At 42.8% G+C, this 71,615-nt stretch overlaps 2 protein-coding genes and 1 pseudogene across 3 annotated transcripts; 1 reads left to right on the top strand and 2 right to left on the bottom strand.

Annotated features, from left to right (window-relative positions):
* Positions 1-11,865: 11,865 nt before the first annotated feature.
* Positions 11,866-51,208, bottom strand: TRAPPC11 (trafficking protein particle complex subunit 11). 2 transcript variants are annotated; one of them, XM_040965797.1, is made up of 30 exons: positions 51,078-51,208; positions 49,646-49,869; positions 46,618-46,787; positions 46,029-46,099; positions 44,801-44,915; positions 42,190-42,289; positions 41,440-41,513; positions 39,598-39,694; positions 36,873-37,006; positions 36,130-36,277; positions 33,736-33,829; positions 30,695-30,774; positions 30,513-30,591; positions 30,378-30,432; positions 29,267-29,412; positions 28,961-29,022; positions 28,716-28,848; positions 26,927-27,057; positions 25,619-25,774; positions 24,502-24,689; positions 24,239-24,387; positions 23,952-24,073; positions 23,131-23,250; positions 21,337-21,402; positions 21,063-21,219; positions 19,076-19,187; positions 16,325-16,416; positions 14,864-14,997; positions 13,729-13,896; positions 11,866-12,592 (listed from the first exon to the last, which is right to left on the bottom strand). In XM_040965797.1, exons 2-30 carry the CDS (start codon positions 49,847-49,849, stop codon positions 12,548-12,550), a joined length of 3,402 nt encoding a protein of 1,133 aa, XP_040821731.1. In that variant the 5' UTR covers positions 49,850-49,869; positions 51,078-51,208; the 3' UTR covers positions 11,866-12,547. The 2 variants fall into 2 exon arrangements, with proteins under 2 accessions (XP_040821731.1, XP_040821730.1); XM_040965796.1 differs by lacking the exon at positions 51,078-51,208 and adding an exon at positions 50,671-50,753 and having other exon boundaries at positions 46,618-46,790.
* Positions 18,449-19,066, bottom strand: LOC121146430 (annotated as a pseudogene).
* A 238-nt stretch (positions 51,209-51,446) lies between the features above and the next one.
* RWDD4 (RWD domain containing 4) lies at positions 51,447-70,227 on the top strand. Its single transcript, XM_040966106.1, has 8 exons — positions 51,447-51,661; positions 54,034-54,114; positions 60,282-60,391; positions 60,479-60,626; positions 62,255-62,372; positions 64,503-64,552; positions 64,683-64,685; positions 68,421-70,227. The coding sequence occupies exons 1-8, from the start codon at positions 51,638-51,640 to the stop codon at positions 68,451-68,453; spliced, it is 567 nt and encodes a 188-aa protein (XP_040822040.1). The 5' UTR covers positions 51,447-51,637; the 3' UTR covers positions 68,454-70,227.
* Positions 70,228-71,615: the final 1,388 nt, after the last annotated feature.

Here is a 71,615-nt window from a genome sequence, read left to right as displayed (position 1 = left end):
TCCAGTGTCATGACAAAAAATAATGATAAAAATCTTTCATCCAGTGATCTCCGCGTTCAAATAAATACCGTAAAATATGTTTACTCACCAGGATTTAATCTTGCCTCCTGGTCTGCTTCTTGTGGTTCCTCTAGGCAGTCATTCAGAATATTCATATATTAACACTGATATTCAGTGTATGGATGATAAGGGTGTGGGGGGGGGAGCTGTTTTAATTTTATTCTTATACACAAAGAGATCTTATTAAGGAAACGTGTGGGCCTAAGTGGCAATTCTTAAGAAAGCCTTAAGCACGTAGTTAGCAGGAATGCCACAATACTGTCACATTACTCTGACAGTCCTCCAGCTTCTCCGTTTATAGTGTTATTTCTGAAGACTTAAGGGAGGAGCCAGCATTGTGGCATGGGGGTAAACCCTCCACTTTGCATCCAGCTTCCTGCTGGTAGCCTAGGAAAGTAGCTAAGGATGGCCCAAATGTTGGGCCTGTGCAGCCAGGTGGAGGCCTTTGGCTTCAGCCCGGCTAAATTCCAGCCACTGCAGCCATTTGGAGAGTGAACAAGGCTAGAAGATTCTTTCTGTAACTCTGCTTTTCAAGTACATAAATTTTTTAACATGGAGGGATGGGGGTGGGCAGAGAACAAATAAAAAACTAAAGTTCTCAAATTAGAATAAGGGTGCAGCGAAAAGTTAGGGAGAGAAACACCTGGGGTGCAGGGAACTGCCTAGGGTGCCTAGTATCTAGGCAAGTGTTACATTGCTGGGAGAAAAGCAGCCAGTACCTGGGGGCAATGTGGGCATTTGGTTAATACCAAATGCAAGTCAATTATCCCAGGATGCCACATGTTAGGTCTTAAGTGCATGTTAGGTCTTAGGCAGGATGGGGCTGTAATGGAATGGGGACGCAGGGGGAGAGAGGGGAGAGGGAGGGAGGAAAGCAAAGTGGATGGGAGGGCAACTGTGAGGGACAGGATTATCATAGGCGCAGGGGATTGGTAGGTGGGTGGGGACTAGAGGGAGGGACCAGAAGGGATTGTTGGGTGGGTTTTTCAGGTATGGTGCCATGAGGTCACAGCAGATTGATGCCATGAGGTTACAGCGGATTGGTGGGCAATCAGAACGGCTCGAAATTTGCAAACCAAACTGTGGGATGAAGAAGCAGGAATTGGCACAGAGTCCAGGATGGCAGGGTCTCATCAGACTCAGGTGCAATATTCGAATCACTCCGCACACCATATAATTGCCTATTATTCTTTTTAAAGATACTTACGGAGGATGACCCTGGGGTTTGTGCCAGTGGGAGAGAAAGGTGTTAGTTTTTAGACACAATTAACTTCTTACATACAGATAATCTCCCACAGCCCAATCTCTTTTCAGCTTAAGTTTGCTGCCATTAAAGCCAAAATACCAGACGCAGTGAGGCACTTAGGAGGTCCTTAATTCCAGCAGGGTAGGAATGGGAGCAGAAGCAGAGGAGAGAGAAGGAAGGGAAACTCCTGCCATGGGGTCAGGAGTGGGTGCAAGGTGAATGGGGAAGGGAGGGAAGATGGAGGAGGATGGGGAAGATGAGCCAGGAAGCCACAGCACGTGCAGGAGAAGAGGAAGAGAGAAAGTGGGCGGGAGGGCAGCTGTTAGCAACTGGTAGATAGGATTGTCAGAACCACAGGAGATTGGTAGGTGGGGAAGAGGGGGATTAGGGGGAAGGACCACCAGGGGTTGTTGGGTGGGGTTGTCAGGTTACAACCCCTTGAGGTTACAGCTCATTGGTGGGCAACATGAAGGGCTCAGATTGTGTGAGCTCTGAGAAGAAGGAACTGAAGCTGGGTCCAAGATGGCCAGGGCCTTACCCATCTCGAGCTGCTCCTCACAGTGGGGCTTTGGAGGAAAGCATTTGGGGGATGTGAGGGAGTGCTTTCACATGTGGAATGGCTTCTGGGGTCTTCCAACAACCAGGCCACTGCATTCACAGGTAAATGAGGGAGTTGAGTTGGAATGGTTTAGAGAGGGCACATGTGGATCAGACCAATGCAACCACCCGCATGGCGGACCTGGGCTGGGGTTGGTGGCATTGTCCACCATGAAAGCTACAGCTGGTGGCCTGCCAGACTGAGCTAGGTAACAATACCTCCTTTCCCCCAAGTGAATGTCAGGGCAGGGTAACGGGCCACACAAGACTGGGCCATGACAAAACTGACACATGAGAGAACCAGGTCTAGGGACAGATTCTGTGGGGGATTTTTGGGATTACTCCTGTGACCCTGCACTACCCACTGATTTGTGCGAGCTGGGAGTGGTGTGAGAGCCTGGGCCGAGTTAGACATGACTGTGGAACTCACAGGAACCAGGGCTGGGAACAGGCCAGGCTGGCTCAAGCTGCAGCATTCATGGGCACAGTGAAGATCAGGTCTTGGAATGGGCTGCACTGCAGCACCTGCGTGTCGCAGCAGGACATGCAAATGCTGGAACTAAGGGCAGACTATGTCAGGCAGGGGCCTACTACTCTCCAGTACAAGTGAGATCGGAGTCTGGCAGCAGGACTGGACTGGTCGGGGAACCTGAGGAACTCCTCTTCTAATCTACAGCTCCTGCTGATGAGCACGAAAGCCATGCTGGGCATGGGCCAGGCCAGGTATGTGTGTGTGTGGGGGGAGGGGTTGGAGGAGTGCTGGCTCAGGAGTCAGGCTTGGCGGGGCCAACCCTTAACACCCACTGACTTCTGCAAGAGCCAGGACAGGATATGGGACTCTACCAGGCTAGGTATGCCCTAGCACCTGCTGGCACTTGCAAGGGATGTGCAGGAATTAGGACTGGGAGCAGGCCTGGTGAGGACTATTGGGGTTATTTTTCAACCCTGGAGCAACAAGACCAATATCTCAGAACTATCAAAACCACTCAAGGAACATCCTTGGAACATTCTTCCCTACATGGGGGTATCTAAGGTATCATCAAATGACCATTCCCTATCCCCGAGTACTGATGTAGATTGGCAGCAAGGAGTAGCCACCTCCCCATGAGGGAGAGCTGTGCCCACCCAGGCTGGATCTTCCTGTCTAGGATGCAGGGTGGTGCTCAGGACAGGCCCTGACTGACTGATTGGGGTGGGGCTGCCCAGAAGGTGGTGATCTCCAGGGAGGGGTCTGGTGCCAGATGGAAAGGGAGGCTTAGCTGCATGAAGGGGAGTGGGTGTGCTGAGTCTTCAGCCATACTCAGTCAACAGAGAAGACGATGGGAATGGAGCAGAGTGCAAGGCTTGGGGTCCTTAGCTCCCTGTCACCATCCAGCTGCCTACTGGCATTACTAATAGATGATGAAAAGAAATCACCATACAAAATTCCAGTCAATAAACACTGAACAGCAGTTTAAAAATTAACATCTTGCGATTTCTAATTAAACAACCGATTCAGACAATTACTACTGTTGGATGATGTTTTAAAAGAACCTCGTAATAAAGGGATTAGGCTGTCATCCTTAGCATCATTTAAAGTCAGACAACCAGATATTATGTGTGGTGATAGCAAACATGATATATCACTTCTGAGATATCCTTCTAAAAACTGAAGAAGGAGGGATGCCGGGGACCAGAGAACTGCCGAACAGCAGGAGTGACTCCATTTTGTTATTTCCTCACTTTGTAATGGTCTTGGAATGCTAGATCCAGTTATCTTTCACCCAGTTTCCTCGTAATCTTTCACCTGTAATTGTTCACCCAAGATAACGGTTGTCATGGTGACCTCTGCCCTATCTGGCCCACATCCTGCTGTAAAACTCCCCCCACCCAGCCTTTACCTGCGGCTTAAATACTGCCTGAGAAAATAAAGTTTTTGGAGCTTGATCAGACCTCCTGTCTTGCTCCCATTCTTTGTGTCTCCTGTCCCCCCCAATCGTTGGTTCTCTCCCCAGGTCTCTGTTGAAGACCCCGCGGGCTGGGGCAGAGGGACAGAGGAAGAGAAAAAGGACAGATGGTAGGGACGGAAAACCCAATGCCAGCTTTACTCAGGGGTGGACAAGTCTATGTTCAAAGCAGCTGGCAGCCGCGGTGCTGATAGGGGTGAGAGGCAGCTTTGCCTTTCATCACCCGGACAGCTCCTCCTTGAATTGTTTATCTACAAACTGTTACACGTCCTCCCAAACTCAGCTCACGCGACATTGTGTGTTCTTGGATGACAAAAATGCGATCCCACACAGTTCAAACACTGAAGAATATTACTAGCACAAAACAGAAGCTCCAACATCAGTCCTTGAGCCGGCCCTCTGCTTCCTTGCTAGTCCTCTATTGAAAGCTAGTTGCCTCCCCTGAGTGGAAAATCCCAGACACATCCAAAAGGAGAGTGAATGGTCTAGTGGACCCTCCAGGGCACCTCCCACCCCTCATTTACTATTCTCAACATTTTGCACATCTGGTTTGATGCACTTCTCCCTCACCCAGATTTTTGATGTTTGATTTTGTTTTCAGAAGTATGTTAAAGCAAACATGTGAACATCCCATCTTGTCACCCTTCTTGTAACCACGTCTTCTGTGTTTACTACATTGCATTGCAATCTATTTACATGAACCACTGGTTCTGGGGAACATGAATTCAAGGTGTCATCAAGAGCAATAGATTGACTGCTGTACATTAAGTTCAGGCCTCAGTTCACAGAGGGCAAAGTGCCTCAGGCCTCAACCAGACCTCTGATCTATGGAGATCAGCTTTACAGAGAGATGAAGAGAAAGATATTGCATCCACTGTTTCACCCCTCAAGTGACCACAATGGCCAGAGATGAGCTGATCTGAAAACAGGAGCCAGGAGCCTCTTCCAGGTGTCCCATGTGAGTGCAGGGTCCCAAGGCTTTGGACCACTCTCCACTGCTTTCCCAGGCCACAAGTGGGGAGTTGGATGGGAAGTGGAGCAGCCAGGGTTAGGACCGATGCCTCCATAGAATCCCAGCATTTGCAAGGTGACGATTTAGCTGTTGAGCTATTATGTTGGGTCCATTTTTCCAGGAATCTTTTTAAAGACTGATTAGAAAGTTAGAGTGATGGAGAAAAAGAGAGGCAGAGACTGATATTCTGGGTCTCCCACATGGGTGGCAGGGACCCTGGTACTTGGGCTGTCTTCCCAGATACATCAGCAGGCAGCTGCTTCAGAAGTGGAGCAAACAGCTGGGTCGTGAACCAGTACTCTGGTACTCCCGGGAAATAGGCATTGCAAACAGCACCTTAACTTGCTATGCACAGTGTTGGCACCTTCAGGGACCTTGCGAAGTACTCTTGTATGTTGTCTCCCTTTGAATCTGAGTGAACTTGTGACCAAAGCAGAAGTGACATTGTGTGACATTTGGGGCACGGTCTGAAAAGGCAGTGCAGCCTGCACTGGCTGGTCCCACTCTGCATTACCACAGAAGCAGTCCAGCCATGAGATTGGCATGCAAGGAGAGAGCCATGGACACGAGGAGCTGCCTGCCAGCCCCGAGCTGCTTCTCCCACACTAGTCCCCAAAGTCCCCACTGCGCCAACTCCAGCTGCTGCTAACTCCAGCTGTACGACAGATCCTAAGCCATACTGCCCGGCCCAGCCCTTTCCAAACCCTTGACCCACTGACATCACAAAAGGAATGAAGGTTGCTTCAAACCATTAAGCATCAGAATGCTTTGTTTTGTAGCAACAGATAAGCAGGACTGGATGGGTTAGTCTCTCTGTCTCAATTTCCACACTTGATCTTAGCCAAAAGGACAAGAAGTGATGTCTCGATTTCCGTATCTTTAAATTGGGCATGATAAGAATACCACACTGACATTTTAAGAGTATTAAGTGAGAACCTGGTGTGATAGCTTAGTGGTTAAGTCCTTGCTTTGCATGCTCTGGGATCCCATAGGGATGCTGATTTATGCCCTGGCTGCTCTACTTCCCGTCCAGCTCCCTGCTTGTGGCCTAGGAAAGCAGTCCAGGACGGCTCAAAGCCTTGGGAACCTGTACCCGCATGGGAGACCTGGAAGAAGCTCCTGGCTGCTGGCTTTAGATTGGTTCATCTCTGGCCATTGTGGCCACTTGAGGAGTAAACCAGCAGATGGAAGATCATTCTCTCTGTCTTTCTTTCTCATGTAAATCTGGCCTGTTTTTCCAATAAAAAATAAACCTTTTTTTAAAAAAGAGTATTATATGAGATAAAAACGTAATCATTTCAACACATGTTGGCATTTGGGAATGAAAACATGGTGTAGACAACCCAACGAACTTAACAAAGACATTGCTCCTAAGTTCCCATTAGCTGTGCACACTGATATATTTTTGATAAAGGTGCATTCTACATGTGAAAAATCAATTTCAAGATTGCTATGAGTCTTGCATTCTTTCAACGACCGGGAAGAAACAGCTTAAACAATTGCCACAGGTATAATTTATACGCCCGGAATGCAGGTGTGTTTGGCGGTTTCTATCTGGGTTCTGCCCCCCCACCCTCACATGCTTCAGAAAGCACGGACAATAGGCCTTGTGAGTTTCCTCTCCTTTGTCCTCAGGCATAAGTAAATTTGATCTTCGAGGAGAACCTGAATATAATCAAACTCTGCGTTTCTCTTCCTTTCCTTGACAATATGGGATTTCACCTTCATTTAGTGAGCTTTACAGAATTTGTTAGAAATGTTTCTGAGACTGGCACAGTTTGCTTATGTTTTTCCCTAAATATTTATTATATTTTTAGTTAAAAGGTAAAATTACAGCGAGAGGGTGAGACTTCTCTCTGCTGGCTCACTTCCCAAATGGCCGCAATGCCTGAAGCTGGACCAGTTGAAAGTCAGGAGCCAGGAGCTTCTTCTGGATCTTCCATGTGGGTACAGGCATCCAAGGCTTTGGGTCATCCTTTGCTGCTTTCCTAGGCTGTCATAAGTAGGGAGGTGGATGGGAAATGGTGCAACCGGGACATAAACCGGTACCCTTACAGGGTGCCTGCACCACAGGGAGAGGCTTAACCTACCATGCCACAGTGCCAACACTGTTACCAGCTTTTAAAAATAAATTGTAAGGCAGTCATGGAGTTCACAAAGGATGGCTGAGTACCATATTTTAAACATGTTTCAAAGCAAATTCTCAAGTGTAAAAGTGGTCCTTGGGAATATTAGAAGAGTACATGTCTCAAATTTGTTTTCTTACTTAGTTCTATGCACAAGGCCAATGGTCTTTACTTAGCACTCATTCATAACACTTTAGCCAGAGAGATTTTAGTTCTATAGGTTGAATTCACACGGCAGGAAAAAAAAACCAAAGGGACAAGGTCAAGTATACAATTATTTGATCTCATTTATTCCGAGACCCTCCATAATTGCTGATATTGCAATTAACTGTCTATACATATCACTACTATTTATTTATGCTAACATGAAATACAACTAAGAATCAGGACACCCTGGGGGTCTTTCCTTGGTTGAAGGTCAAAAGGAGGAGTTTCAGAACACAACTGTTAGGGCTGTATAGATTCTCTTTGCTAAGAAGGTGGGCTTGGGACTGTGGCGTTGCAGTGTGCTACAACAGTAAAGCCAGGCCCTGTGACACCAGCATCCCATATAGCCTCGGCTGTTCCATTTTTGATCCAGCTCCCTGCTAAGTGGTATGAGAAAAGCAGTTGAAGATAGTTCAAGTGCTCATGTCTCTGCCACCCTCATGGTACGTAGGATGAAGCTCCTGGTCCTTGGCCTCAGCCTGGCCCAGCATTTACCATTGCTGCCATCTGCAGAGTGAACCAACAGATGGAATTTTTCTGTTTCTTTTCCTCTCTCTCTCATTCTGCAACTCTTTCAAATACATAAAAAAATAAATAGATAATTTTTAAAATTAGGCTGGCATGAGTGCCTGGCTTCCGCCAGCACAGGCTGATTCATAGGGCTTTCAGGGGATCTAGGGAATGGCATGCAAGGATCTGAGGGCTCCCCTGCAGACAGGCAGGTGGAGCCAGCCTGGGGATTTCTACACATGCTTGATCCTGAGCAGGGTGGGTGGGGAGGGGAGAGCCATAGTTAGCATGGTGTGGAATGCTGATAGACCTGGCTTGAGTGGACAGAGGGGTAAGGTCCCAGGCCAGCATGCATGCCAGGAGCTTGGGTCCCTGGTATGCAGGAGGAGCTCAAGGCCAACACACCATCCCACTGGAAGACTGGGCTGGGGAACCTATGCACTCCTGGCTGCAAAAACTGTAGATTGCGCAAAGAAGGGGATATGAGAATATGGGAAAGGGAGGATCACTGAGGGAATATGTTGCAGGTGAAGAATGACTGCTGGGGACTTCCATCAATGAGGCCACTGTACTTGCATGTAAGTGAAGGGGCATGAGACCAACTGGAGAGAGAAGCTGGAGGACCTTTTTGTGTCAGACTGATGTACCTGCTCACGTGGGAGACCTGAGCTTGGATAGTTACAGTGACCACCACTCACTGGTACACACTAAAGCTAGGACTGGGGGCTACGTGACAGGACTAGACCATAGTACCTGCCAGTGAGAGTCGGAACAGGGAGCAGGTAATGTTAGGCTGGACCATGACACTAACCAGCACATGAGAGAACCAGATCTGGGGCAGATTCTGTGGGGGTATGTGGGCTCAACCCTGTGGAACTGCCATATCTGCCAGTTTGCTCAAGAGCTAGGGGTAGTGATGGACTGAGCTAGGCATAACAATGGAACTGCAAGACACTCATGGGTACTGAGGTGGGGAACAGCCAGGCTGGTCCAGGTTGCAGCATCTGTAGGCACACCCAAGAACACCCAAGATTGGGACAGGTGGGGCTGCAACGTTCACTAGCTCATACAAAGGCCAGGACAGAGGGGACAAACCATGCCCGGTAAGGGCCTTGTACCCACTGGCATATGTGAGATCTGGCTCTGGTAGTGGGCCCATTTGGAGAACTTGAGAAACTCCCATGGGGAAAATCACAGGATCTGTGATCTGCTCAGGCACTGCATGTGTCAGAACTGGGTCCCCTCTGTTGCTAAGATGGTGCAATAGACGGCATGCCCAAATGCACATGGAGGATATGGCAGTCCATTGGGGTCTGCAGAGGACATCTAATACCATAGCAGAAAAAGAAGGAAAGAACAAATTGGACAACTCTCCCAGCCAAGCGTTGATAGCAACTGTCTGGGTGAAAGGAGACTCTAAGGTGGACTATGTCAGCCAATAGAACTAGGAAGCACTTTTCATCCTTGGATCCGTGAGCTTGACGGCATTTCAGAACTATCGAAACTGCTTGACCAGAACCCTCAGAGCATGTTCCATTCGGAAACTCTGGGATGACATCAGACAGCCATTCCCCATCCCTGGGTACTGATGCTGTTAGGATGTTTGATTCAGAGTCTCTCCTTATCTCCCCTCTTTCCAACATACAGGAAGAAGAAAAGAAATGTGGAAACAACGGTCTCATCCACTTTCTCCTAATCTTCAACCATTCCCACTCTAATCAGTGGTCCACATGGGCATGTATCCTTCTCAACTATGTAAACATAAAAAAAAATTCTAAACAAACAGAAAGTAAAAGGTAGGGCTGGTGCAGTGGCGTAGATCACTAGTTCCCTGCCTGTGGTGCCAGCATTTCTGTATTGCTGCCAGTTGGTATCACTGCTGTTCCACTTCCAATTCATGTCTCTGCAAAAGGCCTGGGAAAGCACTAGGTGAGAGCCAAGGCCTTGGGCCCTTGTACCCACATGGGAGACCTAGAGGAAGTTCCTGACTCCTGGCTTCAGACCAGCCAAGCTCTGGCTGTAACAGTCATCTAGGGAGAGAACCAGCAGATGGAAGATCTCCGTCTTTCCCTCAGTAACTCAACTAAAATAAAATTTTAAAAATAAATAAAAATGTAGACAATTTTCTATTTGCTGTGATTTTTTCCTTAAAAGCACTCCCTCTCCCACCACAATGCCAAGGTAGGAATTACAACCCAGAATTCTTTAAAAAAAATTATTTTCATTGCAAAGTCAGATATACAGAGAGGAGGAGAGACAGAGGGAGATCTTCCATCTGATGATTCATTTCCCAAGTGACCGCAACTGCTGGAATTAAGCCAATCTGAAACCAGGAGCCAGAAGTAGTTTCTTCCAGATCTCCCAACCCAGAATTCTTAGTAGTAATTATCAGGAAGAATGTAGTTGGAAGGTTTTTATATTCTGGAAGGAAACAGCATGAGCCATGAAAGAAATGACTTCATTGGGTCCGGCAAGGTAGCCTATTGGTTAGTCTTTGCCTTGCATGTACCAGGATACCACATGGGCACTGGTTCTAATTCCAGTGGCCCTACTTCCCATCCAGCTCCCTGTTTGTGGCCTGGGAAAGCAGTTGAGGATGCCCAGAGCCTTGGGACCCTGCAGCTGCATAGGAGACCCAGAAGTTCTTGACTCCTGGCTTCAGATCGGCTCAGCCCTGGCCATTGCAGCCACCTGGGGGGTGAGTCAGTGGAATGTACATCTTCCTCTCTCTCCTCCTCCTCTCTGTATATCTGACTTTCCAATAAAAATAAATAAATTGTTAAACAAACAAACATAGGCCTCTTCCCTCAAGTCACATGACACATGTTCTAGAAATTCAACCTAAGAGTTATGCTCCATAAAACCCAATCCGCCCCCCCCCCCCAACTTTTGGAAGAATTCAAGAGCAAGGAACCCGAACACTGAATTGAATGTATCAAAAAGTTGCAAGTTAATCTAGGGTCACAAAAGTATAAAACCAAGGAAATCAAGAATCCCTTCTCACCACCCCAAAAGACATAATCCTCCTTACTGTCCTCTGGGAAGCTGCTTCATCTAAAAATGGGGAGCACCAAACTGTGTGGGGAGCAGTGCTGGGCCCAGTTACCCAGGCTGAAGACACCCGGGACATCCCCCTGTCACGGGCGACCCTGCCTGCATGGGGGCAGCGAGGCGCCCTGGTGCTTCCTGACACTTAGCACCGCTGCCCATCAGCAGCTCCTGATACCATTTTGATTTTTGAACCCAGGGTAGGTCACGATGTATAACTGAATGAAAATTAAATTTCAATTCAAGGTTTTAGAAAAGGAATAGAGACTATATTTGTAGTATTATTTACGATTGGTGAGAATTCTTGATTGGGAAATATGAACTCTACAGAAGATCGAAGAGGAAGCTCTTGAGTGATATGTTCCCGGTAGCACACAGTCACGTGGCCACACGGATCTCGATGCTAGTTACTCTTGAAGCATACGTCAGTACTCAGCACAAACACGCACCTCATGCTTCACAATGGCAGAGCTGGCACCCTCGAGATCTTTATTATTATGTAAGCACAGCAAAACATCTTAGAATTCAAAGGCTTGTCAAAGATCTTTGTCAGCTGAGGATCTTGGCGAATTTTCAGTGCAGATTACAACCCGTTAAAGGTCATGAAATCACTTCAGCAAGTAACAACAAAGGAAGTTTTTCTGAGTATGCAGAGTGTGTTTTGTGCAACTTCTATTTACAGTTTTTGTATTTACATATACACACACTTGTATTTCTACATGTTGTGTCTTCACTTACATAATGGATTATGTAGAAAGCAGGAGGAGGGGCGCAGGGAGCGCCAGCTGAGCACTGTCTCTGGGCTGGGCACCATTCCATCTCATACAGGAGCCCGTGTTATCTCCCCACCCACATCCTCAATATGAGAACACGGTCTACACAGATGGCAGGTAACCTGAACAAGGTCACCCAGTGAGGAAGCAGCTGAGGTTAGACTCGCTCCTAGACAGCCCCCAAAGTCAGGTGCGCAGGGCAGCCTAGTCTACCACCAGCCTCCCCTAGAGCCAGCAGAGCCAGCGGTAACCCAGCCACCCTGACGTCCACGACTCCCAGAAAAGCTGTCACATGAGTCTGAAATTAGCCCAGCTCAAACAAATCCAAGACACTCCCAAGCACGGTTGAGACTGAGTGTGATTTATTTACAGCAGCATTTCCTTTTTACAATGTTGCCGCTTTTTAAATAGCAGAATTTTTCTAGGATATCAGGCAGTTTTAAATTATTCCGGTATTTTTACAAAGACAAATTTCACCCTCTGGGTTTTATTCACATGAATTTTTAAGAGTTGCAAATAGTTCTTTTGAAACAGGACTAAAGGCTCTTGTATTAGACCTGGTATCTTTCTGAAAACTACCAGTTTGTCAGAAATTATGCGCACAGTTCAGATCCTTCCAGAAATCTGAACCTGCCCCTCCCGGAGACTCGTAGATTCCCAACTTCCCTGGGGCAGACTGTGTGCATTTTTCCTTTCTTTGTCCGCTGACATTTGAGAGGCTTCATTTTCCTCTGCCATGCCACATGGAAGTCTGTCACTTTCAAAGACTCTACAATTCAGAGATCAATGTTTGACAATCACACTTTCATGTCACACGGACAGATTTCAAATATTTATTAGTGGAACTGTAAGAGAGGAGAGATTTTCCTAACAGTGTAAGCATGGAATCCTCGAGTTTCTGTAATATTCATTAAAAAATAGAAAAGGGTAATTTCACCATGATCAAAGCTACAGTTCACATGAGACTGCCACAGCCGCCTGCCCGGCTTCCCTGCGGGGCAGCCCAGGGTCCGTCAGGAACATCACGCCGCAGCGATGGAAGCATCATCCACTAGGCGGCCCTGCGGCTGTAAAGGGGCACAAACAACACGGTTTACACAGTGGCAATAATCGCAAAACTGCATTACTCAAAGGACTCTAAAATTCTCCCAACTGTCCTACGAAGTCAGAATACTCATACATCCCCAGATCAAACTCAAATGCGCAACCTCTCTAACCGCACTTCTCTCTCCACTTCAGCCTGTGACGGTCCCGGCACAGGGGCCCCTTCCCTGCGGAGGGACTGCAGGTGTGAGAGCAAGAACCGCGTTTAAAAGCTACTGTTGCAACACGATGAGTGTGGGTATGGGATATAGTTTACAAGAGTCAATAATAAAATTTTCTTTTCCAGATGAAAAAAAAAAAAATAAGCTGCACCAAGTCTGGAAAAATAAAAGTAAAAATAATAGGGAAGATATATTAACAAAAGAGTGTTTTATAATTAACCAAATCCTGGATTATAATAATGGACAGTTTCCAACATTTGAAAAAGACACAAAGTAGTTAGCAATGTAAACCTCTCATTTCAAAAGAGCTACAGTGGAAGCGGGCATGCAGGATCCCAATCTACTCCTGTATCTGGAGTTACCCAGAGAACCCAGGAGTACCAGGGGACAGCATCTGGAAATAGCTCAGTCTAGGTGACGGCTGGGCTTGGGGCCACTTGCTCCACCAATTCACTCTCAGTCTGTGACCATCCCACATATTCCCTTATTGGAGAAACCTGGGAATTGTCTCATTTTTAAATTAAACTCAAAATCCTGATCTACATTTGCCGACAAGTGATCATTTTCAGAAGGGGGTCTGGGATGGCACAGCTGTAGAGAACTGAGAAAGATCAGGATACTTAGAAATTCATTCATTGTGGTTGACACCAAGTTACAAACTAACTGCAATTTAAAAACACACTAAGGCACTCACTCCTCTGTCAATGCAGAGACCTTGTGTTCAAGGATAATGGAAGGGTAAGTTATTATTTATACAAAGGAATGATAATCTCTGAGATTAAATAAGAGTTCAATAGCAATATTACCCAATTTGCGTAAAAGTCAAAATTGCAACCATTAACTTCAAAACACTGTTCAATGAAGTTTACGTGGCAAATAAATGCTTTTTTGTTTTAAAGATAGTGAATTTAAAACAGCAGAAAAAATCTCAGCCATACCTTTACAAAAATACTGGTGGGTATAAAACGTCTCAGCAGCTGATTTGTGAAGTTCGGAAATCGAAGTAGGTTGATGTTTAGAGATGGCAGCTGCTGGTACCCGGCCATCAGAGGATAGAAATTATACAACATTTCCTGTTCAGTGCCAGGCAGGATCCGCAACCGAATCTGCATCACAAAAAGTTATGGGGAAAGCTAATCAAATACACATACCAACAACCCCCGCGGGCTGCACCCCTCAACTATTTACACAAGACTGGACACTTAGATTCTTCAGGTAAAATAGTCCATCCCCTAGTCACAGAACGCAGAGTATGAGGCTGAATTCAGCACACGGTCAGGATGAGGCAGAAAGGAAGTGGATTAGAACAACACAGTATCTAACAGGCCACTTACACCCGGTTAGGAAGAATACGACTAGGCTGGTATTTTCTGTGTCTTAGGCTGGGTAGATTCCATATTCACAATGTGTTACAATATGTTACAAGTCAATTTGTGGAGGAATGTCTGTCTGTAGACAATTTATGTCAACAGAAGACAACTAGTTTTTCTGATATTTTTAGAAATTTTGTCTTTGTGTAAGGTAAGTAACTGGTGGGGGTAAGACACTTTGAGGCCTTTAACAGTATTTTAGAAAAGAGCACAAACTGGTAAGATTTTGGCATCTTTGTATTTCCTAACGACTTAGAAGTCATACCTGGAAAAGATCAGGATGACCAAGAAAGGTGAGGACTGAGTGCACATGTGTACGACGTGTGCAGGTGTATATGTGCATGGGGTACTCATAAATTATAGCTGGCATTGTATTTAACATATCATCAATGCAAAAGAGGGGATGGACCTAACGCATATTTCTTACACTGTTTTTTGCATTTAACAACAAACATAGGACTAAGAACATAGCACAGGTACTACTGGTGTCAATGACATGCCTGTTCTCTTAATTATGTCTTTTTTACTGTATTTCATATTATTATTATTAATCATACAATGCAGTTCCATAGGCTCTGGGGTTTCCCCTCCCCCTACTATGTCTTTAAAAGTGCTTAAAAATCTACTATCACCAGTCAGCACAGATCAGCACAACATTTGCATTGCTGGGTCTACAGGAGCACCACAGCGAGGTGGACTATACCTGTTTGAGGCCTGAGAACATGAAGGCATCACTGGGCTCCACAGAAACTTCCACATCTTGAACCAGGTTGGTCTTATTCTGCAGGTGATATCTGACAGGTAATGATTCTCTGACACGCCCAAAAGATGGCAGATCTAGAGAGAAAGTGCGTGCCCTTTGGTTAACAAAGATAGCTCACCATTTAAGGACTCTTTCTGAGAATGTATCTCATTCTATAGGCACAGTTCTGTGTTCTTGCCAGGTAAGAAAATGCTTTGATTAAATAACAGATACAGGATAAAACCGACTAAGAAAATCTTCTATGAATGACTGATATTTAAGGAAATTATACAACATTTCCTGTTCAGTGCCAGGCAGGATCCTGATTCTAGATTCTAGATTCTAATCTAGAATGAATGAAAGTTATGTTTTAGTGAAATTGTCTATAAAATTTTCTTTCATTCATTCATTCAATTTATACTGTTCCTTGCTTGGCCTGCGAGTCCTTTGTAGTTCTACCACTTTATATTTCCTAAAATTAAAAAATATGGACTCCTGTATCATTTTATGTCCGTGTGCAGGGGCCATGCTGATCTCGCCTGAATCATCCAATTCTAGCACACCTGCTGCTGAAGGAAGCACTATACATCATTTTTTCAGAATTATTACAGACATGAGGTAACCATGGTAACAGGAAGCTTCTCTGCCTGACAGCATTCCAGTAGGGCAAAAGCAATGATAGCTACTCACGCCTTCTGATGGGGCAGTACCATCAGACAGAGAGTATTCTTGACACAGCTTTGATCCTGAATGTAACCAAGCCTACAGACTACCTACCGATGTACATCAACAGGCCAAGAAAATAACCACGTGCAATCAGCAAAACCTAGGCCGTGGGAAGTTTTACAAATGACTTGGTTTCTCCAACAAATAAAAAGCAAGCAAGAAAGCAGAGAGATGGAAATGGTGGTGGTGGAGGGTGTGGCGATGGGGGAAGTAGTAGCAGGTGAAGGGATGGGGGGGTGACCAGCAGAGGGGCGAGGATGGGAGTCAGTCAGCTGACCTACAGATTACGTACAAATAGCGTCAGCTTCTAGACCTCAAATAAACTGAAAAAAACGTTCACTGTCAACTAGCACAATTTCAACACTGATATGAAGAAATTACTGCTAACAGTTTAAATCATGACAATGGTTTTACAAGTACATCTAGAAACAAAGCTGACATCTTAAGAGGGAAATGGAAATATTTAGGGATGCAACACTATCTTGGATTTGTTTCAAAGTAAGGGGGTAGGAGGAGGGTGTGGGGGTAGAGATGAAACAAGATTGGCCATAACCTGACTTTATATCAAAACAAAACAAGACAAAAAAAAAAAAAACTGGAAAGTCTTCTTCACAGTTAAAAAGCGAAGACCTTAGAAGTTAAAATGCCCGTTAACTTTGGATGATTTTTATCAAGCACAGTTCGTGCTCCTGCTACCTGCGTTCACGTGCAGCGGGATGTTCTCGACGATCACGTGCGGCAGAGTGATGACCGTGCTGATGGCAGGAATGCCTTCCGCGGCCGAAGTCCTACGGCAGAAGAGGTCACCTCTTACACTCACAGGCGATACAAGAGGCGGACAAATAAAAAATGCAATGGGCACGTTCACAAGCAGTCTCAAGGAAAAGTAAAGTCTGCATTTATTTCCCAAAACTTGATTAATAGAAGTATTTTATGAAGTAGGAACTTGAGAACCTCGCTTTTGCTAGTTTTTCTGATTGACAAACGTCCTAAGCCATGGCTGCCTCTTGTTTCTCCCAGCGGGTGATGAATTCGGAAGCTGCGTTGGTCAGTCAATCGCACAACACATCATTTCACACAGGATTTTGGAAGCGGTACCGTAGGGACATGAAAACTGACACTAACCTTTTGTCAGTTTTCCTAATATGCCTTTGAAGGTTGTTTTTTTTTTTAAGGTTTATTTATTTTTATTAGAAAGCCAGATATACAGAGAGGAGGAGAGACAGAGAGGAAGATCTTCTGTCCACTGATTCACTTCCCAAGTGACTACAACAGCTAGAGTCGAGCCAATCCGAAGCCAGGATCCAGGAACTTCTTCCGGGTCTCTCACGTGGGTGCAGGGTCCCAAGGCTTTGGGCCATCCTTCCCAGGCCACAAGCAGGGAGCTGGATGGGAAGCAGGGCTGCCAGGATTAGAACCGGGGCCCACATGGGATCCTGGGCATGCAAGGCGAGGACCCTAACCACTACGCAATTGTGCTGGGCCCTCTTCCAAAGTTTATATTTTGTCATTTCCCTTTCTTCATGGCATTTTTTTAATGAAGTAGAAAACGATTTTAAGAAATCAAATTCATCAATTTTTGTGGCTCACACCTTTGTACCTTGAAGAAATTCCTCCCTATTCATACAGCACTTCTCTCACACATTCCACTGAAAGTAGTACATTTTGATCTCTTATAATTAGAGCTTTAGTGTGCCGGAATTTTTATATTTAGCATATGATCTAAATTTGTTCCAAAAGGATAATGAGTTGTTTACCACTAACGACTAAAATTCATCTCTTTTTCACCAACCTTCAGCGCTGCCTCTGTCAAGTGTGATTTCCACACATGTGTGCATCTCTCATCTATTTCTGGACACTCCCTTGTCCTGCTGCCTTATTTACCTTCACAGTCAGTTCTGGAGTCAGAAGGGCAGGCACTACTGCTCAGCTCTCCGTCTGCAGTATCCTCACCACTTCTGACTTCTTGCTTTTCTACACAAATTTTACAATCAACACCACCAGGTTATGTAAAAATAACTGTCCTGATATTGAAGAAACTGCAGAAAATCCATTGAACAACCCCCAAAAGTAATCTCATCAAAGATTTCTTAGGTCTTCGGGTAATGTGGTAAAGCTTTACAATTTTCTCCATAAAGGTAAGGTACATTATTTATTAAATATATTCTTAGATACCTTAGAATTTTGGTTGCTATGTAAACAATATCGATTTAAAAAATATACTGTTTAGGGGGCCAGCATTGTGGTATACCAAGTTAAGTTTCTGCCTGTAATGCTGCTATCTCATATGGGCACTGGTTCCTGTCCCAGCTGCTCTACTTCTCATCCAGCTTTCTGCTAATGTGTCTGGAAAGCAGTGGAGGATGGACCAAGTGCCTGGGTCCCTGCACCCATGTGGGAGACCTGGAAGAAGCTCCCGGCTTCAGTATAACTTCAGCTAGGCCCAGCCCCAGCTGATGCAGCCATCTGGCAAGAGAACAAGTAGATGAAAGATCTCTCTCTCTCTTTCTCTGTCTCTACCTGTCTCAACTCTGTCTTACAAATAAATAAATTTTTAAAAAATACATAAACTGCTGAGAAACTTATATTACTGATGATATGTCTAACAATCTTGCTAAACTTCACAATTTTAATGGTTTCTTAATTGATTTGTGTTTTCTACGTAGGCAAGTCTATTGATTACAAATGAGGACAAATGAGGATCTGATATTTTTTAATGGTCTCACCTTCAAATGCATTGTGGTTAAAATTTCCTTAGCATATAAGTCACCAATTGTGACAAATGCAAATTAAAAAAAAACTTTTTTCAAGTTTCTCATATTTATTCAGTGTAGTAAACTCCAATAAATCAACAGGACTGCATGCATTTAAAGGAGAAGTATTTCCTGGTTAAGTGGAAAATTGTGTGGATGGCTTCTGGAAGAACTTTATTCTAAGCAGCTTTGTACCGACACATTTCATTTAGAAGTCTGGACCTTCTTTCTTCAGTTTGCCATAATCCGCATTCACTGAGTAGAACCCGTACTGATCACTGGGAACCAGTTTGTTCAGGGTTCTGGGTTACATTTTCTGTCCCAACTGACAACCCCAGGACCTCCTACTCCAAAAAAAAAAGAAAAAACAAGAAGAAGGGAATCAAGCTGGGGTGCTTCCCAGTCTGCCCAAGCACCTGGCGGAGCATCTTTGCAGCAAGAGCCCCGAGTTAGAGTTGGAAGGTCCAGGACTACGCAGTCTCCACCCCGGGACAGTATGGATGTGCCGCAAATTAAAATTTAATGATCACTTTTAGTCTTTGTCTTTTTTGATAAATGGTCAGTTAAACTCTTGAGATTTCTATTCTGATCTTTAGAATGATGGAAGTTCTCAATTAATCAATGGCAAGAACAAATAAGCAAGATATCAAAACAGCAAAGACACTGAACAAGAGAGAGGAGATATAATTTTTACCTCTTCCAGGAGATAATATAATGTCCAGTTGCTACTCCACCTTCAACAGGTCCAACAGATGGGCATCGAAGACAAAAGCATTCACTAGCACTCTCTCCAGTCTGTAAGACAACTACAAGAAAGGGTCTTTATAAGTCTTATAAATGGCTTCGTCTGTAAAAGGAGTTTCACATCCAGGTAATATAACAAAGAAGGAATACTTTATCAACTGTATATATCAAGTACTTATGGAGACTTGGAGACTAAGATTCAAAAAAGTCAAATGAACTTCCTCAGGATCACAAAATCCAGTGTTTTTGTTAACATATCAATACGCTCTTGTGCTAACAGCCAGTTGGATGCCCACGCACCTGCAACAATGTTCTATTTAACAAGTGGAGACAGAATAGTATCCCATGGTGATTATTTTTCCTGTTGCTAAAGAAATTATTTCAGAGTGGAGAAAGGGATAAAAAAAATTTTAGACACTTTAAAAGTATTTGAAATGTTCTTCCAGAAAAGTCTGCCTATCTCTGAATAAATACATGTTACTGAGCCTCAAATGAAAATACATTGCACAATGCCTTGGCTCCACCCAACACAGCCACTGACCTCTGCAAGGAAGCCTTCCTCCGGCCGATCCTGCAGAAAGTGCCGTGAAGACAACATCTGCACTTACCTACAGTGAAGCTCCTCTACCATGCAGCGCTTCAGACTGCAGTGCCACTCCTGCAAATGCCAGCAGGCAAAGGTGCCTCCTGACTAATGCCAATTTTAACAAATCTGTGATAAAAGCTATGAAGTAACAAGGTCCTTAAACATCAGGCTGCAATAGACTCAACAGATTTCTGATTGTGAGCAGTGGGTAATATGCATGATGTGGTAAAAAAGTCAACTTGAAGTAGTTTTAGGTAGTTTTAAGAAATGTGAAAAGATACATTGTAAATGATTAATTTTAAATGAATGAACCCGGGACTGGCACAATGGCTCAAATGGCTAATCCTCAAACTCCAAGCATTAGCATCCCATATGGGTGCTGCTTCATGTCCTGGTTTGTACTCCACCTCTGATCCAGTTCCCTGCTTGTGGCCTGGGACAGCAGTAGAGGACGGACCAAAACCTTAGGACCCTGCACCAATGTGAGACCCAGAAGAAGCTACTGCTTCCTGGCTTTGGATCCGCTCAGCTCTGGCCAGTGAGGCCATTTGGGGAAAGAACCAGTAGATGGAAGCTCTTTCTCTCTGTGTAAATCTGCCTTGCCAGGGCCCAGCACAGTAGCCTAGTGGCTAAAGTCCTTGCCTTGCAGGCCCTGGGCTCCAATATAGGCGCCAGTTCATGTCCCGGAAGCCCTGCATCCCATCCAGCTCCCTGCTTGTGGCCTGGGAAAGCAGTTGAGCACAGCCCAAGGCCTTGGGACCCTGCACCCATGTGGGAGACCCAGAAGAATTCCTGGCTCCTGGGCTCAGATCGGCTCAGCCCCAGCAGTTGCGACCAGTTGGGGAGTGAATCAGTGGACAGAAGATCTTCCTCTCTGTCTTTCCTCCTCTCTGTATATCTGCTTTTCCAACGAAAATAAATAAATCTTAAACAAACAAACAAAAGGCATTAATTCAAACCTCCCTTGAGAGAGAGACTGAGTACCTTTCTTTCGTGGGTCACTCCCCAGATGACCACAATGTCAGCGCAGTCCCCAAGACCTGCATTAGGAGGAATGCTGAAACCAGCAGCATTGCTGGGACTTGAACTCAGACACTCCAGTAAGGATGTGGGCAGTGACTTAGCCGCTGAGCCAGATGTCGCCCTCCAGTACATTTTTAAAGCACACCATTAGAGCAGAAAAGAAATCTAATCTCTGAAAATGAAGCAACTTACACGAACAGTAAATGATACTGAGTTTACTTTAATTTAATTGCATTCGCTTTTGGGAGAGTTTGGAAAAGTTTCAAGTTCCCTCAGCAAGGCCAGCCATGGCACTGGCTTGCCCACAGGCCCGCCCTTGGTGGCTCACCTCTGTCCACCTGGGACTCCAGCTGGTCCACGGCGGTCATGGAAGGAGCGAGCTGCAGCTCACTGGACACGATCGTGAGGGCCCAGGGCGAGGTGCTCAGGAGATCCGTCATCAACAGAAAGGGGATGTCGGCATAGACCCTGTCCAGGGACTGAAACTGGCACAGAGAAGGAGAAGAGGTGGTCAGGAAGCAGAGTCACCTGTTTTGTGTCAATTTCCAGTCCATTTTTTTTTAACCTGAATGATTTCCACCATGTGGGCCACAGAAGCATACCTTTGTAGAAACAAATTTCATCGCCACCTCAAATGGCAAGACAGTTTCTATTGTTACTGTTTCATCCTGCAAGAAAAACCAAGGACACATTTTCATGGCTTTTGTAAATCTTTTCGTTCAAATACAATTTCAAAATCAGAGGTCAAAGAAAAAAAATAAAATCCAGATCCCACAACTGATCTAATAAGATAAATGTTAGGAAGGAAAGGCCCTTTTCGTAGGTGTTCACTATTGCAAATATATCATCCTCTGGATCTAGACAAGTGCAAGGCTCGTTCTCATTCTCACCTCACAGAAAAGGAAGCAGATGCTAACAGCAATGAAGGGCCTCACGCAGAGCCCCAAAGCTGCTGCTGTCACGCCCAGAATCCGTGCCTTCCTTTTGCCCAAGTGTTTTACACTACAGCCCAACTCAAGCTGACTAGAATAGTAATGCAGTATGACAGATGTTTGTTATAACTACTACCCATGTATTATTAGGCATCAGAATACTCCAAAAAGTTTGGTATAAGAGGGAATTAAATGCTAAATTAATTTTGGTGTAAAATGTTTTTGAAATCTATGCACAGCTTTTTTATAAAATGCAATCTTATTGAACTTTTTTTGAAGACCTCCCCTGGTAAGACTCATAGCTATTCAAGGAAAAGGGGTGCTATTCTAACTGCCACTTTTAGATGAGCAGGTCACACACTTTTAGACATAAGGCAGACGCTGAACAGAATCTGATCCTGCAGCCCCTACTGCTAGCAAATACCATGCATTGCCTCTCTAACAGACTGTTGGGAAAACAACCCACCTGGTGGTGAATCCTGTAACTGTAATGCTAGCCACACAGATCAGGATTCTGACCCTGTGTAACCTTGGGAATAGGGATATGACCTTGGGAAATCAGATGACCTCTTTACATTGTGGTTTCATGTTCTTCATGCCGTTGTTATAAGAACGAAATGATATACAGCACACAAACTGCTGAAACTAGCACATTCATCTCCTAATGCACCAACGAGGGTTCTAAGAAATGACATCAGGCGCTATGTAATTTTTGCCCGTTGAGTACATGTCATCATCCCTCCCAACTGGGAAATCCTGCTAACTTCAGGGTTGGCTTTCTCCCCCAGCGACTTGTACACAGCCCATGGTCAAGATGCTGTGGCCATAACCAAACGACAAATTCCCAAACTGAGAAACATCTTCCTCCATGGGGCTAAGTTCCCAGGACTCAAGGACAAGCTGAGAGAACACTGCTGGTGAAACCCAGAAGATGGTCGGTCTCATGGTTTTCTGTGTCTAGAGGCACTGCCCACCATATGGTTACACCAGTGTAAGAAGATGCTGCGCATTTCCGGAAGCAGGAGAGCCTCATCCTCAACATAGCGCAGCTCTTGCAGCAGCCTCCTCGGCGGTGCGGACCTTGCTCCTACTCTCACTGCCTTCCAATGTGCATGTATGAAAACAGTTTCACAAGAATTGTTACTAATAACAGAAGATTGCAAAAAAGGCAGACCTCTTTCTCTCTAAGATCTCCACACAACTCAACTTATAGATTCTATCTACTGAGTGATTTGTATGAAATCAAACATGATGATTCCCTATATGGAAAACTGCAACAGCCATTTTTCTAATATTTGAAAAATGAATGTCAGTGTGAACTAATCTCAGTACAAATGATAGAAGTCAGTGGATGTCTAGTTTAAATGGACTATGCACTCCCCATTTTACAGGTAAATTTAAATAACACAACCTAGGGGAACATTCTACACAGGGTGCTTGGTGAAGGAGTTATGACAACGGTACCTTGTGACACTTGCAAACAATCTCTTTTTCTTCAACTGTTGTATTGATTAGGTAAGAAACGTAGACAAGAAACATTCTTGAACCTACTGTTCCACAGCGAACATATAATGTCTTTTCCAGCTGAAACAAAATCAGTGTTAGAATTTAAGTAATACTACAGACTTCCTTCTCTTACATACTCCAGGATAATTGTTCCACCTTTTAGACTGTACTATGTCTACTTTTTTATCCTCAACTTCTGGGTAAGTGTCATGGCACAGCATATTAAGCCTGTGGCTGAAGTACCAGCATCCCATATGGGCATCAGTTCAAGTCCTGGCTGCTTCACTTCTGATCCAACTCCCTGCTCATGGACCTGGGGAAACATCTTCAAGAAGATGACCCAGAAGAAGCTCCAGACTCCTGGCTTCTGACTGGCCGAGCTCCAACCACTGTGGCCATTTAGGGAATGAACCAGTGGTTGGAAGATCTCTGTCATTCCTTCTCTCTATGTAAATCTGTTCTTCAAATAAAAACAAATCCTTTAAAAAAAAATCACTTGCAACTTCTAAGGAACTGTTTCTATTTTGTTTGGAAACAGATGTTGATTTAGAGATTATTGCACTAACAGTTAATTTATGAGGCATCTAATTCTCCCAATTAGTCATTCATCCTAAAACTCCTTATACTAAAAACTTAACACAATCCATACACTTAAATAGGTAAACTGTGGATAGCGCATTCATCATGAACAGTCCTCGGGTATGCTACAGAAAGGCTCCACTAGAGCCTGAAACTACAAAAGCCTCATTTTCTCTCCAATCGCAGCAGGCCTGGCTCACCTGCTCGCCGGGATGGAGGTCTCCGACCGCAATGTCCGTGAGCAAAGCTGGGTAGGACTCATCGCACAGTTCTGTCCCGTGAAGGGTCACGTGGGTTTTCTGAGTTAAGTTGGCATCCTGTCCTAAAAGTGTTAACACTGGTGTTTTTGACATGTAGGAAATCCAATCATTATCCTAACAAACATCACTCCATGCAGAGTGCTATGTCACAGCAGTTTTTAGGCAAACATCCTCTAGTTGATTAAATTTAACTTTAAAAAAGAAAGGGAAAGAAGGCGAACGCTTGCCTGGCTTTAGCCCAGCAGTGAGCTTCACGTCTCTGATGTGGGTCTTCTCATGGGACTGAACAGTCACAACCAAACAGTACATCTCGTTAGCCAGGGCGGGAGGTTCGTGTTTCAGATGCACAGAAATGTTTGGAACTCTGGAAATGATCCTTGAGGGGAAAAAAAAAACTTCGGTAAGCAACAGAACCTTTAAGTACTACGGATAAAGCAAACAGGAAACAGCGGCACCTGGTGGGTGGGCAGGCTGAGCGCTGCCAACTTACATGGTGCTGGTCTGAATGACGATGCTGTCCCAGGGCACCTCGCGCCCCGGGAGCTTGGGCTGCCGCTTGAAGGACCGCGCAGCCTGCAAGGCTTCTTGAGTGGAGGCGGCATCTCCGCCTCCTCCCTGCCAGTTTAGAACCACGCAGCGGCCCGTCTCATTGCCCAGGACCAGATCCACCGACGTGATCTAACAGAGGAAGGGCTTGTCAGAAATGCCATCCATTCCTGTCACCATTCCCTCTCAGCAAAACCACACGTCGGCCGATGGGGTTCCTCCCGGCCCCGACTGCTAGCATAAGCCAGAACCACACTCTGGTGGGCCCCCCAGATTTCACCTGCTTCTGGCTGACTTCCTGGCTAACTTCCTGGCTAAGGTTCATAGGTTCACACAAATAGTTATGGGAATACTGGTGATACTATCTTAACGACACAAGCTCAGATTAGTTAACTATTTCCATTCAAAACATGGAAAGAGTTCATAGGCACATACTATGGGCTCATCACTGTTTCAAGTCATTTACACGGGCTGATTTAATCCTCCTAATAGCCTAGGAAATAGGTTGTATTAGCCCCACTTTACAGATGATTACACTGAGACATGGGGAGCCTCCCAAGCTGGTGCCTCCGGAGAGTGGCAATAGCATACTTTCACCACATGCTTCTAAGAGACAATTCAAGCAACTCAATTGTCTAAAAAAGGTTTACTTTAAAATATATATATATATATATATATATATGGGGTCTGCAATGTTGAAATATGCAAATATATTCTGGGTTATAATAAAAAAAGAATTGATCATATAGCATTAAACAAAATAAGGTAAGTCTTCTGTATTAACAGAAAATAATGTCTAATACACATACTATGTGAAAAAAGCCAACTATAGAGTATTATGTACAACACATTCTAAATTTTTTTAATTGGAAAAAAATTAAGTTATAAATACATTCATATAAAATGTATAGCAAGAAAACTACCAACTCTGAGGAAAGTCCAGGGGGAAATTTCATCTTTTCACTTGATACATTTCTACATTATTTACAATTTTATGACACAATCGTTTTACTTTTTGAACAAATCCCCCCCAAAACTGTTAAGAACAATGCATAACTAACCTCAATTTTCTTGCCTACATCTTCAGTTTTTGCAACAAACTTAAATAACAATTTTCTTGTTTTTCCAGGCACCAAGCACATTTTTCCTTGATTCAGATTTTCCAAAACTTCGCTTGCTTTAGATGCTTCTTCTATCACACAGAACTGGTTGTATTCCTGAAAGAGATAAGGTTCGCACTTTATAGACTGCACGGCCTGCTAAGCCAGCACTGAACATCAAGGGGCTGGAGCGCATTTACCTTCGACTCCACTAGCACCAATGCACTATCAAGGGTTACTAATAAAGGAAGATATTTTTATGCCAAACAGAGACATTCCAGAAGTCCCTGCTGCCCCAAGAGAAAAGGCAAGTTAACTGTACACAACTGACTTCAGCGAACCTTCGGTAGAGAGAGAAACGGAGTTCTAATCCTTGCGATACCAAATGCTGCGTCCACCTCCTTTCCTGGAAGCGCTTGCTTTGTACTGCACCTCTGGGGTATGAAAACACTTCCCATGTCTCACTCTCCTCTGGTGCTTCCTGTTTATCCCTCAAAGACCTCCTGCCCACTTTTTTGTCGTTGTTGCTTTGATTCACAGGGTCCACAAATTTCAATCCATGGTGCTCTTACTTCTTCTATTTAATATTCACTTCACTGGAAAGCTTATGCATATTTAAATATTCTGCACTCCTATGCTATTTTGTCTTTCACAAAAACTATCTAATTCTAGGGCCCGGCGCGGTGGCGCAAGTGGTTAAAGGTCCTCGCCTTGCATGCCCGGGATCCCATATGGGCGCCGGTTCTAATCCCGGCAGCCCCACTTCCCTTCCAGCTCCCTGCCTGTGGCCTGGGAAAGCAGTCGAGGACGGCCCAAAGCTTTGGGAACCTGCACCCGCGTGGGAGACCCGGAAGAGGCTCCTGGCTTCAGATCGGCATAACATCGGCCGTTGCGCTCACTTGGGGAGTGAATCATCGGACGGAAGATCTTCCTCTCTGTCTCTCCTCTCTGTATATCCGCCTTTCCAATGAAAAAATAATAAAAATAAATCTTTAAAAAAAAAAAACTATCTAATTCTATTCTATTGCCTTAACTATAAGTTTATAGCCACAGCTGTCCCCAAAATAAATGCAGGACCCCCCCAGATTCAGCACATCCTCACATGAATGTCCATTTGCCCTCCCAGGCAGCACACTCCAAGCAGATGAATTCATATGAAACCAACAAGATGTAAAATTCACTAAGCTCATGTTGCCCGGTTTAACACAAGTGAGGATAAGATACAGTAAGATACAGACACAGTGAAAACACATTAAAAGGTATCATTACCTGGTTATTAAAGCTGACACAGAGCTTAGAGAACCTAATGGGGTGTGGACAGTCGGCCTTCAGATAAATATCGAACTGAACAGGTACGTCAACATGAAAACTTGGAGCATGAAACTTGGCTTTGCACTGCACTGAAAATAAGACAAAAAGAGGGGCATCACACTAGATGCTTAACCCCACACTCACTGTCCTGTGAGCCACATCTGCTCTTCAGAAAAGGCACATCCACAGTGTCCACGCTTACTGACTTCTGTACAGTGAGGCATTTCACAGACACAAATGCAGCTCACTCAAATAAATTGTAACTTTTAAAGTTTCAGACTATCTTTAATTTTAAAAATCTAGCTGCCTCTGAAACACCAGTCAACAGTTTTCAAAGGAAAAGAACCATTTGTTACTAACTTGAGAATCCCAACCAATACATTAAAGCATAAATCTTTTTACTCTTTTTTTTTTTAATTGGAAAGGCAGATCTATAATGAGGAGAGATAGAGAGACAGGGAGAAAGACCTTCTGTTCGCCACAATAAGTGGCCATAACAGCCAGGGCTGAACCAATCCAAAGCTAGGAGCCAGGAGCCTCCTCGGGGTCTCCCACACAGGTGCAGGGTCCCAAGGCCTTGGGCCATCCCCTTCTGCTTTCCCAGGCCACAAGCCTAGATGGGAAGTGGAACAGCTGGAACATGAACTGGTGCCCATATGGGATCCCGAGCATGCAAGGAAAGGATTTAGCCACTAGGCTATGGTGCCAAGCCCAACATAAATCTTAAATAATCAGCTTTTTAAATATCTTTCAAATAACACCTGTATACAAATGAACAAAGTATGTCTTAAGACATAAATCAAGTTTGTTTTTAAAAAATTTTAATATCTTGGGCCCGGCACGGTGGCCTGGCGGCTAAAGTCCTTGCCTTGGGCGCACCGGGATTCCATATGGTCACAGGTTCTAATCCCAGCAGCCCTGCTTCCCATCCAGCTCCCTGCTTGTGGCCTGGGAAAGCAGTCAAGGACAGCCCAAAACCTTGGGACCCTGCGCCTGCGTGGGAGACCCGGAAGAGCTCCGGGCTTCCTGCTTTGGATCCGCACAGTACTGGCTGTTGTGGTCACTTGGGGCGTGAGTCATTGGATGGAAGATCTTCCTCTCTGTCTCTCCTTCTCTCTGTATATCTGACATTGCAATAAAAATAAGTTAATCTAAAAAAAAAAAAAGATTTTGATTCTTTATATCAGTAAGCAGAAGGAAAAAGCATACTTTTGAAAAGGTTGAACTGTTTCAGACTTCGGATAGTTTGAATTCTGGAGAATTTGTATATATTCACACATATATATACAGAATAAGTGAGAAATCTTGGAAGGTGAATCAAAATCTAAGCACAAAATTCGTTTATGTTTCATATACCCATTAGACACACAGCCTAAAGGTAATTTTATACAGCATGCAGCATTTTTTCTTTCTTTCTCTCTCTCTCTCTCTCTCTCTTTTTTTTTTTTTTTTTTTGTAGACAGAAAAGTTTATTTGCGAAGGGACCAGGTGAGCAGGGAAGGGAGAGGGAAGGGGAAGCACCTCCGGAGAGGAAGCCGGGAGAGGGGGTGCCTCTCGAAAGGGGAAGGAGAGAGACACCCAGCATGCAGTATTATTAATATTTGTAGACTCTTCACTTACGGCATCAAATCACAGGCCTAAAGTTCAAATTTTTGAGTGCTTAGGATTTCAGATTATTACTCTGCACATTTATTTGGTAGAAATCAGGATTTCTCTGAAATCACACTGTAGATGCTTGGCAACTTACCAAATGGCACAAAGTCCTGCACTCCTATGGTGAACACATTGCTGCCAGCCAGAGACACTCGGTCCGCCCACAGCTTCTGGGCAGTTGTCACTGCCAAAATATCACAGTCGGGCTCAGGATCAGGACTTTCATTCTGCACCAAGGGAAAATGAAACATTCATTCAACCGGATGGAAAAGCTACACACACACACACACAAATACATAGATTCCTACAACACATTATAGATAAAGAATTCCAACCTACCATTAAAACATTTATGAGGTTCTTTTCTATCCTGGATTTCTGGTCGTCCTTCAGAGTTGAAGCTAATATGAAGAAGAAAGGGAAAGAATGAGACCCTGAAAACAAGTCAGTCAATCAACTTCATGCAAAGTTTCAAAAACATTAAAGAATAAATGCCTCCTCTAGAGCTAACTAGGCCCAGTGAGCTGTGCACAGCAAAGCTGCTGTCAAATACCTGAGACTGTATTATTCTTTAAATTTTGACAAGCTTGCAGAGTGCTAAATGGTTAAATGGACTGAGATTTTACTGACGGAAGAGCAAGCTACCTCTTCCCAGGAGCTCCAGGGAGTAGGCGATGTAGTCCTTGAGCTGGGCCATGAGGTAGGAGCACTTCAGAGCTGTGGTCAGTATAGACGTGAGGAGAGTCCACCACCCTTCACTCCGATAGTCACACATCACATAATCCAGCAACCTGAAAGAATGAAACGGGAGGCCGACTAAGACGGCTGTGCCAGAAAGAGCCCAGGAGGTCCTGGAGAAAAATCGAACATTCGTATCTTATCAAAAAAGAATATCTTACTAAGATAATTTAACATTTAGCTAAACATGAAGTGTTCTAAAACTTTGGAAAACACGGGGCCAGCAGATGGCACCTGAAAAGACCAGCAGAGATAACTTCATAGAAATAATAAATCCTGGGCCTAGAGTAATAGCCTAGTGGCTAAATCCTTGCCTTGCATCCAGCAGGATCCCATACGGGTGCCAGTTTATATCCCGGATGCTCCACGTCCCAGCCAGCTCCTTGCCAGGAAAAGCAGTGGGGGATGGTCCAAAGCCTTGCGACCCTGCACCTAAGTAGGACACCTGGAAGAAGCTCCTGGCTCCTAGTTTCAGATTGGCTTAGCTCTGGCCGTTGAGGCCACTTGAAGAGTGAACCAGCAGATGGAACATCTTTCTCTGTCTCCTTCTCCCTGTAAATCTGACTTTCCAATAGAAATAAATAAAATCTTTTTTTTTTAAGATTTAATTATTTATTGGAAAGTCAGATATACAGAGAGGAGGAGAGACAGAGGGGAAGATCTTCCGTCCGATGATTCACTCCCCAAGTGAGCGCAACGGCCGATGCTATGCCAATCTGAAGCCAGGATCCAGGAACTTCTTCTGGGTCTCCCACGCGGGTGCAGGGTCCCAAAGCTTTGGGCCGTCCTCGACTGCTTTCCCAGGCCACAAGCAGGGAGCTGGATGGGAAGTGGAGCTGCTGGGATTAGACCCGGCGCCCATATGGGATCCCGGGCACGTTCAAGGCTAGGACTTTAGCTGCTAGGCCACGCCGCCGGGCCCAAGAATAAGTAAATCTTAAAAAAAAAAAAAAGAAATTCCTTTGATAGGAATATCTATTTTAATTTCACCGTAATCAGAATACTTCAAAAAACTCACTTCAAAGCTTTTGTGTAATCCTTCGCATAGTAATATTCTTCTCCCATCTGAACCACTATAAAGAAAAGAAGAATTACGTGCATAACTGGAAAAGGCTCAGAGTTACACAGCACTGCGGCACGTTGGGATACATACTTAGATGACTCTTCATCCTGGGGCACTTGTACTTCTTGAATTGTGCAACGGCATTGCTCAGAAGACTTATTATGAGTTCCTGTTAGAAAAGATCATATATGAGCTATTTCGATATAAACCATCTCCTATTTGCCATCAGGACTGTAAAAACTAGTCTACGTTGGAGGAACAAAGCATCTTACGGAGTGAACAACGCTTCTCTCCTTCAGCTGAATGGCAAGAACACCAACCTTCTCCTTTTCAGGATCAGAAAGATCCAAACCTGTATAAGACAAGACACAACCCATGTTAGGACGATCATCTAACAAAAGTCTTCACGTGACTACGGTATGTGTATGCTCCTTGAATCCTTTACTATGGTGTAGTTAAGCTTCTTGAACATTCTAGAACCTTAGAGACTGTAAGAAACAGCTTTATTAACACGGAAACGTCTGTGTGATCTCTGATTTAAGAGAACACTACTGAGCTCAATGATTTGGGTTGTTAACAGATGAGCAGTTGCTTCTTCAAATTTTATTTGAAAGTCAGAGTTACTAAGAGAGAGAGACAGAGAAAGAGAGATCTTTCATTTGCATGTTCACTCCCTAGATGGCCACAACAGCCAGGGCTGGGCCTAGAGCCAGGAGCTTCTTCCAGGTCTCCCAGATACCTGGGGACATTTCTGCTTTTCCCAGGCCAATAACAGGGAGCTGGATCAAAAGTAGAGCAGCCAGCGATACCACAATGCTGGCCTCTCTAACGGAATCAAGCATCTGAATAAAGAGTAGTATCAACAGTCTCTAGAGAAAATAAAAAATTCCTGAAGATTGCATTTCTTATTATTTAAATTTCATTTGCCACTGATATTTCTCAAATTTTTTACAGAATAGAAAAAAAATGGAAAAGCTAGACAAAAACATGGGAGAACTACTTCAGGACATTTTTTAGATCACACTCCCAAAAGCACAAAAATAAAAATAATATTAGCCAAACGATATTTCATCAAACTAAAGATCTTCCACATAGCAAAGAGATAACTTACAAAATGGGAGAAAATACTTGCAAGCTATACATCTGGCAAAGGCTCAATAACCAATGTATATAAGGAAGTCAAGTTAATAATAAGAAACAACAACAACGAAGAAATAAATACTGCAAGTAAAAAATGAGCAACAGATTCAAATATCTGTTTTTCAAAGAAAGACATCCAATGGCCAACAGATACACAGAAAAACACACAGCATCAATAATCACAAGGGAAATGCAAATCAAAACCTTAAGGAGATAGCACTGAAGAGTATATAAACAAAAAGGAACAAGCATTGCAAAGAATGTGGAGAAAGCTAATTCTTTCACACTGTAGACAGGAAGGCAAATTAGTAAACCAATGTTGAAAACAGTACAGAGGTTCCTCCAAAAACTACAAGGAGAACTACCACATAATCTAGCATTCCCACTACCGAGTATATATCCAAAGTAAAATCACTACATCAAAAACACAGCTGCATAGCCGTGCCTCCCGCAGCACTAGCCAGAGTGGCCAACAAATGGAAACAACCTGAGTGCCCATCGACTGATAAATGGAGAAAGGAAATGCGCTATATAGAAATGATGGAATACTATTCAGCCATAAAAAAGAAAGGAATCTTGTCACGGCAGTATCACTGACAGGACTGGAGGTCATGATGGTAAGTGAACAAGCCAAGCACAGAAAAACAAAAACCAGAGAATCTCATTCCCATATGGATTTTTTTTTAAAGCTGATTTTATAAATAAATAAATATATATTATATAATAAATAAATAAATAAATATAATGGTATATATAAATATATATATATATAATGGTAGTTACAAGAAGGTAAAGAACCTATGGAAAAGATGGATGAAATGATGCATGTTTAAAGAGACAGACACATTTATCTTGACTGGACACACCATAGTATCAACACGTCTTGAAACATCACAAGATATCCCATTAAAACGGACAATTTTGTGTTCATTAATTTTTTTTTTTTTTATTAAAAAGAACCAAAGTGGAGGCAGGGTACAAGATGCAGAGAATTTGTTTCTAAAAGTTATATAAGTTGAGCCTGGAGCGATAGCCTAGTGGTTAAAGTCCTTGGCTTGCAAGCACCAGCATCCCATATGGTGGCGGCCAGTTCATATACCTGCAACACCAACTTCCCATCCAGCTCCCTGCCTATGGCCTGGGAAAGCAGTCAAGGACAGCCCAAAGCCTTGGGACCCTGCGCCCACATGGGAGACCCAGAAGAAGCTCCTGGCTTCAGATCGGCTCAGCTCTGACCATTCTGGCCACTTAGGGAGTGAATCAGTGGACAGAAGTTCTTGTTCTCTGTCTCTCCTCCTCTCTGTATGTTTGTCTGCCTTTCCAATAAAAATAAATAAATCTTTTTTTATTTTTAAAAAGTTATACAAGTTAGGGTGGGCATGGTGGCCTGGCTACTCCCTTTCAGATCTAGTTTCTTGCCTGGGAAGCAGCTGATAGTTCAAGCATTTCAATGCCTAAAAACCCATACGGAGCTCCTGGCTCCTGGCCCCTGCTCCTGGCTCCTGGCCCCTGGCTCCTGGCCCCTGCTCTGGCTCCTGGCTCCTGGCCCTGGCGCCTGGCGCCTGGCTCCTGGCGCCTGGCTCCTGGGCTCCTGCCTCCTGGCCCCTGGCTCCTGCCTCCTGCCAGGTTCAGCCCTGGCTCCTGGCTCCTGGCCCCTGGCTCCTGCCTCCTACCTCCTGGCCCCTGGCTCCTGGCCCCTGGCTCCTGGCTCCTGGCTCCTGACAGGCTCAGCCCTGGCTGTTGTAGATATTTGAGGAAATAACCAGGAGCTATCACTCTTTCAAATAAATAAGTAAGTACAATCTTAAAAATAAATTGATACAAGCTAATGCTGTTTTAAAACATCAAATAAACCATTTTTAAAGTTAACCAGACATAAAATATTTGAATAACAGCACCTTACTACTTGTGTCATGGAAGATGGTCAAATGTTTTTACTTATTAAATATTTATATTACAGGAATATCTTAAATTATATAGCTATTTTAAGAGACAGTATACCAACTAAACATACTAAGAAATAAGAAACTGCAAATCTTACAAAAATATTTAAAGAACACACATTTTTACTTTGGCATAACTTTTCCATTGGCTTCATGAAACCTATGAAATTATGACAGCTATCTTTGCCTTTTAAATTTAAAAGAAAAGTGGGCAAGAAAAAATTATTTACTTAGTATTCCTTGTCGCCATGGTCTCTGTCCATAAAAGTCAAGAACACCTGTTTGTGTTTCTAAGGGATCAGGGTTGGGATACATTACAGAAGCCTGTAAATTAAAACACAAATCTAAGTCAGAGTTAATGTAATCCATTACAAGTCAACTCTTGTCTAATATTTGGCTGGATTAAAAAACATTCTTAAATATAAACACTGAATACATTCAAATATAGTTCTGGAGACGGAGGTTAGCCCAGCAGTTAAGACACCTCCATTCCACGTCAAACACCTGGGTTTGACACCCAACTCTGGCTCTGACCCCAGCTTCTACTAATGTAGCTCCATGGGAGTCAGGGGTGAAGACTCAAGTAACTGGGTTACCGCCACCCAAGTGGGAGATGTAGACTGAGGTCTCAGCTCCCAGTTTTGACCCGGCCCAGTCCTGACCAGTGAGGGTATTTGAGGAGTGAACCAAGAGATGAGAGCTTTCTCTGGTGACCTGTTTGTCCATCTCTTAAATAAAGTGAATAAAAATTACCTACTTCTGGTTATTTTACGAATGAATTGTACCAAACACAGTTTCATTTAATATTTAGTTAATCTTATAAAAATGGAAATCAATTTGATCAGAAGAAAATTTTTGAGAGGCAGAGATAAAGAGAGCGTGAGCCTGAGAGCTTCCCTCTATTGCTTCACTCTCCCAGATACCTCTAACAGCCCCAGGCAAGGCCGGGCTGAAGCCACGAACCAGGAACTCAATCCTGGCCTCTCACACGACCAGAAAGGATCCAACGCACTGCCCCTGGGGTCTGCATTAGCAGGAAGCTGGAATCAGGTAAAGGTACTGGGATATAGAACACAGGTGTCTGAACCACTAAGCCAAGCACCTGCCCCAAATCAGTCTGATTATGAAAAATGATTCATAATTAACTTCTTAGCTTTTTTTTTAATCTCTACTACAATAAACTATTAACAATGTAATTCAGATTATGTTGGTTATTTATTCCTTAAGTACAAGCTCTCTTTGTGTAAATGAAAAGTATGTTGTAATGCATTTTCAGGAAAAGACACGATTTTCTTACTACAGCACTTCTACACCAAATCCTGGTAAGAAGAAGGAGGGCACTTTAGCCCCAGCTGCAACAAATTAACACTGTTTTACTTTTCCTCTTTATACCTTTTTCCCGCTATAAAATATAAGAACATTACAGAAAAATACAAAAATACCCAAAGGAAAACGACAAAAGGACTTGTAAACCTATCGCCACCACTACTACAACTATTACTTCTAAAATGTCTCTGATTCTTCCAGAGTTTGTGTGCAAAAATTTCTATGGATTGAAATAACTTTTCAACCTGTTTTCATTTGAATACATACTATACATTTCACAGTATCATTAAGTGTTCTTCTAAAATATTTTTAAGATTGCCTGCTATTCTATTCTAACAATTTTCTTTATTCATCCTATCTCTAATTAATGTTATAATTATAAGTCTATGAGAATTACTTTATAAGCAAATCTTGGCACTATTTCTTAGGTTCTACTCTCTACCTTAGTACTAGTAATATAAAATTTCTTTTTAAAAGATGTGCCTGGTTTTAAGAAAAGGGCAAACTGAAAATTCAAGTAGTAAATCCAAGCAGATTCTTCAGTATTCCAGAATGGGAATTTTGGGGAAGAGAACAAAGTCAAAAGTTCTTCTTACTGGTGAGCCAGACAAGAATATCTTCTAGTCTTCTCCCAATCCTACAGCAGTGATCATGAAAACAAAACCACGGATTTATAGTGGTAATGACTGTCACTTTCATATTAATTTTGTCTTTTCAAAAATCATTAATTCAGGGTGGGTGTTGGGATGCAGAAGGTTAGGCTATCATTTGGGCCAATCTCACCCCATATCAGAATGTCAGTAGGAATCACAGATACTCTGCTTCTGATCCAACTTCCTGCCAATGTGGCTGGGCAAGCAGCAGATGGCTGGTGAATTCCTGCGATCCACAATGAAAAACCCAAAGGGAGCTGCTGGATCCTGGCTTCAGCCTGACCCAGAGCTGGCTGCTGTAGCCATCTGGGGAGAGAACTAAACATGAAAGAACTCCTCATGGCTGCTTGTTTCACTCTGCCTTTCAAATAAATAAATAAGTCATTTAAAAATCATTAACCTATTGCCAGTCATAGTTTAGTTCTCAGAAAACCTTTCGCCTAGCTTTTGCTCACGGGTTAAATGCAATGCTCACAAGGAAACAAAATAATCAGGATTCCAAAAACTTATGAACAATAAAACAACATTACATTCAAAGACTTGCAAAATAACAAAAAAATGATTAAGACCAATTGGTCCTGGCTTCTTTGAAGAGAAGATGAACACATTCCCTAAACTCTAAATATTGGAAAATCTCGGACTTACGTCATGGTTACAGAGAGTTTTCGCTAGCTCTTTCCGTTCTTGGGCATAGTATGCTGCCTGCTGGTAATAGAAACCAGGATTCTGAGTTTGAATTGCCGTTAGCCCTAACTTAATAGCTTCATCAAATAAGTCTCCAAATGCTTGGAATCTTAAAGAAAAAAAAAAAGGAAAATAATAAAGATTGAAAAGAAAAAGGAGAGAAAATGAACGCCATTTCTAGTAATCATTCATCCTGGGAACAATAACTTCAGCAAACTGTATGAAAATAATGCCATTAACAGCAATTGTTATAATTTCTTTGTATATATTAGTACACACTAATTTTAGGTTACAGCTTCAAGTAAACTCTGTATTTAAGTCATTTCCCCATGCTAATAAGTCTGCATGGATATACCATTGAGCACATTCTTCAAGTTTCTAGAAACAAGTTCAGTTTAGCAGTTGCTAAGGACAGGGATTTCATTTTGTTTACTATTATATTTTCATGTTTAGGCACAGGGTAGAAACTCGATACACATGTTGAATGACAAAAAAGGTGTCATCACGTAACTGATTTCTGTGAAAAAACTTTAAGAATCAACATGAACTATCACTGGAAGCATACTCATGCTCTATACATTGAAGCAGACCTACTGACATGACATTTAGTACAGTTAAAACCAAACTCTACGCTGATTGTACTTCTCCCAAAATCCCATGCGTTATTTTTGAAAAACATTGTAAAAGTACAAGTGAAAACATACTGTTTAGACATCCACGCAGCATGCTCAAAAGCCAACTCCGCACTTCCTATCTTTTTCTTACACAGGTCAATGTGCTTTCGGAACTGTGCGATTGCATCCAACGGGGTGTTATGTTGAAAACACAGCCTGCAGATCTGCAAAATGTCAAAATGACCTGAATTAAAATGGAAATAACACATGTTCATTTAAAAATATGGAAGGGGTTGAGAATAAATTAATAAAAAGATTATGCGATTTCCTTCTCTGGAGTTCTTTTCAACAGAATTGATTTTCTCCAACAGAATAATTTATATTAAAACTGAAGCTTATATCCCTTTGACAAATGAAATAAAATGATTCAGTATTTGTATTGAGTTTATTTCCACACCCGGGAAAAGCCCTCCACTAAAACAGAATGGAATTTTAAAAATCACACACAAAAGATAACATAAGAGTTAAAGTACCTCTAAAACGTAAATGCAAAGGGAATGATTAACTTTGAGTTTTGGAATTGTCAGAAAACTAGACATTTTCTGTAGCACAATTAAGACACAATTACCTCTACAGTAAACAAGAATTCTAGAAAGTTATAAAAAAAAACACCTTCAATCTAGGATGTAATTTCAAAACAGTAATAATCTGCATGGGAAGGGATCCTCAAAAAGTGACAGAAAACGTACATCATAGGAAAAACTAGCAAAGATTTCAAAGTTGTTTTGCACCAAAGTAAACATTTTAAAAATTCTACTTTGCATAGATTTTTGAAGTACCTTCTAGACGTACTTGGAATAAAAGGAAAAGCAGAAACAAAGTATAAATACATTTCATATGATTATTAAAGTTTTCCAGTTTAGTTTTCAGGTACAAAAAAAAATATATGAAAATTAAGTCTTGCCCCTCCCTGTTCGTCACCCATCTAACTTCTCTTTCCAGAAAACACTGGTTTCTGGCTTATGCTTTCTGATAAATTTTAATATGTACACAAGTATGTGTGTGCATTTATACAGCAAACACTACGTTTTTATTCAAGCATCTTTAAGTATGGTGACTTTTGTTTTGTTTTGTTTTTTTTACCTGGCAATATATCCTGGATCTCATTTCATATCAATCTGTAGTTAGAACATTCTTATTATAACTAGCTGTGTAACATGTCACTGTTTCTAGTTTTATAACCGCTAAGTAATTGCTGGGGACTGTTTCCAATCTCTTCCCAGGAGACGATGTAATAAATACCTACCTATATGTGATTTGTTAGATTTAGAATACACGTAAGATAAAAAGGAATTGTTGGGTTGAAGGGAAGATTCATTTTAAATGTAGATTGCAAAATACTCTACAGAAGTGCAACAATTTACACTCATGTCAATGATGTCCTAAAAAATCTATCTGCGCAAAAATCATCAACCCAGTGCAAAGCATCTTTCAGAAGATAAGGGTATCACACTGCAGTGCCCATTCAAGCCCTGCCTACTTCATGTTTCTAATCCATCTTCCCCCTAATGACCCAGGGAAAACAGCAGATGACGGCCCAAGTGTTAGGAATTTTCACCACAAACCCAAACGTCAGATGGCAGTGAGTCATACAGGAGGTCTTTATTCCAGTGAGAAAGGTGGCCACAGGGAAGAGAGAAAAAAGAGAATTTTTTTTAGTTTAAATAGAGGGGCTTATTAATCAGGGGAGAGAGATGGAGCCTGTCAAACTACTGTCTGGTGGGAGATAGCCCAGGACCACTTTCAACTGACAGAGTGACCCATGAGAGAAATGGCTGCCCAGAGTATTTAGCACTGGGCTTTTGTGCATCTCATGCGTGGGGAAAGGGGAAGGTAGCAGCCCCTCAACTTGTGCCTACTTATGAGGTGTCATCAAGGTGGGTGTTGGCCTTCTGTGCAGACTCAGCCTTTCAAATATTCCCGGATGAGAGCGTCTGATTGACTTCAGTAAAGCTAGCATTGAGGCTAGGGACCCATTCTGCTGCTTGGTGTTCCAAGGCTACCAGGAGGTCCTGGCTTGTGATAAGCTTCCTTGTCCTTTGATGTACTCAGCTCCATCCACAGCCACTTCTGCTCAACGCAATCTGACACCAAGTGCTGGCGCTGCTGCCACTAGTGAGCAAGATCCAGATGGAGCTCCTGGCTCACGGCTTTGGCCTGCACTAACCTTGGTTGTTGTGGGATTTAGGGAGTGAACCAGCTGATGGAAGCTCTTTCTCCCTGTCTCTCCCTTCCTCTGTCATTCTGACTTCCAAATAAATAAGATAAAATCTTCACCCCCTCCCAAAAAAAAGAAAGGAAAAAAATAAGAGCTAAACAGGGAGCCCTCACTTGTTTTCCAGGAACTTCTAATTTTATTGTATATGATCTTAATATACTCAAACAATAGATTAAAAAAAATTCTTCTGAGATGAACACACACACACACAGCTTCTCTACGGCTGCACCACTGAATCAAAGATGCTTCATGTAATTCACATAGGTTGTGTCTCCTAAAATTCATTAACACAGGCAGGTTTCTTCTCATTCCCTCTGTTTCTACTGAACAAAAACCCTTCTAACTCTAGAACCCATAAGCTCAAAACCCAACAATTACAATTAGGATGCTAAGTACACAGGCTTCTCTGGAGAGAAGAGATATAATGAGTTAAGTGACAATTTTTCAGAGCTAGAAAATAATTTTGGTTTACAAATTTTAAAATGAAAATTTAATATTTAAAGGCATATTCACTTTATTTGGAAGTAAAATGCTTACCTTGTAGTTTATAAATCCCGCCATAGTCTTGATTTCCAGAATATTTGTTTCATGGGCTCTCAATTCATGCACAAGATTATAAGCGGTTCTGTAATTCCTAATGTCAACATGGAGAGGGTGATTCATTACGATAGATATCAATTTTAAGAAAAGATCCCTAAGAATAAAAAGTTATTTTAAAGGACAAAGACAAGACTAACATTGCTTAACATTCAAGATTTCAATGTGACATATAAATACCAATCTCCAATTTTCTAAAAAATAATCTAGCGATAAGGAACAGAATGGGGAGCAGTCAATGACCTTCCACGAAGACCATGACTCAAGCGTGTGTACAGTCCTTTGTCATTAACAAATTTGTCAATCACTTATAGCAAATAAAGTAGAAACAGAAAAAACTGGATAACTGCCAATTGCATTGAAAAATGAACATTCAGTAAAAAAATAAAGAAGCTTTCTTTTTTTAAAAATACCATTACAAGTTAATCAAAAAACAAACAAAAGAGAAATTGCATTAGCAAAGATACTGTCAAAACAGAGCATCCCCAGCCATTTTGTCCATTTGAGGACTGAACCAGTAGAAGGAAGATCCCGTTCCTTCTCTCCTTGTCTCTCTATAAAATCTACGTTTTCAAATAAAATAAAAATAAATCTTTACCAAAAAAAAAAGGGGGGGGGCATCTATCAACAACTTTTTGACCCCAAGTGCCTCACAGGCCAAGTGGCTATGCCCAGACTCATGCAGAGGCTGGAGAGAATGAACAAGTCTTCAGTGTAGCAGGTGCTGAAGGAGACAGGTGACAGAGGGAGGTTTGGTAGGATCTGGGCCCTCCCCAGCAACAAAAGGGAAAAAGACAGTCTCAAAACAGGCTCCTCTTTAAGGAAAAACAATTTTTTTCCAAACAAATTTATTCCTTACCAGAATTATTTTTATTTTTTAATTTGAAATTCCAGATTTCTAACATCACCAATGAAAATGAACCGCACTGAAGTCACCTATAATTGTGTGAAGTCATTGAGACTGAGAGAACAATTCACTGCTTAGCACCTCAACAACAGAAAAGTCCCACAGTATACCTGTAATTAACAAAATTATTCTCTTTTACCTCTATTCTTCTCTCCCTCTTCGATTTTAAGTTAAATATCTGGGTGTTTTTATTTATTTTTTTTTTCATTCTTTTGTCACACTGCCATTGTTAGTCTTCAAAATTTGAGTTTAAAGCTATAAGGAGATCATGTCTTTTCAAATGCACTTAGTGCAAAGGAATAAAACGCTTAACCACTGCCGACACATCTACAACTGGACAATGATGCTACTAACTAGGTCTTACACACTCAAAAAATTAAAGCTTTATTCAAAAAGAAAAAACAACAAATAACAAAAAAAGAAAAAGCAAAAAAACTAAAGCTTTATTCAATTAGACTGAATAAATGTACAGTAAACTTTAAAAAATTCATAGCATGACTCAGATAGTATAGTTTATATTAAACTAGATATTAGTCTCATAACAGAAGAGATTTTAGTTTTTATACAAAATACCAGCAGAGATGAGGAAATTTTTTACATATACATATATTTTTATATTTGTGTAGATCATGAAAATTAAGTTAGTAAGATCAATGCTTTATGACACTATGGAATTTATTTTCAATGATAAAATAATTTTTTTAATCCCAAAATACTATGCTACTCTAATTTCTGGACAAACTAAATATTAACATCTGAAACTTAACAGCATAATTGTCTTAAAATTAATTCAATTTTGACTGAAATCCTGACATTCCCATTAACACTATTGCTGACATTAAGGAAGTTTATTTTGTTACTGTTAACAAACTTACTTCAGAGCATTTTGTGTGTCTTGCTTCAATTCACTGAAGAAAGCTATTTTGAACTGATGTCTAACAAATAAAAGCTGAAAAAAAATAGAAAAAAAATCATTATTGTTGTACGCATTTTCTTGAGAGGAAAATCATGTGTCTTCAGGAGAGACACAAAAGTATGAATGAAAATACTCAAAATTAAAGGTTAAAAATTATACTGATAATTGGGGCAGGCATGTGGCCTACTGCTTCAAATGCCCACATCCCCTGTCAGTGTTTGAATCCGAATTCCACCTCCACTCTAACTGTAGCTTCTGCTAACGCACGCCCTGACAGGTAGTAGCTCAAGTTGTTGGGTCTCTTCCGCCTATATGGGGAGACCGAGATTGACCTGGCCTAATCCTGGCTTTTGTGGGCACTGGAGAGAAGAACCAGCAAATGGAAACTCTCCTCTCTCAAACTTAAAAAAAAAAAAAAATTTAAAAATTCTAATAAGGATATAATTAGGATATAATTATCTTTAGGAATTTTAAGGGAGTCCTAACAAACCATCTTCTTCCCATTTCCAAGTGCCTGGGTTCAAGGTGAAGCTCTGCCTGTAATTCCAGCCTCCTGTTGATGTGCAAGTACTGCTGGGAAGCCCAGATCTAGTTCCACTCCTGGCTTCAACCTGACCCAGTCCCAGCTGTGGCAGGCATCTGGGGTGTGAACCTCTCTGACTCTTTCTCACTTTTACAATATAAATAAACAAAACAAAACAACACGTACCTGGTGTGTTGTTTTATTCAGAAATTCTTTATGAGATTTCACTCTTCTGATTTCAGTGTAGTAGTAAGTCTGTGCATGTTCATAAAAGGCATTTTCTAACCTGCAAACAAAAACATCATCCTAACAGTAGTCTATTTTTTCAGCCAAATTGCTTGTGAGACCTGAAAGATTCTGACAGATAATGTCTCTTTTACCTCATGATTAAGATAAAAAAAAAAGCAAATTGTAATTATTCCAGGTAGAAAGTCTAAAACCAAGACCAGCCAAAAGCCATTTAAAACTATTCATAAAACACAACTGATAAAAATAACCTTCTCTTATTCATCAGAACTAGGTGACCTCTACCATTTGATAATTTTATAAGTTTGAAAAAAAATTCAATACTCACTTAGATTTTACTATTTTGTGGTTTTTAACATTTAGGATTTAATAGGATACAAAATTAAGCAGGTAAAGAATTAAAAATGAAAACTGACAAATCAGGTAGAAATATCATATATATGTGACTTAAATCTGGTCTCTAAAAATTCTAAGTTTGAGTTACACAGCAGCAAATAAAATTTGACCAGTTACACCAGTTCCAGTCCTGGCTGCTCTGCTTCTGCTGCAGCCCCCTGCTAATGCTTGTACGAAAGCCAAAGACGGTACAGGTGCTTGGGTCCCTAAACCCATGAGGGAGACCCAGGCTGAGTGCCACTTCCTCGGTTTCAGCTTGGCCAGAGTCTGAGCCCTTTCAGGCCATCTGAGGAAGTAAACCAGCAAATAGTCTCTCTATCCTCTCTGTAACTAGGCTTTAGAATAAATGAAATAAATCTTAAACAAAAAAATATATAAAATGAAAGCAACTTTCCTTTGAATTTTGAAAACCACATAACAGGCAAAAATGCTAATACAACTTGAAGAACAGAAGAACTAACTCCCTATGTTTGAAAGGAAACGAAAAGTCAAATTCTGCTTCAGTGCTGTGCCATCCATCAAAATGCCTGCAGCAGATTCAATTCATTACGGAAAAGCAAGGAAGAGAGATCCAAAACCTAAGCTTATGGATCTGTATGCTGCATAATTTTTTTTTTTGGATTTTTAATAGAGTTCAAACTCATTGACACTCTGTTTAAAATAGTTTTAAACCAGTTCTAAAAACTGTTTCTGGGTCTGGTACAATGGTTCAAGGGACTAAATATTTGCCTTACAAGTCCCAGGATCCCAAGTGAGCGCCAATTCATGTCCTGGCTGCTTCCCATCCAACTCCCATCCAACTCCCTACTTGTGACCTGAGAAAGCAGTGGAGCACCTATGTGGGAGACCTGGAAGAAGCTCCTGGCTCCTGGCTTTGGATTGGCACAGCTCTGGCCATTGCCGCCACTTGGGGAGCGAGCCAGCAAATGGAAGGTCTTTCTCTCTGCCTTTCCAGTAAAAAAAAAAAAAATTTTTTTTTAAATTTTAAAAAAGAAGTTGCACCTTGCCTCTCGTGTATGCATGGCAGCACTAAATGTGAAAGCTGAGGGGGACGGGGGACAGGACACTAACAATAACAGTTAGGGTTATCACCCTGACAGCACCCATATTTTGCACCAGTAAACTCTATTGAGTGGGGTCCTGCAGTCACTGATATCCCTGCCTATGCCTACTACATGCCAGCACAGAAGTGCCCTCAGTCATGGCCACTAGGAATGCCTTTGTGCATTACTGGATGTTCCCTGGAGGGAAACACTGCCCTGGGTAAGACTCACTCAGTCATGGCATTTGAAAGAAGGCTTCATGGCAACCAAGCCTCAGAAGGTGAGTTAAGAAAAAGCCCACATAAGGGGAACTAGAAGGCACAAGCTGGTGTGAAACCACACTGCAGCAAGTAGCACTGTCCACAGGGGGGCACTGTAGGGTCAAGTGCAAGGCTGAATGGTCAAAGCCTGCAAGGGTAGCCAAAGGCCAGCAGGGAGGCTGGGAGGGCCCTTCCTGGAACAGGCTGCAGCCTGGGAGAGTGCCAGTTACCTACACAGTTAGCTCTAAGTTTTGCATCTACAGATTCAGCCCAGTTTGGGTGAAAATGTTTGGAACCAGAAAAGCTGTCAGTACTAAGCATGTACAGACTCAAGGGCATTTCAAGATCACAGAAAATGCCTTGTGGGGGGTGAGCCCAGGGTGTGATGGCTTAAAAGGCTAATCCTCTGACTGCAAGCTTTGAGATCTGGTGTGGGCTCCAGTTTGTGTCCTGGCTGCTCCACTTCCCATCCACCTCCCTTCTTGGCCTGGGAAAGCAGCAGAGGTAGCCCAAAGCCTTGGAAACCTACACCTGCATGGGAAATCTGGAAAAAGCTCCTGGCTCCTGGCTTCGGACTGGTTCAGTTCTGGCAAACGCAGCCACTTGGGGAGTTACCCAGCATACAGAAGATCTTTTTCTCTGTCTCTCCTCTCTGTATATCTGCTTTTTCAATAAAAATTTTAAAGGGCATTTATCTATTATCCATTATAATATTTGACTTTTTCTCATTAACATGTTTTGCCTTTTTTTAAAAAAAATACAAGAGTGAAAAAAAATACAGGAATCTAAGATTATCAATTTCTCACTTGCTAATGAACAACCTACAAGCAACTCGAACCAACCTTTGCTTACCTTATAATATAACCCACCAGGTGGTCAGTGTGGGGGAGGACAAACAGAGACTTCCCTGAGAGTTCACAGGCATTGCACAAAGCCGCAGCCCGTTCGGAAGCAACGACATCTTCTCCTGTGGATGAGCCCCAGGGAGCAAAGAGAGAAGTAAGTCATATGCTTTTTGACCTCACTATTTTCCCAAATGTGGAATTGGGAATAAAACCTGAAGCCCCTTTTCATCACACCAGAATGACCTCCTGGCTCTCTGGGAGCACTGAGGGGTTTCTAACAGCTACCCTGTACAGATGTGTTAAGATGTGTTAGGAATACCTTCTTCTTGGCCAACTAATGCCAACAGCCACCCCAGGCAACTATTTCAAAAAAATCGTAAGTGAACCTGTGAGCAGTGAATCACAAATGTTACCCAAAACCATTTGGGATAATGCAAGTTTCAATCAAGAACCAAAAAATATACATTTTGGCTTACAAAAAAAAAAATCAGCAAAGGCAGAAGAAAAAAGCATTTGAAAGAAAGCATCTTCCCAAAGAAAATGATCGATCTTAAGTGTTCTTCTCAGCACAGTGAAGGTCATTTCACACAGGACTTAGGTAAGAAACTAACATTCTTGTTTTAAAAATCACATAAATGGGGCTGGTACTATGGCACAGCTGGTAAAGCTGTCTTCTATAATGCTAACATCCATACAGACACTGGTTCCAAGTCTTGTCTGCTCCACTTCTGATCCAGCTCCCTCTTAATGTGCCTTGGAAAGCAGCGGGAAACGACCCAAGTCCATGGGGCCCCTGCAACTATGCAAAAGACCCAGACGAAGCTCCTGGCTTCAGACCAATCCAGCTCTGATCACTGAGATCGTCTGGGGAGTGAACCAGTGTATGGAAGATCCCTTTCCTCTCCCACTCTGTCTAGGCTTCTCTCTAAAACTCTGCATTTCAAACAGATAAAAAAATTTAAAAAAAAAGTGAACAAGTGAATGAACTGTTTTATCAGTGGATATATGCTTGCATGGGGAGCTAAGTGGATTGGAGGAATGGGACATGGGAAGATCAGTAGCCATAAAAGAAATATTTTTACAATGAGCATGTATCTGTGCATTATTGGTATTTTAGTGGTTCAAATTATCAGATCCATAACTGAATGCATAACAGATTTAAACATTAAAAAGAAAAAACCAACACCTGGTAATAAGCCAGGTATAAAGTAATTAATAAACTAATCATACGGTACCTGGGGGCAAAGGAGTTTTCTTCTGAATCAGAACCACTGCAACTTTTGTGTTTCTTCCTTGTAAACTTTGCCTACAATGAAAAAACAAAATTAGCTGGCAAATTGCCTTAACTAGATGTATTCAAGGTTTTACATAAAACACGAGCTTGATAATTCAGCTGAAGACATTTCAGATAAAAACACAGAGAAATCAACTTCTTACACATAAAAATTATGCATGTCACAATGTTTTAGATATTAAAGTGTATTTTTACATCAAGCTGCCAAATCATTACAAAATAACTCAAACTGAGATAGTGGGACAAAGAGATAAATTAGCACAAGTCCAAAAAAATCTAAAAAGCAAAAACAAAGTTGGAAATGCAAACGATATTTGTCTTGCAAATGTCTTCACATATCCTGGCATTACATATAGTTCATGTTTGTATTACATGATATGAGCTGAACAGGTTTCCCTGGTCAGCAACCATCCCCGAGGTGGCCCTGGGCTAGTCTAGGCAGCACACACTCAGCTGGCTGGAACACAGGTTGGAAAATGAGAGACGAGCACAGCTAACCCAGGGAGCCTAGTCCACAGAGCTAATCGTACCTGACGATTTCCACTCTGGTCGCACACTCCGACTGCTTCTCCTTCCACTGTGGTTCATCCCAGTCCAGTTCATAGAACACAACCACCAGGGCAGGCACTAGATTCAGATGCTTATTCATCCAGCCGGTCTTCAAGATCCCTTTAGGAATGTACCACTCATACGAAGTTCTCTGCTAGCAGTGGCACAAGTGAGAGTAAAAGCAGCAGAAGCCGTCTGTTACCGAGTGCCAGGCACTTTATAGGCATATAACTTAACGAACATACACACCACCCGTTTTCAAAAGGAGGAAATTCAGGCTTGCAGAGATGAAATAAAGAGGCTTGCCAAGGACTGGAAGTCCTTTTTTTTTTTTTTTTAAGATCTTAATTGCTGAGTCAGATATACACAGAGGAGGACAGAGAGGAAGATCTTCCATCCAATGATTCACTCCCCAAGTGATCGCAACGGCTGGAGCTGCACAGATCCGAAGCCAGGAGCCAGGAGCTTCTTTTGGGTCTCCCACATGGGTGCAAGGGCCCAAGGCTTTGGGCCATCCTCGACTGTTTCCCCAGGCCATAAGCAGGGAGTTGGATGGGAAGCAGGACTGCCAGGATTAGAACCAGTGCCCATATGGGATCCCAGCACATTTAAGGCAAGGACTGTAGCCACTAGGCCACTGCACCTGGCCCTAGAATCTTAATTTTTTAGAGGCACTATATTTCCCCATTTGAAGAATTACAAAAACCAAAGAATTTCTCACAAATATTAAGGCTTTCAAAAATCTTGTGAAAAAGCACCCATTTGTTTCTAGGTAAATTCTACTTCTACTTGGGTCCTGCCTCCCAGCTGGGGTGACGAGGATGGAGTTCCTGGCTTTTAACTTCCGTCTGTGCCAGCCCCGGCTGTTGTAGCCTTTTGAGACGTGAACTAGAGAACAGATAGTACCTCTGTCTCCCTCTCTGGCTTTCTGTAACTCTGCTATTAAATAAAAAAGGGGGATGGTGCTGTGCCTCTAAATAAAAAGGGGGGGCAGTGTAATGGTATAGAAGGCTGAACCTCTGCCTGTGGGCCCAATATCCCGTATCAGTGTTGGTTCAAGTCCTAGCTGCTTCATTTCTGATCCAGCTCCCTGCTTATGGTCTTGGAAAGCAGTACAGGACAGCTTGAGTACTTGAGACTTTGCACTCACGTGGGAGACATGGAAGAAACTCCTGGTTCCCTGCTTTGGGTGCCCTCAGCTCTGGCAGTTGCAGCCATTTCAGGAGTGAATCAGCACATGAAAGACCTCTCTCTTCCTGTAACTCTTTCTCTCTGTAGCTCTGCCTTTCAAATAACAATGAAACAAATTGTGAAAAGAAAGGAAAAAAAGAAAGAAACAAACAAACAAACAGAAGGCCCTGGAGTGTGAGGGCGCTGTCACTTGCACAGTAACCATGTGAACTAACAGTTTCTAGGACTGGATCTGTCAGACTGTGTCTCCAGGGTGTGGTTCTCAAACACCCATGCACAATCACGACCTGGTGGCCAAATCCTGGTTTGCATCCTCTCCTCCCAGAGCTTTCCTCAGGAGACCTGACTTCCACATCAACAGTCAAGGTCACAGTTACACATTCAAGGCTCAGAGAAAATTCTATCAGACACATTGTTCTAGGGCAAAAAAACAAAACGGCCATTTTACATGGGGGGTTGAATCTTGATCAATGCATCGTGTTACCCTTCAAACCAACTTCATAAGTTTATAATTACAATTCAGTCATTATACATAGATCATTTAAAATAGAAAATATCACATAGTAGGTGCCATATGGGTATTAGCTGCTATTATTAGTACTATCATCATTGCAATTATTCTTTTCCTTTTTTCTTAAAGATTTATTCATTTTTGTTGGAAAGGCATATTTAGAGAGAGAGAAAAGGAGATACAGAAAGATCTTTCGTCCGTTGGCTCATTGCCCAAGTGACCACAATGGCCAGAGCTAAGCCTATCCGAAGCCAGGAGCCAGGAGCTTCTTCTGGGTCTCCCACAAGGGTGCAGGGTCCCAAGGTTTTGGACTGACTTCCACTGCTTTCCCAAGTCACAAGTGGGGAGCTAGAAGGGAAGCAGAGCAGCTGGTACACAAACTGGTATCCATAAAACATCCTGGGTATACAAGGTGAGGATTTAGCCACTGAGCCATCCTGCCGGGCCCTACATTTATTTCTTTTTTTAAAGGTAATCTGGAGTCTCTGCTATGTTGGTCTTTATAAGAATCAGGTTTGAACTTAATGCCATTTCTCATTCACTACTCTAGTTTATGCATTACTTCCAAAGGACATCAAGCAAGTCTGATTAAAATCACCAACTTGTTGCATGATTCCAGGTACCTAACAGAAAGCAAGCATTCAAAAGTTATATATGACACAAAGTATAAAGACTATAGATTCTATACTGATATTGGTCACAGGGAATGGGGAATGTGAGACCTTCCTTTTAGACTTTGTAGAAATAGAGGGGAAAGCAATTGCTTCTCAGTCTTTTGGCTAAGATCAAGTGTGAGCAAGACTCAAAGAATGAAAATCTGTTGAAAGCATTCCTCTGGGGATGGGACCAGCAGGGTGGCATAGCAGGTTAAGTTGTCTTCTGTCCCATATGGGTGCCAGCTGGAGTCCCAGCAGCTCCACTTCTGATCCAGCTCCCTGTTGATGCACCTGGGAGAGCCACTGAAGATGGCAACTGCTTGGCCTCCTACCATGTAAAAGACCCAGAAGAAGCCTCTGGCTCTTGGCTTCAACCTGGCCATAGCAACTACTGGGAAGTGAATCAGCAGATGTTAAGATTTCTGTGTTTCTCTTTCTCTCTGTCTGCAATTCTGCCTTCCAAATAAACAGATACATAAATATATATATTTTTAATTGTTACTAAACATACATGACCCTAAGGTTTTCTTTCTATACCATTGTAACCACTGCCTTGATAAACTTGGGTTTCCCAGCACAGACAACAGTTACAAAAACGGCAGACTCACACATGAGGGAGAGAGGGAACCCACGCAATCACAATGTCATTACCTTAGGTCTACACTTGGGATACTCATGGTCACCTGGGAGCACCTTGAAAGAAATCGGCACTCGGTCTGCTCTCCGATTGGCACAGAAGGCATCCCAGACAGCCCGATGCACAGCATTATACACGACATCCAAGCCCGTCAGAGTCACAAAAGCCATAGGCCGGCAACACAGTTCTACAGGGAAGTCCCACTGTGTGGGGCTCATGGTGAAGCGTCATGAAACAGCTGAAACACAAAGGTCAACACATTCATAAGATTCTTCCAAACCCGTCTTTCTAATATGTGAACTCTACTCTTTTTTTTTAGCACTCAGTGTTGGGTTTATTGGCAAGATGTCACATAAGTAGCATTTTCTCCTGTTTCTGAAACTTCATTTTTAAAAAATTACAAAAAGTCAAAAAGTCTTGAGTATTTACATCTACATGCTGGAAATATGGGGGGAAACAGAAAGGACACATAAAACTTTAAATCAATGCATTCAAGAAGAATAAAATACTGCAGAAATAATGTTCAACTCTTTACCAGTTCCACTAGAAAGAAAAAGGTGAAATTCATTTTAACAGTACTCTGTGTGCTTGGGGGCCTGTCATATCATCAATAACATTGAAATGATCAATGTGCGGCACTAAATCTTCACGTTCTGGTATGTACTTTGCTCACAGAACATCTCAATCTGGACTATTTCAGATGCCCAAAAGCCACTCCAAACTGGCAAATCTGTCCCAAAATTACCACACAAAAACTGTTACTGGAAGTTTTGCCTCATTCAACTTTAAAAGCCTTGGCACTTAAAAGTCCATGCAAAACTGAAACCAGTAAGGTAAAAATCAGAGATCCACTGAAGGTGTCCCTGTGACAAGCTGGGAAAGGGAAACTTCCGGATCTCCAACGGGAAGCTACAAACCCAACTACGACAAGGAGGTGCAGAAGCGAGCATTTTGGGAGGAGACGTGCAGTGGAAGTCGGCGTGGAAGATGGAGACCCGAGTGACAAGGAGAATAATTATAATAAGGCTACCATAATTACCTGGAGGTTCGGGGTGGAGGATTGGTCTACTAACAATGAGATTCTGAGATGTCCAGCTGCACAAGGATCAAACGAGGAGTTGCTTGATTATTTTAAAAAATAAAACGAAAGGGCTGATGTTGGGGTGGCGGAGCAGGGTAAGATTCTACCCCCATGGTTGTAGCATTCTGCCCCGGGTTAGCGCCTGTGAGGGAAGGTGGATACAGAGTAGAGACCAGAATAGACCAAGTGTCTCTCAGCCCGCCCCATTACGTCCGAGGCGCAAGTGCTGCCTTAGATGAACAGGTGTCTTTGGGAAAGGGGCTGGAAGAGACATTCCCGGACGGCAACCCTCGACCCACAGGAAAACACAAGGCCCTAAAACCAACCCTGACAGGAGCCAGCTCTTCCTACGGGGCCAGACTCACCCAGGCCGCGAGCCCCGAGGCCCCGCTGCAGCCGCGGCCGATCGCCGCCAGGCAAGGCGAGCAGGGCTGTCACAGAACGCAGGGACCTGTCCCCACAGCCTCGGTGAGCCCCAGCCTCCCGGCAGCCGAAGCCTCTCGCTCCCCACCTCCGCTGACACAGGAAGCACTCTCCTGGACCTGAGTGACAGCTCCTTACGCCAATCGCGATCCGAGAGCCTGCCGCGGCTCTCCAAACCCGGAGGGGCGGGGAGCCGTCCCGTTCCTATCCGAGACAGAGTCGGGGGCGGAGATGCAAGGAGCCAATTGGGAAAAGGAGAGAGGGGCAGGAGGCGGAGCCCCGCCGTTACCGCCCCGCCGCCGCTCCTCAGACTCGGCTCTACCCGCCTGGCCGGCCTGCCGCTCCCGGGAGCACGGCCCCTTCGCCCATCGCCGGCCACTCGGGGCGTGCGGGCGCCCGGGCTTTGGGAAGCGGGACGTCCCCGAGCCTCGCGGCCATTGCCCTTGCTTTTTCTTCGTAGTGGCCAACGCCGGCAGCCTGAAAGGGCCCCGCGACTGACACGATGAGCGCCAACGAGGACCAAGAGGTGAGCTACCCTCTCCGGCCTGGACGCCCCTGTGACCCGCGCCGGCGCTCAGCCGCAGCCAGCCCCGCAGGAGGGTCACTGGGCGGCCCGGGATCCGCACGTGCCTCGCGCTCAGAGCCTAGCCGGCGTGACCCAAGTTCAGCAGGGCGGTGTCAGAGAGGTCAGGCACGCGTGGAGAGGGCACGGTACGCCTCCGCCCCTTCCTCTCCCTGCATCTTTCCTGTTTGCTCACCTGAAAGGAGAGGACAGTCGCTGCAGGTTTCCTGGATGACGAGCATGACTGAGTGTCCTTGGGTACCCGATCCAGGTATCCTGAGTTGTGCAATCCGAGAAAACTGTTGACTGGTAGACAGCTTAGCGGAGTTTCTGGTGGAAGGAAAGAATGTCTCGAGTCTCTGGTTTGCATCTCGGCTGCTGTAGGAAGTCATTGGTCCACGTTGGCAGATGCATGGTACACCTCAGGATCTCAGGATGGTAGGGTTGGTGCTGGCATGCTCCAAGTCACGCCGAGGGGAACCTTCTAGCTTTGTAAAGTTTGAAAGTGGAGGGATTGCACAGCGAAGAATCGGGAACCTGACCCGATATCTCCTTGTGTAGTAGCTCCCGGCTCACTTGAACCTTAGCACTGTCAGGCACAACTTAAGTAACAGTCTCTGGATTGGACATTAGCTTTAGAAGGCCCAAAATTCAACAGGCAAGTTGGCACCTGAATTCCTTCTAAAACAGTCTTGCCTGGTGAGTTTCTCAACCAGGCATGAATGATTTTGCCTCCCTGCAATGCACAGAGCATACAGAGTAAATGTCTAAACGTTGAACCCATAGGACTAGTTTTCCATGATTGGTTTTAAAAAACAGATACGGGCACTGCACCCCACTCCTTTTGAGTCAGGATTTGGGGGCCATGGGGCAAGAATTCATTTCCCAATGACTGATTTCCAGATCTTGGGGACAGTTTTTCTGCCCAGGGTCATCATCTTGACCAAGTTGTTCCTTTAGCCTATTCATGGGCCTGTTCTCCCCACATTCCTTTACCATCCTGGAATCAGGTTAGTGGACAGATTCAAAGCTGTGTCCTCTTGTCAAATCATTTCAGAACACCCCTTTATGCAGTCAAGTTCATTGTGCACTAAAGTCCTACCGGCTCTTTTTAGAAAGCGATTTGTTTTTCATTCTCTACTTGTGTATTTAAGTATCTAAGCACTGGTTCTTCGACTTCACCCAGTTTAATTTCATTAATCGCTGGTTTTTAAGTTCTTCATTCTGCCGCCAGCATGATTCACTATCCCATCAAATTGTCCTTGACAAATTTAATAAGCCTGTCTCTTATTTCTATTCCTGTCTGGCTCCTTAATTAAGATACTCCTCCAGGAGGAGTAGCAGTGTGCTTCGGTTGTTCCAGTCTGATCTTCTCAGCCATTGAGTCCAGTTTGAGTTCCTGGGTTTTACTTTGTAAAGGTGCCAAGAGAAGCTCGGGGATCTCTGCTGAGGTCTCTATCGACTGAGTGTCCTTCTTCTAATTTCCCTCTGCTAGAAGAGTTACTGAGATACAGGTAGCCTATTCTGACTAAGTGTTAGGGATTGTTTAGTGATCTGCCACTTCTAAAATTTGGTCCCTGTGGCTCAGTCAGCACCCCTGTTTTGTACATTTTGTGATATGCCTCTTCTTCAAAAGCAGCACCTGTACAGAAGGCATTGTTCTCACATTTGTCAGTGGTCACGTGGTGCTTGAGATGCAGTTGTTGGTAAACCTACTGCAAGAAGTATTCCCAGGCAGGGTTACCTAGCTACCTTTGCTGTTGCAGTACCTTCTCCTACCTTGAGCAGATCCTTGCTAATCTTTCTCTGAAAGTTTGTTTAGATTTTTAACAGTTATTATTGTTTGGTTTGGTTTGGCTTTTGAAGTTGAATATCATACCATGGGAAGGATTTCAGATACACTAATGTATGTATTAATGGGAAATTCTTACCCTTCATATGTTCATCAACCAGGTCAGAGCTCTTTCTGCCCCTGGCTACTTGCTCTTCAGCAGATTGATAAGCGCACATGCTGGATTTGCTTTAAATGAAACTTTATTTTCTCCTCCCTACCAGGGAAGATGATATGACAATTATCATATGGCAGTTATCATTCATAGGATGGATATGACAACTAAATGAGATGACACAATGTAAAGCACCTAGCAGAGCCTGACACCGTTTTTTAGAAAGTTTCAATAGTAATCATTGTGGTACACAATTGTCCTGCGCGGGTCAGCCTATGTAAATTAGCTGGGTTCTTCGTGATTGAGTAGTCTGGAGCCAGAAACCCCACATCATCTATTTCTATCCCATTCCTGCCACTACAAAAAAACTCACTCATTTGTTTCTTTCAGATGGAACTAGAAGCATTGCGTTCTATTTACGAAGGAGATGAAAGCTTCCGGGAATTAAGTCCAGTTTCATTTCAGTACAGGGTAAGACATGTCTTGAGGGAGAGCCTTAACTCTTTGCTAGAAAAGACTGAAGCTCACTGAAATCTGGTTCTTACTTTTAAATTTAGTGGTTTAAGTGTACTCTGTTTGTATTTTCTGAAGCATTTAAATGAAACTCATCAACCACAGCACTTAACTATTTTGGTTAACATTTGGAAGCTCAATTCAGAAATGTTTTAAAAACCAAGATAAACTTGTTTTTATGGTGAAACAATCATAGAAATGTTGGAAATGGGAAAAAAAAAAAAACCTTGGAAATTGAGTGATTTTACTGCCTTGAAGTTGGTTCTGCCAGCCTCGGCTTCCTTAGCTCCTGTGGTTAATCCTGAGACTTAACAGGATTAAAATCCAGGTCTGTGTTCCAAGTCTAGTGTTCTTTTCAACCACCCTATACATAATCAAGAAAAGCTAACATTTTTATATGATATTAACATAGATATAGTATTAAAACTTGGTAAGTCTAAATTTCAGACCTGTGTAATTTTTATTTGTGTGAAATGTAGATTTGCTTTAAAATGAGAGTTGCGCATGACTATCTTCAATATAACAGTACCAGTATTTTACTTTGTAAATGAAGAACACAACGCATATGTCGAATGACTTATCCAAATGATTATAAGCTGTAGTGAAATGAGAAAGTGTTTTTGTGAAAGGTTTATGGTTGTCACAAACATTGTCACTGTTTTATGAGAAATGATGCTGAACTATGACATACTGTAGACTGTCACAGAAAATGAACTTACTTGGGATCCTCTGGCTACACTCTTTGTAACATCTTCATATTGAAAACGACCAAGGGAGTTTTCATAGTCAAAGTTAGTGATGGGGTTAAATCCAGGGCCCTTGTCTTTGAACCCAGCTGCCTCCCTGCACTTTGCATGTCGCTGCCCCTTAGCCCAGAAGAAGTTGAGAACATTCCTTTACTTTCTAAATGTTTCTGTTTGCAGCAGTGGTTACTGAGCCCCGCAGACAGAGTACTCTCGGACATGTGTATGTGCTGTAGGATGGACCCACTTATACAGCCCCTGGGATGCATTTCAGAGACCAGGGGTAGCGTGATGACCATCAACACGGAGCAGGGTTCTCTGCCTGTGCTAGGCAGTCCTCGTCCCTCTGCTGCAGATAAGATTAGCAGACTTCTAAATGACTTCCTACTAGTTCTTTGGCTTCTCCTTACACTCCATCATTAATCTTCCAACAGACTATTAATTCATTCTCTGAGACAATGCAGGAGTCACCCCATTGTCTTGCTTTGTTTTATTTGTTAATGTTTTCTATCTTTAAATACAGCAGACGTTTTTTAGAGAAAATATTTATTTTTATTCAAAAGGCAGATTTCACCGAGAGAAGGAGGGACTAAGAGAAAGATCATCCATCTGCTGGTTCACTCCCCAACTGGCTACAATGTCTGCAACTGAGCTGATCCAAAAGCCAGGAGCCGGGAGCTTTTCCCAGGTCTCCCTTGTAGATGCAGGGTCCCAAGACTTGAACAATCCCCCACTACTTTCTCAGTACGTAAGCGTAAAGCTGAATCAGAAATGGAGCAACCAGGACCCCAAACAGCATCCAAAGAAGATGCTGGCATTATAGGTGGAAGATTAGTCTCTCTGCCACCACTACTATCTCTCCCTCCCAGAATGTCTTAATTTTAAAAGAGTCTCAAAAAAAAACTTTTTTTTTAAAAGAGTCTCATTAACTTCCTCTTGCCCTGAGAACAAGGACTGTATTCCTTAGCTGGACACTTAGGAGGACTCTTTGTTTTGAACTGTCTCTCCAAGCTTTCCCAGCTGCTGGCATCCGTCAAACTTAATGGATTGTTAAATACCTTCTTTGAGGGAGGTTGTTTGTTTAGTACTCTCACTCTTCCCTTCTTAGCAATCATCCATCCTATTTTTTCTTTAGGCCTAAACCAAGCATCCTCTGAGGCATATTAAGCCCATAACTCCTGACTTTGAAACAAAATTCATTATCCCCGTTTTTAACTTAGTTGTGTGTGTGTGTGTGTGTGTTTGCTGTTCTATAGCAATTGACTTGCTGCATGGAGCTGATAATAACACGCATGGACTACTGACTGGTGGGCAATAGGTGAAGTTTATTAGTGGCATTAGGCTTTTGTAAACTAAGGGTCACATAGGATAAGGGAAGAGGTATTGAGGAGCTTATGTAGTTCCCGTAAGCCTGTCTATGGAACCCATCACTTGTTTCCTGCAGTCTTGTGTGAAAGTATCTCTTTTAAGATTTATTTATTTATTTAAAAACAGAGAGTTGGGGGTCGGGACTCGCAGGGAAGGGACAGCGAAGGAGAGAGAGAGCTTTTATCAGCTGGATCCAAATGCTGCCAATAGCCATGGCTGGGTCAGACTGAAATCAGGGGCCAGGTAGTCTCCCAGATGGATAGCGAGGACCATCACATGCATTTTCCCAGGATGCATGTTAGGAGGAAGTAGAATAGGAAGTAGAACCAGGACTTGAACTCAGGTACTTCAGATGTGAGATGAGTGTATCAAATGGTCTCCTAATCTCTAAGCGTACACTTTTCCTGTTCTGTCAGTTTTGAACCATTCCTGTTCCCGCAGTTTAGTGACTCATCTAAAGGTACCTTGCGCAACGTGAGACACATGGCAGTTTGTTCCTACATGTAAGCACCTAGTGACTACATAAAGCAGATGAACGCCTTCACTTTTTATTATCTCATTTAGTTAAAACGTGACCCTAAACTGATAACATCAGTTTTATAAGTAATTAATTCAAAACAGATGTAGCAACAGGTCCTAAAGCAGCTGGATGTGAGTTCTGGGACTCAACTATGTTAGCTGGAATGTAATGCTGGTAAGAGGATGTGGATGAAAAATCAGCGCACAGAAAATAAAAGAAAATCAAGTACTAACTTGGAGTAAAAGGTTTATAAATACTTTTTAAAATCTTTTTTACTTATTTTTATTGGAAAGGCAGATTTACAGAGCAAAGAAGAGACAGAGAGAAATATCTTTTGTCTTCTAGTTCACTCCCCCAAGAAGCTGCAGCAGCCGGAGCTCAGCTGATCTGAAGCCAGGAGCCAGGAACTTCTGAGTCTCCCACGTTGGTGCAGGGTCTCAAGGTTTTGGGCCGTCCTCTACTGCTTTCCTGGGCCACAAGCAGGGTTCTGGGTGGGAAGTGGAGCAGCCAGGACACAAGCCAGCACTCACATGGGATCCCAGTGGTTGCAAAGTAAACAATTTAACCACTAGGCTACCACACCAGGACCTTTTAAAATACTTTTATAAACAAAGCAGCACATACACTAAAAATAAGATGGGATTAGCATAACTCTATGCATGGAAGAGAATCTGATTCATGAATCATTCCACAGTATTACTAAGAAATCACCACTGTGCAACCTCCAATGTAATAATTCCTGGATGCTAACATTAAGTGAAAGGTGCTGAGGAACAAGGTAGTCACACCGTTTCGTAGTACTACTTTAAGATTACTTATTAACTACAAAATAAAAGGGTCCCTTAATTGAGTAATCAAACTCAGTATCACCAACAATGATTGTAAAAGATATCCTGTGCCTTCTGTAATAAGCATCCATTTCACACAGGTGCTGTGATGGTGTGCTACATCACCTGTGTTAGTGTCCTTACCAAAAGCATTTAGTTGGAATCTTTTTTTTAAAAAAAAAAAATGTATTTGAAGGGGAGAGTGACAGAGACTTAGCCTTTTCATCTGCTATTTCACTCCCAAATGGCCCCAGTAGCCAGGGCTAGGCCAGGCCAAAGCCAAAAACTCAGAGCTCCCTTTGCATCTCACATGTGGGTGGCAGGGACCCAGGTACTTGGGCTGTCCTCTGCTGCTTTCCCAGATGCGTTAGCAAGGAGCTGAAAGAAACTTGCACTCCAATATGGAGGATGCTAGCATTGCAGTGGCAGTTTAGCCCACTCAGCATGGGGTCCCTTAATTGGTATCATAACCGCAGAAACCATCCAACATTATAGATCAGAAGTGGCCTGGATTCTTTTTGTCATAAAGGCAACTTAAAATCAGAGAAGAATGTTGGGAACCCTTGTTTTAGAGCAGAATAAAGAAGAATGAGAACTAAATGCAATCTGTAATCCCTACAGGCTATGGATTTGTGATTAGTGATAATGTCTATTAAAAGGATGCTTTAGCAGAGGCAGCATTATGGCACAGCTGGTTAAGCTTCTACCTATGACACTAACATTCTAGGTAAGCGCTGGTTCTTCCAGCTCCCTGCTAATGTACCTGGGTAAACAGCATCAGATGGCGCTAAGGCCTGGGCCACTGGCAACCACCTGGGGAGACCTGGTTGAAGTTCCAAACTCTGGCTCAATCAATCAGGCTTTTGTGGCCGTTTGAGGAGTGAACCAGTGGGTGTAAGATGTATATTTTACATCAAGCTCATCCTCCACCCTGTCACACCAGTATTCCATCTGGGTGCCAGTTTGTGTCCTGACTGCTCCACTTTTCATCCAACTCCCTATTTGTGACCTGGAAAGGCGGTAGAGTATGGCCCAAAGCTGCTTTAAATAAATGTCAACAGGTAAGTCACATTTTGGGGTGCCTTCATCTCAAATTGGAATGCCTCATCTTGAGTCATGGCTACCCCACTCTGACCAAGCTTCCATTAACATGCGTTCCAGGAGGCATCAGAGGATGACTCCATTACTTCAGTCCCTGGTCCACAGCACAGGAGCCTAGGAGAGTTCCTGGAGCCTAGCTTTGGTCTGACCCAACTCTAGCTGTTGTAGCCATTTGGTAAAGGAATCAATGAAAGGAAAGTCTCTCTTCACCTGTACCTCTCTCTCTGTCTCTATGCCTTTCTAATAAAATGGTAATTTAAAAAATTCAAAAAGCCTATGAGAACTAGAATTTAAATTGTTTTTGCATATGATTGAAGAATTTTTAATATGCAGTATGGATCAGATAACATATCAATGTTGAATTTGAATATGATGAGGGTCTTGTGATTTTAAAGGATAATTTGCCAGTAAATATTTGCTGGCATTTCATTATTTTAATCATTCATCAAAAAAAAAAAAAAAGACAAAGAGTGGGGGGAATAAAACACACATGTTGAAGGAATAGGGGTTGGCTCTTTGATGGAAAGAGAAGATTCAAATATATGGAATATCTGATGAATAAGATGATTTGTGTATTTATTTATTTATTTATTTTGAAGGCTGAATCAATGTTTAGTGTAAAGAAGCATACCTGATAGACAGGTAGGCATTTCAGCAAAGAACTGAGAGCCCACTAGGCCTTCAGACTAGAATGTTTTGTGTTTGTGCATGAGCCCTCTCACTCTTCCATCTGCTGGTTCACTGCCCAAGTGGCCACAGTGGCTGGAACTGAGCCAATCCCAAGCCAGGAGCCAGGAGCTTCTTCTGGGTCTCCCACATGGGTTCAGGGTCCCAAGGCTTTGGGCTGTCCTCCACTGCTTTCCCAGGCCACAAGCAGGGAGCTCGATGGGAAGTGGAACAGCCAGGATACAAACCAGTGCCATATAGGATCCCGGCACACGCAAGGCAAGGACTTTAGTCCTTGTGGCAGGCCCAGTTTACTTATTCTTTTTTTTATTAATTAATTCATTTTTTCTTTTTCCATATAGACTGGGATCCCCCGCCCCGCCATACTCCCACCCCCCTGACAGATTTTCTCCATTTTACTATAATTGTGTAGTCCTTCATAAGGAATCATAATTCCATCAGTCTCTTATTTGAGTGTACTATTAAGTTTACTTATTCTTATGCCAGTTGTGGTTTAGCAGTTGGAAGATTTAAGGCAGACAGGGTGTTTCATTTGTGTGGATTATTGGTTTTGTCCATTCTCTTCCTGACCCTGTAGTTGATGTCTTATCTTCATTCTCAGAAAACTGATAAAAAACAAAAACATAGGTATAGTGTAGCCCTGGGGTAGGAAACTTGATGGGCCGGTTGCAGAGTGGGGCTTATGGACACACACAAAAAACTGCCACCTGGGCGGGCCAGGGCTGCATTACACTTCCCTTATCCTGCTCCATGTAGGCTGACTTTTCCACTTGTGGCATGTCTGTTAGAGCATGAATGTTAGAATGAGTCAGTTAAAAGATTATCAAGTTGTTACTCTGTTATCACTTTCTACAAGCCTAAGATTTCCCTTTTCTTCAGATAGGTGAAAATGACGATCCCAAAGCCTTCTTAATAGAGATTTCCTGGACAGAAACCTATCCCCAAACACCTCCAATTATATCCATGAATGCTTTCTTTAACAACACCATGTGAGTAGTGTTTGGCTTTCTTCGTTTTCTGCAGTGGATTCTGTGTTGTACTCTTCTGTTAGTGAAATGTCAGTTGTGCCTTTGCAGATCATCAGCTGTGAAGCAGAGTATATTGGCCAAGTTGCAGGAAGCAGTCGAGGTGAACCTGGGCACCGCCATGACCTATACGTTGTTTGAATATGCCAAGGACAACAAAGAACAGTTCATGGAGAACCATCATCCCATCACTTCCACTGTGAGTATGGAGGCGCTCTTCCTTCGCCACATTCTTCCGTTGTTTGGATTTTGTCCTGCGTGTAATTAGTTTCTAACTTGCTAAGGTTTTTTTGAAACTTGGAAAGAAACTTTGTTAGATTGACATAGTTAGATCTGAGTTAAATAAGAACAATGCATTTCTAGATTTCCTACATTTAACCTGAAAATGAACTTAATATCCTCCAGATTTCTACCTTTTATCAGTGGCTGGAATACTTTGGGCACCTGCTGAACTAACATGTGGTAGAACACAATGTTATTTGAGTTAGTTTCTACCGAATTCTTGGATAGCTAAAGATGTATTAAGTAGTGCTAAAATATGTGTGGGGTTGCTTTTCCATGAGGCTTACTCTGTTGTAAGTAGTGTTACAGCTTCAGAAGCCTTGACTAAATGGGAAAATATATTTAACTTTTACGATCATTCTAGAAAAGAATCCTCGTTTATGACCTTAAACATGTATATATGAGACCCGTTTGTAACAAGACATGCGCAAAAAGACCTTTAGCGGTCGGTGTGAACTGAGTCTGTGCGCTGATCCACACCATAAGCTTTTGGCAACAAAGGTTGTTTCTTCTGCATTTGGGTTGTTCTGGCTTCTACTTTCCCAGTGGACACAAAAGAGGAACCCTAAAAAGGAACTGGAGGGGCAGAGGAGGGCAGTAGCTACCACTGGGCTTGAGCCAGTCCTCCTAGGTTCATGTTCTCACCGTGCACTACACAGTAACAGTGGTGTGGGCCTGGTTTCTTTCATCTGTGCTCAGTTCCTCACCAGGAAACTGGGGTTCAGTAATAATTACCACCGAAGTTTATAGTAAGTATCGGGAAAGTGACATGGAGACCATTCACAGCAATGTTTGACATCGAGTAAGCATTTTAAATTGTAGCCATCATAAATGCTACTCAAACCTAAATGTTTTAAAGATGTTCTTCAGGGAACCAGGATAATTCTAGGTAGGTACATGTGATTTTTCAGAAGATGTGTTTACACATCCAAATAATAGCAAGTTAAGTTATAAAGTGACCTTGGAACCTCCCATCTTCTTTCTCAGGATTCTGATAACAGTAGTTATAGTAGTATTATGTCCTTTTATTTTTATTGGAAAATAGACAGATATGGAGAAGGAGACACAGAGAAAAAGATCTCCCATTTGTCTGCTAGTTCACTCTTCAAGTGGCCGCATCAGTGCAGCTAAGCCAGTCAGAATCAGGAGCCAGGAGCCTCTTCTGGGTCTCCCACATGGGTGCAAGGTCACAAGGCTTTGGGCCATCCTCTACTGCTTTCTCAGGCCACAGGCAGGGAGCTGGATGGGAAGTGGAGCTGCCGGGATTAGAACTGGCACCCATATGGGTTGCTGGCACATGCAAGGCAAGGACTTTAGCCACTCAGCTACTTCACCAGGCCTGTATTATAAACTTTGATATGAACTTTTAGAAGAGTGAAACTAATAATGTGTTAACATCACTTTTAATTCAGAATAGCAATAATAATATAGGGCTCTTCTATTTCACAGGTCTTCAAAGTTGACAACTCATTGCAAAATTTAGCGACATTTACCATAACTTAATAGATTTTAAGACATGAGTCTAAGAATTTTTGCTTTTTCTAGACATCCACAAGCAATATCATCTCAACTGAAACTCCTAATACAGCCCCATCAAGTAAGAAAAAAGACAAAAAAGAACAGCTTTCAAAAGCCCAGAAACGTAAGCTGGCAGATAAAACAGGTTTGTATTTTTTTTCTTTTGTACCACATATACACAAATTGTTTTTAGTGTGTTATGGATGCTTTATAAACAGACATTAATTCTCTATTCTCTAAACATTTGGAGCAGAGATCTCTCTCTTTTTTTAGTTATTATTTATTTTTATTTGAAGGCCAAATATACAGAGAGGAGGAAAGACAGAGAGGAAGATCATCCTTCCAATGGCTCACTCCCCAACTGATCGCAATGGCCAGTGCTGTGCCAATCCTAAGCCAGGAGCCAGGAGCTTCTTCCAGGTCTCCCACATGGGTGCATGATCCCAAAGCTTTGGGCCGTCCTCAACTGCTTTCTCAGGCCACACACAGGGAGCTGGATGGAAAGCGAGGCTACCGAGATTAGAACTGGTGCCCATATGGGATCCTGGCACGTTTAAGGTGAGGACTTTAGCCACTATGCTATCACGCTGGGCCCAGGCAGAAATCGTTTAAGTCACAAATGTGTTTTGAAAGTTATTAGGAGCCCAGCGTGGTGGCCTAGTGGCTAAAGTCCTTACCCTGCATGTGCTGGGGTCCCATATTGGGACCGGTTCGTGTCCTGGCAACCCTACTTTTCATCCAGCTCTCTATACTTGTGGCCTGGGAAAGCAGTTGAGGATGGCCCAAAGCCAAAGAACGCTGCACCCACAAGGGAGACCCGAAAGAGGCTCCTGACTCTGCTTCGAATCGACTCAGCTCCAACTGTCACAGCCACTTGGGGAGTGAACCAGCTGACAGAATATCTTCCTCTCTGTATATCTGACTTTCCAAAAATAAATAAATAAATAAATCTTGGGCCCAGCCTGATAGCGAAGCAGTTAAAGTATTCGCCTTGAACATGCTGGGGTCTCATATGGGCACTGGTTCTAATCCTGGCAGCTCCACTTCCCATCCAGCTCCCTGCCTGTGGCCTGGGAAAGCAGTAGAGGATGGCCCAAAGCTTTGGGACCCTGCATCCGCATAGGAGACCTGGAGGAGGCTCCTGGCCTCTGGCTTCAGATCGGCTTAGCTCTGGAAGTTGCAGCCACTTGAGGAATGAATCATCGGATGGAAGATCTTCCTCTCTGTCTCTCCTCCATTCTGTATATCTGACTTTGTAATAAAAATAAATAAAAAACCTTTAAATAAATAAATAAACAAATAAATAAATCTTTGGGGAAAAAATAGTGTACATTTTTAAATTGATTTTTAAAATAGTGTGTATTAATAAAAGTATTATTTAATATACAATATCATATTAAAAGAATGAAAGCACTTGCCGACTTTGAACTCTTAGACAAATTTTTGGGAGCTAATTTCAATCATTCCTAACAGATTCAAAGTCTTTGTAAAAGAATATTTGCTCAAATAATTATTTTGCTTATTTTTAACTTTGAATGGGAAGGAGACTGAGGCAGACAGATCCTCAATGCACTGGTTCACTCTCCACATGGCTGCAATGGCCAGGGCTGTGTCACCTCAGGAAGGAGCCAGAAATTCCATCCTGGTCTCACTGACGTGTCAGGGAGCCATCATGTACTGCTTACCCGGGTCTCTTAGCAGGGAGCTGGATCAGACAGACGCAGAGCAGCGAGAGTTGAACCAGAGCTTTGATAAGCACTGGCACTGTGAGCAATGGCTTAACCTGCTATATTGCAATGCCAGCAGCAAATAATGAGCATTTTGTCAGAGCATAGCAATGAACATGCATGTTATCCAGGCTACTATTTAATCTTAAGTCATGGTTTCAATGCTGACTCCTGAAAGAGTGAGCTAACATGGTTTTTGTTTGTTTTTTGACAAAGCAGTGACCTTATGTCAGCTGTAGAATTATTCACATGCGTGGCACTGATAAAGCAGCTATTTTTTCTGGCAGTGCCCATCAACCTCCACAGTTTCAAATGGGTAGAAGATTTTATGTCAAATGGAAATGGGCTAAATATGGAAAAGGGAAATATTCTCATGAGAATAGTGTATTAAATTCACAGCGGTGATCAATTGTTTTTCTAAATGAGTAACATACTTTCAATGTTTAGTCTAGTTGCTGTGTGCAATAGCATATAGCATCTTATTTATTAGAAAATCAATGTTAAACTAACTGGTTTTAGAAACAACATTCTGAATTTCCCTCCTGCAGACCACAAAGGGGAACTCCCTCGAGGCTGGAACTGGGTCGATGTCGTGAAGGTATGTGAAGTCTGTGTTCTTATCTTCAGAATACTTACTGTGACCCCATCAACTAATGATATTTGTATTTTCCATTTCCTCTGCAACGTTTGGGATTTCCTGGGACGGCTGCTCGCTTTGTCACATTCAGCATGTAAGTAGTTTTCCCATATCCTTCACAGATTTCTTTCCTATCCGCTTAGCTTTCAATTTTCGTACTTCAAATAATGAGAACTAGGGTAATAATTTGTAACTGTAATAAAATCTGACTCTATAAATACATCTTCCAGGTCTCCCACATGGGTACAAGGTCCCAGGGCTTTAGGCTATCCTGTACTGCTTTCCCAGGCCACAAGCAGGGATCCAGGTGGGAAGTGGAGCAGCCAGCACACAAACTGGCGCCCATATGGGATCCCAGGGCATGCAAGGCAAGCATTTAGCCACTAGGGTCTCACACCGGGTCCCTGTAAATACAATCTTAAGAAGGGACATGCTCATGACTGGTGCAATGCCACAGCAGCTTCATCCTGCACCCTGGGGCACCTGCAGTCCCATATTGGTGCTGATTTGTGTCCTGAATGCTCCACTTCTGATCTAGCTCCATGCTTGTGACCTGGGAAAGCATGGCCCAGGGTTTTGGGACTCTGCACCCAAGTGGGAGAGCAAAAAAGCTCCAGGTTCCTGACATCATATCAACTCAGCTCTGGCTATTTGGGAAGTGAACCAGTGGATGGAAGTCCTTCTCTCTCTATCACTCCTCTATCTGTAAAATCTGCCATTCTAATAAAAGTAAAATAACTCTTTTTTTAAAAAGAATGCACAAGATCAAATAGTATTCTAAATTTATCAATAATATAGAAACTGAAGAAACCCAATCATGGAAAAGAACGTTTTATTTTCCTATTAAGAACTGTGTTTTTAAGTATGGAGCTTACTGCAGTTGCTTGTCATTACAAAGAAAGATTCGCCACTTTCTGTTGTGCATTTTTTTGTTAACTTCTCTCACATTTCTCTAATATTATCTGTAGCTTCAGATGTATTAAAGCTATACTTAACACAACTAGTTAATTCCTTGGTAAGACTTCATGAGCAAGGTTTTGTGTAGCAGTTAGTGCCACAATTAGATTTTTAGCGAGGGCCCTCAGATTTGATCATTTATACACTATCCACTCTTAAAGATTACCTTTCCAACAAATAAGTAAGATATATTTAAAAAGCAACTGTTTGGTCCATGGGATGCCTCTCTATGGAGGTTGTTAAAAATAATTTTTGTCATCCTAGAATCTGATACATAGAATTATAGGGATAAGGAGCCATCAGGTACAATTGGAATAAAAAATTTGCAGTATTTCTTCCCTTCAAATGGACAGGCAGCTAACCTTGTCTGATATGTTTTATGGTTGAAGCTTCTCTGTTCTTCTTTCATTGTCCTGAGCCCCTCTCCACTGATATTTGATGGGCGCTTCATGTTATGCTGGGTACACCTGCATGTAACTCACCAGTCAGGTCCATTCTCTCCTCCAAGTGTGCTGGGTTCAAGAAGAGCCACTTTCTGGATCGAGTATGTCTTCTCTAAGTGCAGCAGATCTCAGCTGAAAGTCAGCTGAGTGGTGATGGTCTCCCCTTCCCCATATAGAGAGGTTTTTTTTTTGGAGATTTTTAAGAGTCCCTGTTAATATAAGTAGTGTTCCAAATTAAAAATAAACCCAAATAAGCTGATAATCTTGGAAGATGGCGAAAGATACCACAAGGACCATGCTTGGTCTTGGAATCTGTTATCCTGAGCCAGTGGTTTTCATGTGTTTCCTTGGACCTCTGAGATCCTGAGACTGCAGAGTCAAAACTATTGACACCATAATCATGCAGTGTGCTTTGGCCGCGCGTGTGCCTGGTGTGTTCAGAGGGTGCGTGACAGGGTGCGGGATGCAGTAGGGCATGTGCTTGTAGTACTGTGTTCTCCAGAATTTCTCAGGCGGGAGGTTTGTTTTCTGAGTGTGCGCCTTGTTAGCTCAGGTGTTACCTACCACCGTGCTGTCTTCCAAGGTGCTGGCTTTACTGTAGAAGCAGATTCCTGAGCAGCAGTCTTACACAAATGTCAAACCAGGACCACTTGGCACACTAAGCTTCATTTGTTCTTTTTAGAACATGTAGTATTTTTCCTTGAAACATATGATTGAGCTATTATACAATGTGTTTATTAATATTTTTATGTAAATTTATTCTCTTTTCATTTCAAATGCAGTAAGTAGAACTTCATTTTAAAAGTTCTCATGGTTCTCAACTGTTAAGTGTGTAAAGAAGTCCTGTGACAACATGTTGAAGCCACTGCCTTTCACAGTTTCTGCTTTACCCGTATCCTCTGAAATTCCTGCATTTGTTAGATGCACTGGAGTTTGTTTGAAAGATAGAGACTGCCCAATTGCTGGCATACTCCCCAAATGCCTGCAGTGGCTAGAACAAGGCTGGGCTAAAGCTGATGCCAGAAACTCAATCTAGGTCTCCCACCCACGGCTTAAACTGTCACTGCTACTTCCAGGAGGGAGGGGCAGAGGCAGATACTGAACCCAGGCACTCAACTGTAGCACTTGGGTGTCTTAACCAGCTTCTTGCTGAAATGAAATGAAATAAAAATGATTAATTTATTTAGAAGAGTTACAGAAAAGGAGAGACAGATCTTGCACCTGCTGGTTCACTTTCCAAATGGCTGTAAAGGCCAGGGCAGGACCAGGCCTAAGTCAGAAGCCAGGGAGTTCTTCCTCGTCTCCAACATGGGTGCAGGGGCCCTAACAACTTGGACCATCTTCTGCTGCCTCTCCCAGGCCATTAGCAAGGAACTGAATCAGAAGTGGAGCAGCCAGGACTTGAACCAGCACCCCTATGGGATGCCAGCATCACAGGCAGTAGCTTTAGCTGCCATACCACAACTGCAGCCCCATGTCATTCATTTTATAAGTGGTACCTTCCATTTTTCTATTTTTCCTGACTTTTATTTATATTTTCTGGTTTTTTAGAAGTATGTATTTTATGTATTTGAAAGGCAGAGCAACAGAGAAAGAGTTTTTCATCTGCTCTCAGCGTCTGGGTCTGCACCCAGCAGAAGCCAGAGCAAGGGACTCTGTCCAGGTCTCCGACAAGGAGTCATGGGCCCAGGCACTTGAGTCATCCAACACCTGCTGCTTTGTCTGGCACAGTAACAGAGCTGGATGGGAACCAGAGCAGCTAAGGCTTGAACCAGTGCTCCTATGCAGGAAGTAGACATTGGCAAGCAGCGGCTTAACCAGGCATGCCACAACTCTGGCCCCTCTTGCTTATTTATAGAATTTTAAAGATTTATTTATTTTTATTGCAACACCAGATATACAAAGAGGAGGAGAGACAGAGAGGAGGACCTTCTGTCTGATGAATCACTCCCCACGTGTCCACAATGGTCAGTGCTGCACCGATCTGAAGCCAGGACCCAGGAACTCCCTCCAGTTTTCCCACCTGTGTCTCATGCGGGTTCAGGGTCCCCAGGCTTTGGGCCGTGCTCAACTGCTTTCCCAGGCCACAGGCAAGGAGCTGGATGGGAAGCAGGGCTGCTAGGATTAGAACCAGTTGCCCATATGGGATCCCAGCATGTTCAAGGCGAGGACTTTAGCCATTAGGCTACCATACTGGGCCCAGAATTTTTTTTTTTTTTTTACATTTTTATTGTGTGAAGGTCATATTTTCACTGAGATTATGTTTTTAAAAACCTAGTTGAGATAGGTAAGCCTAAGGATGAAATAAGCTATAGATGGTTTAAGTTACTCAAACCTTGTTACCTGCCTGTTGGTACTTCATTTTGATATTGAATGGAAATGAATAATAGAACCATTTAAACTTACTGAATATCTCTTTTTTCTCGTAGTTAAGCAAAACTGGCTCAAAAGATGATGAATAGCACATGGAATCTGAGACAAGGAAAACACATCCTTTAAAAAGTAAACTGGGTTCAAAGTCTTACGTTACAATTTTCTGTTGTCAAGATGGATTTTTATAAAAACACAACTTTTTTTGTAAGTTTCTTACATAAAGTGTTGTAAGTGGAACGTTCACAGAGTTCTGGTTGTATTAAATTATGACTTTCACAATCTTGCCTTAATAAAAGGTAAACATGTTCATTGTTAGCATACTTTATGAAGCGTGTTGAGCTTTGTGAATGGTCAAATAAGGAAGAATAAGAGTGATTAATTTATATGATCTTATTCTTGTGGATGTGCTACTTTTTAAAAGGAGACTAAAGCCCTTTACACACTGTCCTCCCCATGCAGCAGGATATTGAGTTGACCCGTATCACTGGGCTTCTAGAAAAAAGTCTTTATTTCTGCTTTTGTTTAACTACTGAAGCACAAATTGCCTCAGAGAAGTTAGAATATCTATATTTGAACTTTACACATGGGTACTCTTTGTAATTCATTCTTAATTTTCAAATGTGACCCTTTAATAAATTGATAACTTTTTTATATTTTTATCTTAATTTGAATCAAGATATTTGATCATGAAAGCTTTCATAGATATGTGGGTTAGGAGAATATATAAAAACACACCTGCCAAATTGATTTGAAAGCATTTGCATAATAAGGGTTAGCTCTTATTGAAAGCATTTCTCTTTGCTGAGGATACCAGGATGAGAGTAAAAGATGCCTTAATATTTAATTGTTGTATTGTTAGAGATAGTGAGTTTAATAAATTCCTATTTATCCTCTGTTTTGTGATTTTAGTTCTTGGATAACTGATTTCTTCTAGATGTTTCAACAGAGAACCATATCTCGAGTCCTGTTCATTACCTTTTCAAAGGTCCTTATGTATTTTTCAACCTGATCATCTTTTTAAAAGAAGTCTTTCAAATGCTAAGCTGTTGTACATGCCTGATTTGTTTTTAAGTTATGACTGAAGAAAACTCTTCTAGTTTCACCAGTAAGAGTTATTTATGTTTATTTATGTGTGATTGGTGGTGATTTTGTCTGTACTCTCTCGCTTTAATGGCACTTAGACCTACTGCTTTATCAGGAGGAGCAGCTTGTTAGTTCCTTGTGTTAAACCTGTGCAACTTGGGTCTCAGTATTTAGTGAACAATTAACTTTTCAAGATGTTACCTTAGTGTGAGAGCAGGTTTGAGTTGTATCCACACTTTTTACTGGGTTGGCTTTCACTTCAGTTACATCATTTGAATGATAACGATAATATTTTATTATATATAAAGAACTACAATGAAAGAGTTTAATCTCATTTTCAAAAGCTGAATCACATTTTCTTTCTTGATTTAATATACATACAGAGCAAAACATTAAAATTCAGAATCACTAGGGTTGCTAATTTTTGTTTGGGGTTGTGTATATTTAGTTCTTGTGTCGATTTATTTGCTTACCATTGAATAAATATCTGCTCATGGAAAAATAATACTTTGTACTCTGAAATTGACCAGACCTACCATTGTCCATAGCATACAGAGAATAATGCTAGTTAAATGCCAATGAACTATTTTTACTCTTTTTATATGAGATGTACAGATTTCTGGGGTGATGGTGGCAGTGGTGCCTCTTATTACCTTCTGTAAAACACTTGAAACTTCTCATCAGTACTGCCATCATCTGTCTAATACTCCCAGTATATTTTCTCAGTCTGTTTACTTAAATTTGTGTGGAATGATGCAATAAGCAATAAAGTCTACATCACCATGATTGTTCTACATGTTTTATTTCAAATCACCATAGAAGGCTGCTAGGTCTTTGGGCCTGCCTGTGTGATGGATGCTAAGTCCTTTAGCCCCAGGGAAACGGGGAAAGGGGGGTATGGTGGGACCCACATACCCTGGTGCAGGTCCTTGGGCGTGCCTGCACAGTGGGTGCCAAGTCCATGAGCCCCAGGGAGAGGGAGTGCCAAGGGATCCAGATCGCTAATGTCGGGTCCTTGGGCTCACCTACGAGAACTGGTCCTCTGCAGTGGAAAGGACAAGTAGTGGATGCCTGACCCAGATCCACATAGAGGATATGGCAGCCCATTTTGGGCCTCCAGAAGACATCTGTTACCATAGCAGAGGAAGGGGAACAGAACAGAATGGACTACTACCCCAAAGATGACAGCAAATATGATCTTTGGGCAGCAAATATCTGGGTGAATGGAGACTCTGAGGTGGACTTTGTCAGCCAACGGACCTTGGGAGTGTTCCCTCATCTCTGGATCGGTAAGATTGACATCTCAGAACTATCGAAAGCGCCTGGGCAGAGCCCTGAGTGTATGCCACGTCAGGACTGATATTGGGTGGCTGTTGCCCACACCCAGATGCTGGGGCAGTTGGGAGACTGGGTGTGGTTTCTCCCCTGATCTCCTCCCTCCCCCAGATACAGGAAAAATAAACAGAGAACTTGGAAATAATGATCACACCCACTTTTCCTTGACCCTCAATCCTTCCTACCCTAACCAACTATGCAAACATCATCTAAAACATTTTTTTAAAGGATGATCATTTTATAAATATTTCTAGCCTCTTCCTAAAAAGTATTCCAAATGTTGGACTGAAAAAATGTTTTTCACATGAGCTCACACAAAGTTAAGAGTACCCAGTGTCTAAAAAACTAAATAGAAGGTGTAACCTGGAAATTAATGACCACCTTACACCTTCAGGGTCTGGAAGATGGAAGAGGAAGTCCACACAGTCAGCCCAGGGTGGCAGTGTCCCTCTGTCACATGTACCCTCCCTGCCCCCTCCCAACACATACCACGCATGTGCACAGTTGGGACCCATGTCCCAGTGAAGGTCCCATCTGGTTAAAAGCAGTAAGCTATGAGCCTATATATGCATATACATGCATACATAAGCTCACCTGAAAATTGTGCCTGTAAATTACCTCATTTTTAGATTTCAACCCAAATTCCTATCTGAAAATGGCCTTTTAAAAATAAATTAGATAGGGCCCGGCACGGTGGCGCAGTGGTTAAGGTCCTCGTCTTGCACGCCCAGGATCCCATGTGGGCGCCGGTTCTATCCCAGCAGCCCCGCTTCCCTTCCAGCTCCCTGCTTGTGGCCCAGGAAAGCAGTCCAGGACAGCCCAAAGCTTTGGGA

Source organism: Ochotona curzoniae, unplaced genomic scaffold (assembly GCF_017591425.1).
Source record: "Ochotona curzoniae isolate NIBS_2020 unplaced genomic scaffold, NIBS_Ocur_1.0 scaffold_4505, whole genome shotgun sequence".
Classification (NCBI taxonomy): domain Eukaryota; kingdom Metazoa; phylum Chordata; class Mammalia; order Lagomorpha; family Ochotonidae; genus Ochotona; species Ochotona curzoniae.
The sequence above is the reverse complement of the archived record's forward strand: the minus strand, read 5'-3'. Positions and strand labels throughout refer to the sequence as shown.

Excerpts from the sequence above, each read along its gene's own strand:
- TRAPPC11 (XM_040965796.1), bottom strand. The coding sequence starts at position 49,849 with ATGAGCCCCACACAGTGGGACTTCCCTGTAGAACTGTGTTGCCGGCCT. Across the intron at positions 46,100-46,617 it reads ACCAGAGTGGAAATCGTCAG|GCAAAGTTTACAAGGAAGAA; the intron begins GTACGATTAGCT and ends TTTTCATTGTAG. Across the intron at positions 41,514-42,189 it reads TGAATAAAACAACACACCAG|CTTTTATTTGTTAGACATCA; the intron begins GTACGTGTTGTT and ends ATTTTTTTTCAG.
- RWDD4 (XM_040966106.1), top strand. The coding sequence starts at position 51,638 with ATGAGCGCCAACGAGGACCAAGAG. Across the intron at positions 54,115-60,281 it reads CAGTTTCATTTCAGTACAGG|ATAGGTGAAAATGACGATCC; the intron begins GTAAGACATGTC and ends CCTTTTCTTCAG. Across the intron at positions 62,373-64,502 it reads TAAGCTGGCAGATAAAACAG|ACCACAAAGGGGAACTCCCT; the intron begins GTTTGTATTTTT and ends TCCCTCCTGCAG.